The sequence below is a fragment of the Adiantum capillus-veneris genome, chromosome 5 (genome assembly GCF_014529385.1).
Source record: "Adiantum capillus-veneris isolate H3 chromosome 5, ASM1452938v2, whole genome shotgun sequence".
Taxonomy (NCBI): domain Eukaryota; kingdom Viridiplantae; phylum Streptophyta; class Polypodiopsida; order Polypodiales; family Pteridaceae; genus Adiantum; species Adiantum capillus-veneris.
The window spans coordinates 76,317,816-76,389,904 of NC_140935.1; the positions used below are offsets into that span (position 1 = coordinate 76,317,816).

General features: G+C 40.7%; 2 protein-coding genes across 2 annotated transcripts in view; both read right to left on the minus strand.

Annotated features, from left to right (window-relative positions):
• Positions 1–35,852: 35,852 nt before the first annotated feature.
• On the minus strand, positions 35,853–43,162 carry LOC147457553 (paired amphipathic helix protein Sin3-like 5). Its single transcript, XM_086513336.1, has 10 exons — positions 43,053–43,162; positions 42,564–42,726; positions 42,369–42,461; positions 41,925–42,063; positions 41,376–41,515; positions 40,890–41,129; positions 40,659–40,762; positions 39,687–39,805; positions 39,087–39,291; positions 35,853–35,997 (listed from the first exon to the last, which is right to left on the minus strand). The coding sequence occupies exons 1-10, from the start codon at positions 43,160–43,162 to the stop codon at positions 35,853–35,855; spliced, it is 1,458 nt and encodes a 485-aa protein (XP_086369462.1).
• Positions 43,163–66,199: 23,037 nt separating this feature from the next.
• Positions 66,200–72,089, minus strand: part of LOC147457554 (paired amphipathic helix protein Sin3-like 6) — a 6,066-nt gene continuing 176 nt past the window's right edge. The window contains exons 2-9 of the mRNA XM_086513337.1: positions 69,706–69,868; positions 69,511–69,603; positions 69,095–69,205; positions 68,763–68,994; positions 68,515–68,657; positions 68,072–68,268; positions 66,825–66,943; positions 66,200–66,429 (exon numbers count right to left, since the gene is read on the minus strand). Of these exons, the coding sequence (XP_086369463.1) occupies positions 66,200–66,429; positions 66,825–66,943; positions 68,072–68,268; positions 68,515–68,657; positions 68,763–68,994; positions 69,095–69,205; positions 69,511–69,603; positions 69,706–69,868 (1,288 nt within the window). The remainder of the gene's footprint in view (positions 66,430–66,824; positions 66,944–68,071; positions 68,269–68,514; positions 68,658–68,762; positions 68,995–69,094; positions 69,206–69,510; positions 69,604–69,705; positions 69,869–72,089) is intronic.

Sequence of the window (72,089 nt, forward strand, 5' to 3'; positions counted from 1 at the left end):
TTCATGCACCCTATAAGTGAGAATCCCTGCCAATTGTGCACGCACACTATCTTCTACCTTGAAAGAGTATTGAAACTCTTGCAACTCCATAATCCACTTTGAGATCCTAGTACTAAGATTCATTTGAGATGACACCCAAGGGAACAAATTCTCTGCAGTGAGAATTACAAAAGGTTTTGGTAGCAGGTAGGATCTAAACTTTCTCACCGCAAACATGAGAGAAAGCATCATGAGTTCTGCTTCTGTGTAGTCTCTCTCCAAAGCATTCATGACCCTACTAGCAAAGTAGATGGGTCGCATCCTTGTACTGTGGGGATCTTGTTGTAGCAACACAGCACCAATTGTTTCCCTTCCAACACTAGAGCTAACAAAGAATGTGTACTCCCAACAAGGAGGCATGAGTGTTGGTAGCTCTGACAAAATGACTTTAATGTTACAAAAATACTCTTCAAGCTCATCAGACCATGCAAATTCTACTTGTTGTGTCAACTTTTGCAAAGGATGAAGCAACTCCGAGGCTAAGTGAATGAAGCGTGACATATACTTCACCTTCTGAATGAAGAGATGACCTCCTTAAGACTCTTGGGTGATGGTAGCTCAATAAGAGCCTTTGCCTTTGAAGGATCCACCTCAATGCCTTTATAGGAAACCTTGTGACCAAGCAAGATCACTTCATCCTCACCTATGTGGCACTTGTCGGGGTTGAGTTGACCTCCCATGTCATAGAGCTTCTTTAAACCTTCTTCTACCCTTTGTAGATGCAATGATTTTGAGCTATAAATGCAAAAATCATCAATAAAAACCCTAATGACTTTCCAAAGAATGCTTGAAACACCATGTTCATGAAACGTTGGAAAGTTGCAGGAGCATTTGTCAGGCCAAATGGCATGACTCTAAAAGCATAACAACCCCAAGGAGTGATAAAGGTTGTTTTCAATTGATCCTCCAATGCGATACCTATTTGAAAGTAACCCGAGTAGCCATCACACACAGTGTACTTCTCATGACCAGCTACTTCATTTAGTATCTCATCCTGAAATGGGAGGGGAAAGTGATCTCTTTTTGTTGCCTCATTGAGTGGACGGTAATCCACACACACCCTCCACTTGCCGTTTTTCTTAGGAGTGACAACAACGGGAGAGACCCACTCTGAATTCTCCACTGGATAAATGAAACCTGCTGCTAGAAGCTTTCTTACCTCCTTGAGTAGAGCCTGCTCCTTAATGACTCCTAGCCTTCGTAGCTTTTGAGCCTTAGGTGTGGCCTCTGGCTTCAACTCAATCTTGTGTTGAACAACATCTACTCCACGCACATCGGTGTAGTCTTTAGCAAAAAGCCTCGGAAATTTCCTTAGCACACATTTGAACTCCTCTCTTTCATCCTTTGTAAGTGTTGTAGATAGCATACCTTCTAACATTCCTTCATCTTCCACCTTTTGGTTCTCTTGGGAACCTACCTCCTCCAAACCTTGACAAGAGGTCTCTTGGTTGCTTGGCTTAAACCTTACCCCCATGACTTCGATGGAAGACTCCTCTTCAGTAATGCTGCCGCTACTTTCTTCTTCTGAAGTGCTATCGGTCCAACCTTCTTCCGTCTCACTTTGAGATGATTCTTCATGGAGCTCCTCTTGGCGTTGCTCCTTCATGTCAAAGACAACCTTCTTGTGATTGTCATTCCTGCAAATTAGCTTTCCACTCTCCCAATCCTGCAAAGCTCGCATTTTCATTAGCCATGGTCTTCCTAGGATAAATGGATAACCACTTCCCTTGGTCGACATAACATAAAAATCCACTGCCTTCTTAATGCCAAAGGCCTCCACAAAAACATTTTTACAAATGCCTACGCACCTAGCCTTGCTATTGTTTGCCATTTTCACTTTGATTTCAGGTGTCTCATGGATGTGCATGCCTAGTCTTTGCATGAGCCCTTCTGTCATGATGCAAATTTGTGCACCCCCATCCACTAGACCTTTCCTAACCAATCTCCCTTTGATGTAACAGTCTAGCACCGGTGTAATGTCCTCATTCATTTCAGCTTGTGCAATTTTTACAACAGGCACACTCTCTTTTACCTTTCTCCTAGTGCTAACTGCCCTTGTTAAATCCCTCCTAACTTGTGGACATAATGCAAGAAATTGAGGCCATGAAATATCAGGACCCTTACCTCTCATGTCTTCCAACAAGTTGTACGGAGCCATACCATGTCCAAGAGGGAAGTCTTGGAGATTGATACGACGTCGAGTCCTCTTAGCTTCCTTGGTCTCCTTTGCCTTCTTGCCTTGTCCATGGTCACTCTGTGATGGGACACCCTCTTTCTCTTTACCTTTTCCTCGGCCACGCTTAATGCCATTGGCTTCCATGTCAACCTCATTTGAATTTGTCACCTCTACCACATGCACATTTGGATCTGGCAAAGGTGGAACTCCTTCTACCCCTTGTGGAGGTGGTCTTGGTCCATTTGGCCTTTGTAGAAGCCTTGGTTGTTGACCACTCCTTCTCCTGCATTCATCACTGGGTAATTCAAGTTAGGTCTCCCTGGCTCTCCACGGGGCCAAGGACAATTATACATCCCATGTCCAGACTCTCCGCAATTCCAACATTGCAAGACTCTCCTAGTTCGTGGCTCTCTCTCTTCTGACTTCTTTGCTTGTCCCTTTGGACCTACAGCTTGTGCAAGGTGAATTGACAGGCTGCTTAAAGATTCATTTAACTTCTCAATCACTTCAGCCGTTACCTCAGGAAGCTCCCTAGATGTTGATGCTTGTGACTTACCTTTGGGTCTAAGACCTTCTATTGGAACCTCTCCCCTTAAGCACTTGAGTTTCCTATACTTCTCAGCAGCCCTAGTTTCAGCTGCATCAAAAGTAGCAGGTGCACCCGCCTCAACTTTTACCTTAAGGTCAGGAAAGAGTCCGGCTATGAACCTCTCCTTCTTTAAAAATTCTGCACCATCACCAGGGTTAGCAACATTTCGTATCCATAGAGCCCAAAGACGTAGAAACTCTTGCTTGTACAAGTAGTAGTCATCTAAGTCTTTTTGCTTATGAGAAACAATGTCTTGCCATAGTTTTTGAGTGTTTTGGGGATCAAAGAAGTATCTCTTAAAACGATTCAAAACTTCTGTGTAATTCCCCTTAACTTCCTCAGGCAAAGAGTCAAACCAAGTACTAGCATCTTTCCTAAGGACCACCTCAAACATTTCTACACGTTCTTGATCGGTTACTATCCTCTTGATACGGCAAGACATCTTGAAATTTGCTAAAAATAATTCTGCATCCTCTCCAGGCTCTCCAAAGAAAAGAGGATATCCAGACATTTGGCGTTGGCTCTCCATTATTATGAAAGATTACAACACGAGTTACAATAAGGGATACAATAGAGATTTAGAACCACTCGCCTGCAAATGAAGAAGTAAGAAAATACCACTCTAGGTTTTCTTCTTCAGCTATCCAAGCTTCAATAAGGTCTCGATTTGTTTGATCAAAACAAAAAGGTAGACTATTGATGAGCTCTAAGAAGGGTTGAAATTCTTCAAAGCTAAGGCGATAAACAGAAATCTCTAGAACTTCATTTTCTGGATCCAAAAGAGCAACCACGTCCCAAGTGATAAATTGCACTTGCTCTACAATTCCCAACGCACAAGCGGTTTGTATAAAAACTAGATCTTCATGCTCGTCGAAGGCCGTGAGAAAGTAGCAATTGACTAGGAGCTCCTTTCCTTCGAGTTCCACACAGTCGGAGTGAGGCAACCTTCTCACAATTTCATAAAGAACATCCTCATCAAGTCCAATCAAGTTTGCAAGATTTAAAGACTCCACTTGTGCTACAAAATTCCTGGACAAAAACTCCTTAGGATTATGGTTAAATCATTCAAAAGCATAAAGAGATTTACAATGTCTCTATGAACAAAGTGTCATAGAAAGTAGAGAAGGATGAGAATTTATACAAATTTGCAATCTTCTCTATGCTCTCTTTATTAAGACAAGCTCTAAATAGCTCCCTATCTCCTTTGTTGAAAGCGAAAGGAAGACTATTAATAAGACGCAAATGAGGGAAAAATTCACCAAATGTGAGTCTATGAAGCATGAACTCTGGCCGCAAGTTTCCTGAAGAGTCTTCCTCAATGGTGAAATGCACTCGCCAAACGCCAAATTTCACTCTATTTACCAATCTTAGGGCACACACTAGTTGGATGAATGCGCGGTCTTCCTTAGTGCCCAACAACAAGAGGAAAATGGAATCCACGCGTAGGACCTTCCGTCTTAACTTCACCACCCTCTTGTTATGAGGGAGACGCCTTACTACTTGCTCCTGCAACTCAATTGGTAATAGAGCTAGATCTCTAAGGATTGAACTTTCACTGCACACACATTCCCAGTTAGAACAAATGATCGTTTTTTTGTTTCTTGTAACAACTTGGACAAAGAAAAAACAAACATACACACTATTTTGCCGGGCTGCACTTCATTTTAAAATAAAATGAACACATGTACATCAAAAGAAGTGTGGTAGTTGATGAGAGGTAGAATGATAGGGTTTGGTGATGCAAGAATTTCTCCTGCTCTTTGGGCACCAAACATGAACACCATTCGTTGTTGAAAATGGATCTTTCTACTAATTGCAACGTTTATTCTAATGTGTGGAGTAAAATGAAAGGGAAAAACCTCTATTCCTGGGCCATTATCCATGGCCTATGCATGTCCTAATGCTTAAAACAAAACAAAAATATAGACGTCCAAACTAAGGTCGTACCTAATGAGAGGCAAAATAAAAGGATTTACTAAAGCGTTTATCTCGGCCAACCTAAGAGGACCTAAAATTCTACGAATGACACGTTGAAATTGCAACTTAGTACTAACAATTATGTGTACCTTTTGCCTTGCAATGGGAATGAAGGGATCATACAAACTCTCGTGATTCATGCAAGCTACTTGATTATGCTAAAGGTTGAGCCTTCACAAAACATACACAAGCCTGTCCTCAGTGGGGGCACCAATTTGAGGCGGTCCGGGGCGGGCAACAAGAAGAGTGGCCTCTAGACACCCTTCAAGGTTCCCGTGCTGCTCAATGGGGCTGGGGCACAACACAACACAAACCAAAACAACAAACCCACAGCCAAATCCCAACTACACAAGGGGCACCACCTAGTTTAAGAGCGAACTAGGACGCAAAAGAGGAGAATCGTTAGAGCAACCCACAAACAAGCAAGGAATTTACACTAACCCTAACACCAATGGAATACTCTCACACCCTAAAACACGAGAGAGAGAGAGAGAGAGAGAGAGAGATAGTGCTCAGGCTGCTTTGAAACGTATCGGCAATGATCAAGCAAACACAACTATATATTTAAGAAAGAGAGAGAAAGGGGGAGGGGGTGCTTGTTGCATTAATACCTTCTTACAAATCTGTCATGACAAATCAAAGTGAAATTAGTATCTGTTCAACATAGCTTGCGTAAATTTCACCACAACACATCACAAGAAAAGCCACCCCAATCACTGTCTTAAAGCCAGGGGAGTCCTCTCCACCCTGTCGCCCTCTTACAGTATGTGGGATTTATGGCTAGTTGATGACAACACCAGAGAACAAGCTATCAAGAACTTAACAAAAAACACCAAGACACTTACGCATCATTGTTGTCCATTACTTCACGTTGGAAGGGAGACAAAGTATCCAAGCTTAGTCCAAATCCACCCTCCTTGATTCAGCAAATGTTGGGCTTACACTAGTAGGAGAAATGATAGATTTCCTACTCTCAATTGAATGATCACTCTCTCTCTTACAATGGCATAGAGTTCCCTTGCTAATCCCCTATTACAACACATGCACATGCATAAGACAATGAGCTTCCACTCAAGAGCTCCTTCTAGAGAGGTTGAGCTTGGCTTCTCAAGCTATAGCATAGTGCTCTTGCTTATGGCTCCCCCTTTGTGCTAGCTACACCCTCCTTTTATAGCAATTTTGAAGGCTAGGGTTACTCCTCTAACCATGGTTGGGTTAGATTTTCAGCAATTTATCTAATTTCTTTTGCTTGGAATTATCAAGAAGTTGGTGAGGAAAGAGAGAGGAGAGAAATGGAGGTGATAGGACTTTTCATAGTGGGTTAGTGTTAGTAGAGTTAGTATTAATTTACAAATGGAATTGGATATTTACAATGGGAGTATCCATGTAGGATACAAATAAGGAAGAAAAAAACTCTTAAGAGGTAAGAAAAGGTGGCTTTCTTACAAGGTTGATGCTCCAAGTGTCTTGAGTAGGGCCGATTTTGACGCTTGTTGACGGTCCACTAGCTTTGACGGTACATTTCTTCTCCACTCTTGACCTTCCTTGAGAGACAAGGTAATTGAAGCTGAGTAATCAACCACCATGATGCTGTCTTTTAAGAGAAGAGGATGAATTTTGTGGTTTTTTTATAGATATGGGTAAATTGGAGGAGGAAAAATGAGACTAGGTGGTCAATTTTTGAATGGAATTGTGTGTGGGAGGTATGAGTTCACCATGGTTTCTCTTATTCTTCAAGGTTGAGGAGAAGGTGAGTAGTGTGCAGAGAGGAGTGGTGAGAGAGATGGGGATGATGAGTGGAGAAGTGTGTGTGAAAGAGGAAAATGATAAAGTGGAAGAGAGAGTGTGGCTGCATAGCATGGGAAAACTGGGTCCACTAAAAAAATCATAGCTCACAGCTCGTAGCTCAAAAAAATATGAAAAAATTTGAGGCAAAAGTTCAGCCCACGAGCTACAACTTTTGTTTGTATCACCTTTTCAAATTCGGAGAGCAAGTGATCTTTAAAAATTCAGCAAAACCGTCCGTTTTTTTCCACTGCAAGGTCCTTGTGGGGTCCTTCTTTGGATGATTCTTTTGAATACCTCCAAGAGTGAGCCCTCCATAGTGCATGTATGCATGCCACCTACCCTTGACCTTATTTGGTAGGTCTATAATTGAAGATATTGTTGAGATTAGGATATAAGTGAATAGTACAACTAAGAAAATCAAATATTGAGGGGTCTAAAAAATATGTACATGTCAAATATAAATAATATAAGTGGAAAAAATATAAAGGGGTCAAAAGAAATCTCTCTCATTATGAGGCTACCATAAATATTTTTGGTGTTCTAATTTTTTAGAAAAAAACAAAATAGATGTAGGAAGGGAAAAATCAAAATAGTGAAAAAATATACACATAAATAAAACTAGTTTTTTTGGATTTTTGTTGGGGTGGAGTTACACCAAATATAAGAGAAGCTTACATGAAAATATTTCTATATGGAATAAAGAGTATGAAAAATGGTAAGAAAAAATTGTGGTAATGGTGAGGCAATGTACAGAGCATAAATAACACACACCTAGGTAGAAATATTTAAATAAATACCAAAATGATTATGAAAAAATCTTTTATTTAGGCCCTATATATAAAGAAATATTTACATACGCATGGGCCATAATATACTTATATTTTTTTTATTTTTTTTATTTTTTAATTTTTGGCTCAACTAGCCCAATGACTAGCTAATTGAGGGTTTTTGAAGAAGATATGGGAAAAGTCCCGTGACTCACGCACGCCTATGTACAGTGAAATGGAAGGGATAGCCACAGTGTTTGGGTGATTTTGGTAGGGTGAGGTAACTCATTGTGGCAATTACAAAGAGCCGAAAAACGGCTATCAGCAATTTATGTTGTAATGTACAGCAAATGCGTGCTCTAAGAGACATTGGAGCATGTATAAGTACGTTCATAGTACATTTCACAATAGATAATTAGCAAATAGAGCTAAAAAATTATATTACATGTTCTACAGTAAAAAGATATTGCATGAGATTGAAGTGTTGGTACTGACGAGGCACAAATATCTAATTGAGTGTACAATTGTCAAGCTGAAGATGAAGGTGAGTTCAACGTATTGATGATTATTTTGCATTAGTCTAGAATTAAGCAAATGAGATGGTAATAGTGACCATACGCCAATGTGTAGAAACCACTCTATCCATCAAAAAATTTGTAGCAAACTAGGCATTGAGAGGACAAAGTTGCATCTGAGTTTGATGCGAGGACTAACTTCGGATGGACAATCAAGTGACTTATGTGTGTTTCTTGGACAAGCGAGGGATTTACTCGTTGTGTTAAGTTCTAAATGTTTTGGCTAAGATGTTGGGAAGATGGGCGCATCTCCCTAGTTGACCACCTCATGAAGCCATAATTTTTTTATGTCTCATAATTATATTTTCAAAAAGCCTTGTAAATATGAGAGATTTCGATTTTTAGCCAAATGATCTCTGAACCAACCTGTGTAAAATTTAAGTTGTAAAGTTTGATTCTGAGTATGAGCCTTGTAAGCTGACCGCTAGCCGCTAGCTAAGAGAATCCCTAGCTATTAAACCCAATTTTATAAGTTTGAAAATTATAATCTTCATTATCAAAGTTTTTGGAGGTTGAAGCGTACGACTGAGAGCAGCTACTCTCTCACGCATTGTAGTCCATTTTTCTTGAGCTTTGGTAATCCAAATTTGTTTTCAATAATTGCATTGTGCTGCTACTACTCTTTAATTTAAGTGTGACCATTGTCAATTTTATTGTGGTTTGCGACGACCTATCTGTGAGCTAATTTGGTTGTTTTGAGTGCATTAATGGTTTTTTTTTAATGTTTTGACCATAGGAGAGTGTTACTAGACCATAGGGAGACCTTTCTAAATTGTTATGTTGTAGTTTTCAAGACCTTGATCATGATGGATCGTGATTTTGGTACCTTATCAGATTGCAACCAAACTTAGTAGGATAGTGCCCCTAGGTGTCTTGGACCTCTTCCCAAAGTTTCGTTGCATTTGGACTTCATTTGAGTGTCAAAATGGCATGATGACCGAGAGCGGTGAGAAAGGACATAGGCAAATTGTCGAAGTAGAGAGTGGTAGATTTGCTAGTGCTAGAGATGGCTTCATTCTGTAGGTTCACTTCTTGAGGTTGACACCCTCAAAGAGTCTCCATGCCTCATCCGAGTCGCTTTTTTGCGTATTGACATTATATTAGTGCCAGAGAGCTATGCTACAGACATCCGATCGTGGAGACCCCCCGCTAACATTGGTGTCATTTCCGAGAATAGTGATCCTTAGGTGGTGAGTGACCTAGTCATAGCTTTTATTTTTGAGACCTTCGATTTTGATTTTCATTCTGTCTACACCTTAGTAGTCAAGCAGCTCGACATGGGGTTTAGTGCTTGGTAGAGGCTAGAAGTTGGGAATGTGCTAGGTCTACTCTTGATAGGCATAGGGAGTTGTGAGTGAGATACTAAAATCATTTCATTCAGCATTTTTTCTTATGATTTGAAAGTATTGTTCCATAATCCATTTTACTTTCAGTTTTATATTGTTTGTTTTTTTTTTGTACCTAGGATTCATTTCAACACATAGAAGTAGGTTAGGTGACATCCAAAACCATCAAATTGGGCTGAGAAGTTCAAGGGAAAAAGATGCAAAAACCATATTTTGGCAAGTGAGACCATAAACTCTAAAAATTTGAAAATTTGATGCTCAGAACCCAAAAGCTGATCTATACCCAAAAATAAGTGCAAAAAAGAGATAACTAAACTACAGAGAATCGATCTAAAAATTTTCACTCAATTTGGTGCGGGGACATGGATCGCAATCCATGTCTCCCTGTGAGAGTTTGAGCAGAAAGTGGCACCACTTGCGTGCATATGCAATTAAAGACGTTTCATGAATTTTGAAGCCCTTACGGTTTGAAAAGATTAGAAGTACAAGGAGAAGCAAGGGTTTCTCAAGCCAGAATTTATGATAGTATAGCTCTCAAGGAGGGCAAACTTTGTATGTTTCTAGGAGGGCCAGAAAGTACGTTCAAATTATTACACTTTTGCATTTTAATAATATTAGGAGAACTATCCAAAGCTAAAGCATGCCAAGGCTATGATGATGAAAATCCAAGGCATGTTGCTAGGCTTGATGAGAGGTCCCAAATATTGGACATCGCAACTCTTTTTTGTTCAAGAAGTAAGCATAAATATTTCTCTGCCTACCTCAAAATTTGGGGTTTCCCTTTTTGCTAGGGCAAGGCTCCTTGGCAATTTTCTCCGGCTTTAATAATAAGTACTCATCAAAAGTAGGATTGAAGATGTAATTTTGTATGTGGAAGCAAGGCTTCTAATTATGAGATCCACCTTGCATGAGTGAAATCACACCAAGTGGTGCTACAACTTTTGATGCCAAGAGTGGAGATCCCAGAAAGTGAGTTTGGCAATTAAGATGAAATTTGATAGCTAAGATTCCTAACATATTTTATTCAATATTGGGCAATCTACAAATTCTCAAACTAAAAAGTACGCTTCGGGAAGACCGATTCTCTATGTAAACTCGACATGCCTCGCATAAACTAGGAAGATATTGTCTTAGAGCTGCATACCTACCATGGAACTGTCTTCTTCGACGATGAAGAAAGTCGTCCTTTTCAGCAATCCATGAATGTAAACAAAAGAAGTGTTTGTGTGTGTGTGTGTGTGTGTGTGTGTGTGTGTGTGTGTGTGTGTGTGTGTGTGTGTGTGTGAGAGAGAGAGAGAGAGAGAGAGAGAGAGAGAGAGAGAGAGAGAGAGAGAGAGAGAGAGAGAGATGGGGGGAGGGGCAGGATTTTATACCATGAAACTCTCATCTTGCAAAAAAAACTCATCCTACCATAGGTTGACTGATCCGGTTGACTCCTGCATTGGTCGCTTAAAGCAATCCTCCATGTCCTGTTTACTAGTTGATGGCTTAAGATTATTTCGAATAGTTTGAAATAGTTTACTAGTTGATGGCTTAAGATTATTTCGAATAGTTTGAAATGTGGCTTCATCAGGAAGGCTTTCTTTATACTTTTTTACCTTTTCAAAGCAGAGTTTAAGGCAGTCCAATGGTTTATTGGAGATCTCCATTGCCTCGTCATCACTATTGTCATCTAAAACAAATCCATTCCTCTCCTCCTGATACTTGGAGATAGTGGCCAGTGCAAAGTCCTCGCACAAACAAAAAATACTTTGTATATCATGAAGGAAAATGTATGACCTATCTCCAAATTTAAACTCTGGCACTCCTGGTAGCATTAAGGTGGCTTGCCGCTCATTGAAACATGACACATCTAGAGGTAGCTTGATATCTGAGGTTTTCACTGAGAGAAGATTGCTTCATTTCACCTCTTTTACTTCTTCTTCAAGATCAATGGACTCCTCTATCTCTGTCACTTTAATACATTACTCATTCTTTTCCTCTTTTTCATCTGCTGGTAAATCTTGTTCCTCCATGACCTCCTTAGGATCTTTCATAAGACTCGTAAATAATCCATTTAAAAATATTAGAAATCCAAAGGATTCTTGAATAAGCTTGCACTCCCGTTCACGTAAGCTGCACCAATGGGGCATGTACATAAGAGACAGTTGATTATACTTCTTGTAAGACTGTCTTTTAGGATCACAGTCTTTTAAATGGACTACTACCATTTCACCAACATTAACCCTGCCCTCTTGAGTGTGAAGCTCAAACTTCTCTCGTTCCAGCTTCAAGTGTTCACTCTGTTCAGCTATAAACACATCAAGATGAAATGGAGCATTAAAAATACAAGAGACCAAATAAAACTTATCACCAGTCCCAGACAAAACTACAAAATCTAAAAGCCTTTCATCAATCACTGTAGGGTCTTCATAAATAATTGTCTCTTTTTTCTTTTGGAGGTGCTGAAAAATCCACTTCTCTCTTAAGTGAGTTGGGTAAAGTAAATTTTGGAGTAGAAGGGGAATCCATTTCTATAGATGGGTTAGTATCAGGCTCCTCCAAACCTAGAGTAGGCCTCGAAATTAATGGGAGGCTCGGCAGCAGATATATCAATGGGTTCTGTAAAGTCTACATTCCTCTTCATTGATGTTTTTAACAGCTCCGACAGTCTTCTCGGAAAGTTTCCTTGGCCAACAATGCGCTCGGGATCTATTTTCTGCCTCTTCCTCCTATGTGATCTTAAACCTGCCATTTATTTCATACTCATAAATATAAGATTCATCAAACATATATAAAAAGGAGAGCACCAAATGATCATATAAGTTTTGAACAAACGATAGCTAGGTATCTCACAATTATTACCAACTAATCATATAGACTATAAAATAAGATGATTAGCATGGATAAAATGTAAAACTGGGTTATATTTGTGAAAAGTAAAAGCCATACAAGTGGATCATGGCACACAGAGTACATAAACAAAAATCCACATAGCTACATGCGCGTCGTGATCCACTTAATGGGCTTTCATAAAATAGAATAGCTGACGAAACATCAATGAAATTTTATTTTCAAAAAAAACGTTGGTACAATATCAAAAGAGGATCACGTCGCGTGGAGTATGTAAACTAACGTCAACAACTCTGTTGGCGTGTCGTGATCCACTTAACAGGCTTTCATGCATTGAAATACCTACAATATTATTCTACAAAAAAATCCTTTGTAAATATCAAAAGAGGATCACAGTGCGCAGAGTATGAAAACGAATCGCCATAATGTTACCGGCGCGCCGTGATCCAATGATGGTTTATGAATGGTGAAATGGTCTTTTACATTTTGAAGCACAATCCCTAACACAACTAAACTAAGCACATAATGAAACTGAATAGATTGACTTTACCTTTGCTAGGACTAAACATTGTTGTTGGAGTAGAGGTTTAGGACAGGAAATGTAGTTTTGGGTCTTCAAGATTCTGATTCCTGCACCTTGAAGAAGGAAGAGACCTTCTTAGGTGTCTCTTTCTCACTCCCTCACTCTCTCTCTCTCTCTCTCTCTCTCTCTCTCTCTCTCTCTCAAGCCTCTCTCTCTCTCTCTCTCTCTCTCTCTCTCTCTCTCTCGGTCTGTAATTAGCTTGACCACACGAGTTATTCTCTCTCTCTCTCTCTCTCTCTCTCTCTCTCTCTCTCTCTCTCTCTCTCTCTCTCTCACACACACACACACACACTCACTCTCTCTCTCCCTCTCTCTCTCTCGGTCTCTCTCTCGCCTCTCTCTCTCTCTCTCTCTCTCTCTCTCTCTCTCTCTCCCCCTTTTCATACAATAATAGATAGTACTGTTGGCATTTTTAACGAAGCGAGTCGCATATATTGAACACGTGTTACAAGGACATGCATTTAATGGGTGGTACGACCAAATAAGTAATTTTTAAGAACCCAAAAATACGTGTACATTTATAGTAACAAATGCACACTTGAATTCATGATAGAGAGAGAGAGAGAGAGAGAGAGAGAGAGAGAGAGAGAGAGAGAGAGAGAGAGAGAATGAAAGAGAGAGAGAGAGAGAGAGAGAGAGAGAGAGAGAGAGAGAGAGAGAGAGAGAGAGAGAGAGAGAGAAGGCGACATAGACGACCTCTGCAAGAAGAAGAGAGAGACAGCTAACAAAAAAGATGACCTCTGCAGAGAGAGAGAGAGAGAGAGAGAGAGAGAGAGAGAGAGAGAGAGAGACCTACACCCAAGGCATCCTCTACAACCAAGGCGCAAGGCTCCTACACGATTTTTCTTCCATTTGAATTCCACCAAGAGAGGTATTTCCATAGTGGTTTTTCAAGATGAAGAGAGAAAGAGAGAGAGAGAGAGAGAGAGAGAGAGAGAGAGAGAGAGAGAGAGAGAGGGAGGGAGAGAGAGAGAGAGCTAGAGTTTCTAATTGTCTGTTGTTTTTGAAAGAGAAAGACAGAGAGAGATCGAGAGAGAGAGAGAGAGAGTGAGAGATAGTGTTTTTGAAGCCTTGCTTGGTTTGAAAGAGGAAGATACATGGAGAGAGAGAGAGAGAGACAAAGAGAGAGAAAGAGAGTGTTGTCACAAAATGGATCACGACGAATGATGGACTGCTCTATATGCTTGTTTTTGTGCACCGTGATCCATACAAAGAGAGAGAGAGAGAGAGAGAGAGAGAGAGAGAGATAGAAAGTGTCCTACAAAATTGTTGAGGCTTGTTGCTTAAAAGGCATGAAATAGATTACAAAATTTTCTCCATCCTCTTGTGGACCACGACGTGCAATAAGCTACTAGGCTGGCTTAAAGATGAGCCCGTGCACCGTGATCCACAGAAAAAGGGGGGGGGGGAGAGAGAGAGAGAGAGAGAGAGAGATAGATAGTTCTATTATCGTCCTGGGAGGTCAAATATGACCTATCGGACCAAATGAACATGTCACGTGGTGTGAGTGGAGTTCATAAGTGAATCTCGATGCTCAAAAATGGCTGAAATGAGCGTCGCAAAAGAGAGTCCACATCGTGGTTGGGAGAGGAAGGTATGTAGGGAGAGATCATGGCTGAATATATGGGGAAAAGAGGACCTAATGTGGTCAAAAGCTGAGCACTCAAGTAGTGTGTGGTACTCACTCTCTCACACTTGACGAGGGCATAAGGTGCAAAGTCGATGACTCTCCTCGCTAGTGCCCCAAGGTCCTGTCTCGCAGCGTAGAGAATGGGAGCTAAGACGAATAGAGGCAATAATGCGGATCGCACTCAACGGGATGGGCTCAAGGATGTAGGAATGGGTTCGGTTACCTCGTTCCGAGAAGAAGAGAGATTTGTAGTTTGGGGCAACGTGTGTGGTGTAATGGCTGAAGCGAGAACCTTCGGATTTCTCCCAAGCCGTGATACATTGGCATTGTAAGAAGGCCTCATTAACTTGGGAGTCGATCGACGCATCCTTGACCAAGTGACATGCATCCCATCTTCCAAACCATTACTTGATATCAAGCATCCACCCCAAACTTAGTATTTTGCTCTTGCATGTCTTTTGAACCATTTGACTTGCTTCATATGCGATTCTAGGAAATCGATGCAAAGGGCTACGTTGTGTCTTACGCATGTGCTCCACAACCCTTTGCATGCCCAAGACCTCAATGGGAAGCAATCCGGACTCAAGAAGTAAGAGCATGTAGGGTGTTTGTGTCTTGACTTGGAGAAAGTTGGTGAGAAAACGCTTTTGGACATTCTCAAACTCTTTCCAAGTAGACTTCCCGATGCTTCCACCCCACACCTCCACTCCATAAAGAAGCACCGGTGTCACCAATGTGTCAAAGAGGTACTTTTTGAGAGCCCAACTTGATCTCTCCTGCATTTCACATGTTCTCAAATGCATAATAGGCACTCTTTCCGGCTTCCAAGCGACGCATTGCACAATCCTTCCATTTATGATTGGATGGAACCTCAAGGCCAAGGTACTTGAAGTGATCTACCACTTCAAGTTTCTCATTGTTATATACAATGCATGGATTTTCATCATTGAGGGTCTTTACAAGCATAACCTTGGTTTTGGATCTATTCACGATCAGCCCGCTATGTAGGCAGAAGCGTTCCAAGACACTCATAAGCTTTTGTGCAAGGGGTATCATTCGCATTGCAGTGTAGTTAAGTGAGACAAATAGAGCCAGTGGGCATGAGGTTTAACACTAGGTTGGTAACCTAACAGGACATAAAAGTGTCCTTTCAGGGTTTTGAAAAAAACCTCCAAAACCATAGTAGATCCACTCATTTTGTAAAATCCTTTCATGAGGTTATAGTTCAAGGCCTACTAAACATGAAAAAAATAATAAACTTGTAAAATTTCTCATCTTTTGGTCACACCAAGCCTCCAAAGTTGATGGACCAGTGAATTTTCATCCAAACAGTCATTTCTTACATTTTGTTGCATAAAAATAAGATTAGGGATTTTTGTAGGACTTGAGATAAATTCCCTAGTTAACTTCAATGGGTTGGTGATCAAAACATATGATTGCTTCTCACTCACTATTTTTTGTTTTGCCAAAATAAATAGGTACAAAAAAGTTGAATTTTTACCATTCTGCAAACCTATCATCAAAGTTTCTATAGCCATGCTCAATACAAATAATATATGCATGTTTTCTTAGTTCCCTATTGTCCTTTATGTTCATAAGGAGCCATGGAGCATGTCAAAAGAATAATACATCTCTTACCAAGGGGAATCTTGGGGACAAAGATGAAGTGTTAAATATAGCAAACATGGAAAAACTGGGCTCAACATTATGACTTGTAGAATCCCATAGAAACTATTCAATATCTAGCCAAATTTGATCCTTATGACTAGATATGGTTACTACCTACAAAATGCATGTACTTGTCACAAGAAACTACAATATTGAAAAAGCTATACTTGATATACTATAATGTTTCGTTTTCTTCTATAATTGAAAAAATCAACCATCGTTGTGTACTATGCAAAATAGGGTATTAGGTGCCCCAAAACTCAAGGAATGTTAGCTTTATGTTACAATATGCGACATAGAAAATCAAAAATGCATTTGGATATCATGAAATCCACCAAAAAATCATAAAAGAGCTAAAATTGGCTAAAAAACAGGATTTGACAATTTTTGTGATTTGGTCATAACTTACAACTTTAATATTTATGTCTCCCTAGAAGCATCAGGACATGTTGAGGACTACTAAAGATAGTTCCCTAGCATTATAGACCTCACAAACATGAATTCTAGAGTGGTATAGTTGCAAAAAGTTGAAAAAAGCCAAAAACAGGACCCGTTTTTTCACACATTTTAGGTTGTGAAATGTTGTGCAAGGACAATGTTAAAGATGGAATTGATTTTCCAAAAAAATGTCGAGTTTTTTTCAGCTCATGAAACAACTTTCTAGATAGATAGCACCTCAAAATCCATTTTGAAACTCTTGACATAATTCAAGGAAAATGGTCACTTAACAGGACATAAAAGTGTCCCATTACCAACCTAGTGTTAAGGTAATGAAAGCCACTACCTCAAAAAATCTCCTATGGGGTGGGTTCCCATGGGGTGTTTAGAAGGAGGAGGGTTACCCTCCAATTTTCCTCAAAAAAACCCACACCGACTAATTCCGTTTCCAAATTGAAAAAATATTTCCATAAGGAATGTGTGTATGAAAAAACTATATGTTTTTTTTGTTTCTATAATCAAACTACTATGTAGGTATACATGTGTGTGTGTGTGTGTGTGTGTGTGTGTGTGTTCCAATAACAATATAACATATACACCAAAGAATCCTTACAAATTACAAAAGACACCACAAACTATGTCAATGAAAACGTGGTATAATTCCCATTTCACAGTACAAAACAGTATTTATACACAAGTACAAGAGAATCACGAGCCTGAAGATATATAAGTCCGCCATCTTCAAGCCAAGGAACTTTGAAAACCATAGTTGAGAAGGTAACCCTCACTTGCACCCATGAAAACAACACAACATATAGTTAGCATTGGCACCGTATGCAGTTGATGCATGGGTATCCCACATGTCATAGATGTCACCCAAATAGATTTCTTTCAAAGACAAATAATAATAAAGGTAAAGCTAACCATAGCATATATAATATATTCAAAGATGGTTTCATTTACAAGGGGCTGCAGGGAAACCATGTGGAGCCCCTTGTGCTTTGCAAGCTCTCATGAGAGAAGGCCGGAGACGAGTTTTATGAGGCTTTTTAGGCCCAAAGTGGGCCACATATACCTGCTTCTTAACCTTATAGATTTTGGCATTAATTGCTGCTATTTTTTGGGTCAGTAATAGTGCTCATGCATGCAATCAATCTATACTTTAGAGCCGCCTGTAACACAAAGAGATGTTAGTAAGTATGTACTACACCTTCCTAGATGGAGTCAAAAAAACCACATGAAAGGTAGTAAGTATGAATGCTCAATTCCCCTTAATCATAAACACGTAGAGGTGGGATATTCCAAAATCCCCTAGTTGCTTCAAAGGCCAAGGGAGTGTGCTGCCAAGGCCCATAACATAAAATTTATGCCGTAAGAAACCATCTACAGCCACATGAGCAGCTATAAGGTAACCATTCACAACCATATTCGGCCATATTTCACAACCCTTCACAACCATGTTTGGCCTCACCCATTCTTAACCATAATCACAACCAACCACGTTCAGTCACATGAGCAATTTTGCCAAAGATTTGGTACACAACAATCAACAGGCATATACCGTATTTGAGCAAGAAAGGTAGGCTCAATAACAAACCCCAGAGACATCTCATCAAAAAAATAACCACATCAGCTGCCCCAGTAAAATAGACCAGGCCGCTAATCATATCTAGGGAGTGGCAACGAGCCACTCCTATATATCAGAAGGAGTTAAACTGTGTATAAACAACAACATGTGTGTGTGTGTGTGTGTGTGTGTGTAGTTGTTAAATCTTAGATAATAAGACATAATTGAATTTTTACATTCAAAAGACAACTGGCAATGGAACAAGGAATAGATAAGTACAAAAACAACTCAGTATTAGAATTATTGAAGTACAATGTTTGTAGGAAAGAGATCCCCTTTCAGTATGCAGAGAGTAAAGGAACTTCCCAAGTCATAAGTGAGTGTTCCATCCAGCAGAGTGAGATAGCTTGCCAAAGTCAAAAAAAACCCTCCAAGATAAGATAGAGTCCTTACCTGCATCCATCCAAACAAGACAACAATTCAGTTAGCCTTGGATGTGTTTTAGGTATTAATGGACAATACCAGTTGTTATCCATGTCCATTCTAAAATTAAAAATACCTTTTACAAGCTATGTCCAAAGTAAATCAATTATATATATTTTCACAGTGTTTTCTAGTCAAAGAGAACCTAAATCTCTTCTAATCCAAGTATTAGATCACCCTCTTTTTACACCACAAGTGGTATATCCCTTCAAGAAACAAAATACTTGAGTCATACTCTCTTGGAATAATGAGGTTTTACCAGCAACTAAGCCTAAATATTTTATAACGAGTAGGTTCTAAGATAAGAACTGATATTTTTTTTTTGTTTTTTAAAAGATGGAGTTCACTACTTCTCAAAAGCACCATCACAATTTCATACCTAGCGAAAAAGGTAGCGGCATAGCCCGTCTAAAATCAGTAACTAAAAAGTGAATGCCCATATCGTATTACCTTGTCTCAAAAAATACCAAAATAGTATAGATCAGGTCTTATGAATTCCACGGAACCAAATTCCTGACAAGGTTTAGAGAGAGTAACCAACTTACCTTGTTCAATGGTCAAAAAGAGTATATTGTTTCTTTTCCCCAAAAAAAATTCCATATGCCGCACTTACAGTGGGTTTAAATAGATTGCAAAAGGTACAACCAATAAAAAAACCCCGTCATACCAACTTTAGTACCATTTGTAGGATATAATACACATTCAAGTTGTATCCTTTTCAAGCCCAGATCAGATGTTCAAATGTGAAGCAAAAAGGCCGTATACTTACCTTCAATTAGTGCACCAGAGCAGTTGGGATTTTCCAATCACACGGCAATAGTAGTATATGATAAAAACCATAGTTTCGACTCAGATGCCCAGTATCCCATATTCTTCGATGCTTCTAGTGTCAAAACTGCCAAGATCACCCCCATTTTATCTCTTTTTTTTTAAAACCAGTAAGATGGTATTAACCGACACAGTCTGCAAACAAAAAGCCTTCAGAAGCTAAGAATTTCCAAAGTACCATAGTAACACCCAGACCACCTATCCATCATAGGAGTAGTATTAACACCTATTGTGCACAGTGTGACAACATGAACCAACATAGTCTGCAAACGAAAAAAGCCTGCAGAAAATCCAACGTACCATAGTAATACCACGACCACCTATCATTCATAAGAGTAATATAAACTCCTGTTGCGCATAGTGTGACAACCAAAATAGTTAACGACAGCCATAAACAAACCCATCCTACCACAATATGATCAAGAAATATACGCCTAAAGCCAGGCATTTTGAGCAGGGTATACACCGCCACCATGCTATTGTCCGACAAACATAAACCACTTACCTTACTGTGCCAACTAATAACAATTGAATGCTCACTGTAGAACAACAGCAAAAAATTCCAACACAATCAGTAGTGAGGCAAGCAAGGGTAGAAAAGAACCTGAGACACCTGAGTAGTGAGCTCCATAGCTCCCTTTGTAAAGCAAGCACTCAGTCTTCTCAGAAAAAACACGGCTGAACAATATTGTGTAAGTGAGGGGTAGAGATGCACCCTCACTTGTTTAAATAGTGGAAGGAGGAGGGACTGCCAGTCCTTTGAGCGGGAGCCATGAGTGATCCGGGTTGCCTTGTTGAAGAGTGTGGGTGTGTGTGGTACCACTAATTGGCACGCAGATACCCATGAGTGGGGAGATCCACGGCAAAATAGGAGAGGCCACCTTCACGACGTAATGAAGAAGGGGAACATAATCACGCTTAGCACGCCAGAGAGATATTTTCTTTAGATCATCAGTTAAATAATCAAGGGCTATGTCCCATAGTCTCTAAAAAGTAATGGCATTTCTGAAGTAGTAACCCGAAAGTGACCCAGTTGTTTCTGGGTTAGAACAAAGTGGTGGTGGGGGAGAGGGGGGGGGGGGGGGGGGGGGGGGGGGGTTTACAACAAGAATACCATAGTACCATGTGTGTGTGTGTGTGTGTGTGTGTGTGTGTGTGTGTGTGTGTGTGTGTGTGTGTGTGTGTGTGTGTGTGTGTGTGTACCACCCTAACCCAGGCGCCATACACAATGGGTTTGTAGTAGGCCCATTGTGTATGGGCCTACTACCTAATTAGAGAAATGAGATTCTCCAGTTTAAAGTGTAACCCAAGCCAACTATGTTGGGTGAGAGCTCGTGTAATAGTGTTACAGATCTGGTTTCTATTAAACCCTTAATGCAATATTTTTTTATTAGTGAAAAAACCTCCTTTCAGGCAAGAAAAGAGTTAGAGGAAGAATAGAAAATTAAGTGTAGTAGGCTAATACAAGAGCTAATAGCTGCCTTGTAAGGCCTATTGCTATTCTTTTTTATGAATTCTCTAAGTGGTAGTATCAAGAGATCCCTTTTCCACACAGACCTTAGGTCATATCCACCAACAGTTGGAATATGAAGGGAGATAGAGAGGTTAAAGAATTGAACAGATGTGAAGAAAGCCCCATTGGTTGTGATGATCTCATGGAGAGAGGTAGGTTCAATTTTAAGGCAGTGAGGGTAAATCAGACAAATTTCATTGGGTAAGTCTCTATTATTGACACTAAGTAGTTTCTGTAAGATTCCATGGTCTTGAGACACCACTTGTATTCAAAGAAAGCAAGGTAAATATTATATGCAAGTGGAGAGCATGAGAATCCCATGGGGATGCCTAAGCATTGGTTAAAGCAAAGAGCGCCTGAAACTATAGTGCAGTTACTCAGCAGCCAGGAGATGTAAGAGCAAAGCTTAGCTTCATTAAAGTGTAAGGAGTGTATAGAGTGAGATACGTTAATCCACTTGGGTTTTTTGGAAAGAGAGATGTAAAAAAGCTTCTTCTTTCTAGCATTGGAGAAAGCTAAATTAATCACCTTGGCAAGAATAGTCTAAAGGCCACGATCCCCTTCAAGGGGAATGTTTTCGTAACATTGTGTAATGTCATCAGCAAAAATGTGGAAGATATGCTGAGGAAGGTTAAGCGAGACCTCTGTACAATATTTTGTAAGCCAAAAAGGATTGTCTTGAATATGTAAGAAGTCCTGGCAGATTTTCTGTTTAGTGGCACAAATAAGCTCAAATTCATATAATATAAGGTCAAGGCAAAAAGTAATATTCTTGGTGATATCAATAAAGATACTATTGGAGGCATCAAATATCCACCTGAACTTATGCTTATGAATTTTATAAGTGGTAAATAACACAGGTAACTTAGTGTACCAAGAACACCTATCCATCATAGGAGTAGTATTAACACCTGCTGCGCATAGTGTGACAACATGAACTGACATAGTCTGCAAACGGAAAAAGCCTGCAGAAATTCCAAGGTACCACAGTAATACCAAGACCACCTGTCATTCATAAGAGTAATATAAACTCCTGATGCGCATAGTGTGACAACCAAAACAGTTAACAACAACCGTAAACAAACCCATCCTACCACAATATGATCAAGTAGGATACGCCTGAGGCAAGTAATTTTGAGCAGGGTATACACCGCCACCATGCTATTGTCAGACAAACATTAACCACTTACCTTACTATGCCAACTAATAACAATTGAATGCTCACTGTAGAACAATAGCGAAAAATTCCAACACAACCAGTAGAGAGGCAAGCAAGGGTAGAAAAGAACCTAGGACACATGAGTAGTGACCTCCATAGCTCACTTTGTGAAGCAAGCAGTCAGTCTTCTCAGAAAAAACACGACTAAACAATACTGGCTAAGTGAGGGGCAGAGATGCACCCTCATCTATTTAAATAGTGGAAGGAGGATGGAATACCAGTCCTCTGAGCGGGAGCCATGAGTGAGCCGAGCTGCTGATCCGAGCCTATCACAAATTTTTGTTTATCATATTTTGTTGGTTTTCCTTGCTTCTAGAGGTTTACAATAAAAGAAAGAGTGAGAACAACCTCTTGGAAAAATTTATTAAAAAAATGATTTGATAGGAATTTTTTCTTGACTAGTTCACCGGAGGTGAAAGGTAGAGGGAGAACCTAGTGGTAAAGGGAAGGGAAAATATGTAAATGTGAAAAGAAAAGATATGATGTGGTTGTGGATCCATGCACCCATGATTCAAGGGTCATGAGTGGCTCATATCATCATGGCTTTGGAGCCATATGATGATTCAAACAAATGGGACCCAAGTGGAAGACTTGGTAAAGGAAGGAACCAGACACATGATTTTGCTGAATTTTTAAAAATACTTCCACTCCGATCCAAGAAAATTTGTCTTCATCAAAGTTGTAGCTGATGAGCTGGAGATTCTGGCCATATTTTTTTAATAATTTTTGCATCTACGGTCTAGGAGATATGGCCAAAATGGAGGACGCCAGTTTTTTCAACTGTGATGGAGACCACCCCCTGTACCTTTACACACACACACCCTTCCTTTTCTACATTGAGACCTTCTCTAAAAATCAGCCATTAGTCTTCTCACCCTCCTCTCCTTCCTCCTCTCTCTCAAGCTCAAAAACCCATCAAAATTCCTCTTCTAATCACCTCTCAAGTCATGCTTAATCTTGTTGTAATTCATAAGTTCTCATTCAACCCCTTTTCTATTATTACTAGATATGTATTGATTTTATGTAGATTCTTTACATTTTAAAATAAGGAAGCTCTTGGACTCAAGCTATGGAGGAAGGAGTGAAGACAACACAAATGATGATGGAGCTATAATTGGTCAACAAATCACTTGGAAGGAGCTTCTTCATTGGTTGAATGTCCCTAATCAAGCTTCATTTGTACAAATTACACTTGGATCTTAACCTCACTCCTAATCACTCTCTTTCCTATATAAAGAGGCCTTCCCCTTTGTAATTTCAAGCCTCCCTCAGCCCCATTGAGTCTTTGTATCACTCACCATGAGCCCATAAGCTCATTCATTCACTCTATTCTTGCACATTCTAGAGTGCAAATTGTTTCATGCTAGTAACCTCTCCTCCTCTTACTTATGCTAATTAAGAGAAATCTTTTATATGTGTGTGAGAGTGCTTGATGTGATCTTGGCTAATCCTTGAGTGGTTGTTTGGTAATCTACATGACTATTTGTGTTGGGAGTGTTTGAAGTCATCCATTCCTTGTACACACACTAAGGTTAATGCTTCATTCATAGTGATCTCTCTCTCTCTCTCTCTCTCTCTCTCTCTCTCTCTTAGTGTAGCGGTCCTAGCCCACGCTTCCAAGACTAGGTGGTGCCCTTATCTCATTTCCCTTGTGGCGCAATGGAGTTTGTTTTGGTGTAGAGGCCGCCATTCCAAATTTCCTTCGTCATAAATTGGTGCCCCCACGGAGGATTTCTCAAGCAGTGCTCTGTCAATCCTATGAAGGAAGATCCATCAAATTCTCCGAGACTTCCACTATGGTCTCCCCAGGAAGCTCGAGAAAAGAAGCATCTTTATCGACAAACAGCACGTATGCGGGTAAAGAGAGTTAACTACACACACCCTTCTTTGCTTCAAAGAAAATCTTGTAGTCATCAAGTCCCTAGGTCAAAAAATTGTGTTGAGTGCTTTGTGGCTAGTGTGAAGACACTTCCTTTGAAGCCTCGACTTGAGGTGGTGAAAGCACTCTCAAACTCGGGAATTAACAAGTTTTTGGAGGGGGATCTACACATCAATGGGGTGCGGTATTGGCAAGAGGCTACATATGGTGATGCACTCCAACTACTACTAGCAAGAAGGCTCAAGGTGGTTGAGAGGGTAGCCATCGAACCCTATGAACTCTACAAAGATGAAGATGGTCACACCAAAGCTAGGCTAATCACTGGTGAGCAAATTCTTCGCATCTCAAATGGTGGGATCCAGAGAGCTCAACTTCAATGAAGTGCTTCATGGAAGTTTGTAATTTAATGCACAATGAATAATCCCATTTTCTACAACTTTCAATCAGTTCAGAATATTAGGGGTGAATGTCCGCATTGATAGAAAGATTTTTTTCCAACAAAGATTGGTCTTCTTTTGGAGCTGAGAGGTTGAGAGAGATATTGTTGTCCCCTGACCCTATAATATTTCCTATTTTGGAGTATAATGTATCTTTTGATGTTCACATCTTCATCTTGCTTTAAGCATACTCCATGAATCATAGGGATTTATTGGACCTTTCCAACCTTTGCTAGACAAACTGTGCATATAATAGCTAGCACAAAGCTTAGGTTCCAAAACATCATAAGGAACTTACTAGGCCCTCGTCGTCTAGCTGAGATTAATGCATCTATCAATCCATTTATTCTACCCTTAATAAGATATGATTTGGGCCTAGACGTTTTCATCTTTGTGCTGTATTGAGAGGAAGGCAACCCACTTTTATGATGGCTTTCCCAAATTTTTTTGGGCGTAGTGGGGAAAATGCTGGGAATTTTTTGGATAACTTGGAGATGGCTTTCCTTGTCTCTGGGAGGGATGATATAGCATTGAAATTGAGAGCTTTTCCTTTGGTGCTCAAAGAAGAAGCTAGGGTATGGTTCCAGGCTCTAGATCCAACCCAAAGAATTGATTGGTAGGGATTGAAGGCGGCTTTCCTACGAAGATTTCAACGAGCCAATTCGGCAGAAGAACTATGGCAACGGCTTCTGGCCCTTCATCAAGTTGACCCTCATGGTTATGCAACCTATGAGGAAGGTTTTCTGAAACTTTGGGGGCAATGGTCAGACTCACTAAACCCTGGTGAGGGAGCTCCCAATTGCCTCCAAAAGGATCGATTTATCTCAGGTTTGTACCCCTTGCTAAGGGAGAAGGTAAAGAGCAAATTTCCAAATGCTTTTGAAGATGCCTTAAGAATTGCTAGGGAAAAGAATAGAAAGATTCTCTATCAAGCCCAAGCTGGCCAGCTAGCTTTTGGAGGCAATATCACAACTATGGAAGCTTCTCACATACCTCCAAATGTGTCTAATGCACCAGACCTCAATAGAGGTCAACAAGAAGATATGCTCCAACAAATAAACAATCTCACAAACCAGCTAGAGGGGTTGAGAGTAAATCTTGTGCAGGGTGCAAGAAGGCCTATTGAGGGAAATGGTGGGAATCGGCCACCAATGTGACGTCAAGCAAGGGAAATGTTGTGTTACAATTGTGAAATGGCCACGGCATGTATAATTGCCCTCATCCAGAAGATATGACTACCCTGTCAGAGGTCCTCGACAACAAGTAAGTCCTCCCCGTGCTAGAGCTCAAGCACAAGAGCAACCGCAACCTCAAATTTTGCAGCCACCTCGTGCTCAAGCTCAAGCCCCTGCTACTCAACCAAATGTGAGCATCATAAGGATGGAGGAGGTCCTCAAGGCAGAAGCAACCAGGAAGAAATAGCTGAAGGGAAGATGAAGATAGATGAAGTGGCTAAAATGCCTATCAAACGTGCGCGTGTCAAGATGAAGTAGGTAAAGAAACAAGCAATATGCAAGCAATGAAGCAAGTACATCTCGGGCAACTAAAGATGAAGCCAAGAAGAGAAAGACCCGTACTAGGTCTCAAATTGACATCTCTGATTTCCCTATGGATCTCGGACACAACCTTATGACTTGACAGCTGATGTGAGTTCTCAAGGACCAAAGATTACTTGGCCACAACTACTTCATATCTCCCCAAAGCTTCGACGACAATGGTCAAAAATGGTGAGCACGAGGGCAAAGCGAAGTAAGCTAGTAAGTGTAATCAAAGCATATGGTCTCAAGGACATAGTGCCTTGGTGGAGGCTCAAATCAAGGGACAACGGATTCCAAAAACTTACATTGACAGTGGAGCAGAGGTTTGTGTCATGACAGAAAAGCTAATGCATCAATTGGGTTTAGAGGTAATGGAATCATCAAACTTTAGGGCAAAAATGGCCAATAATGTCTCTGTCACTTGTGTGGGTGTAGTGAAAGCTTTGAGAGTTTCTGTTTTTGGAATCACTACAGAGGTTGATGCTTATGTGATGCCAGTAAAGGGAGAAGGATACCCCATTATTTTAGGATGACCTTGGCTCATGGGTATAGGAGCTAGGCAAGATTGGGCAACAGGAGACTGGAGTTGAGGCCTCGCATGGGTGGCCATAGTCGGAAGGTGGTTTATAACCTAAAGAATGGGCGACAAGAGAACCTTGAACTAGAGACGTCAGCTGATGAGTGGAGCTCAAGTGGATGCTCCTCATCCATGGACGAGGAAGAGAGTTCAAGTGAAGAGAGTGATAGCACTCTCGAAGTCATGGGCGTCACCATAAAGGAAACTACCTCATCAGAAGACAACCCAAGGATCGATCCAAATGGAGAATGTGTGGGATGCCAGCCTAGAGGAGATGTTATCCAAGGATATAAAGGAAGAAGAAAGGGAGGGTTATGTAAATGTTCTCAAGAAGCATGCATCATTGTTTATTTCTGATTACACTCACATTACAGGTGTCACTGCAGTGAAGCATCATATCCATCTAAAAGAAGGGAGCAAGCCAGTAGTACAAAAACTAAGAAGATTAGGAGTTGTGCAACAAAATGCAATGTTGTCTGAGGTGAAGAGACTCTTAGAAGCAGGATTCATATACCCAGTAGAAGATTCAAAATGGGTCTCCCCAGTAGTGGTGAGGCCAAAGAAGAATGGTAAATGGCGAGTGTGCGTGGATTACAAGCCACTAAATGCTGCAACAAAGAGGGACCACTTCCCTCTCCCATTTCAAGATGAGATTCTAAATGAAGTAGCGGCCATGAGAGATACACAGTGTGTGATGGCTACTCTGGCTACTTTCAAATACGCATTGCAGAGGAGGACCAGAAAAAGACTACTTTCATCACACCATGGGGATGTTTTGCATTTCGAGTCATGCCTTTTGGTCTCACCAACTTTCCAACGATTCATGAACATGGTCTTACAACCTTACTTTGGTAAGTCCATAAGGGTTTTCATAGATGACTTTTGTATTTACAGCTCCAAAAGTATGCATCTCGGCAAGATTGATGAAGGATTTACTCGTTTAGCTAAGCTGGGTGGACAACTAAACAAGGACAAATGTCACATTGGGGAAAGCAAGGTTACACTATTAGGGCATGTAGTGTCCATTGATGGAATCGAGGTAGATCCTGAAAAGATAGAAACATTGCTAAATCTACCTTCCCCACTTCTATCAAACAATTCATCTCTTTCTTGCAAAAGCTAAGATATTTGAGTAGATTCATACACTTACTCTCCCAAGTGATATTTCCTCTACAACAGCTGACTCGTCAAGAGACGCTTGTTTGGAGTGAAGAAAGTGAAGGGCATTTTAGAGAGATTAAAAAAATGTTAGGGTCACTCCCTGTAATCCTCCAACCTTGTTGGGAAGAAAACATTCTTTGTAAACCCTAGTGTGGGAGAAGAGGCCATTGGTGCTGCCCTCCTACAAAAAGATCCAAAAACATCTTTATGAGGCCTGTGTATTTTGCTAGCCGCCTCATGGAAAACACAGAGAAGGCCTACACCCTGATGGAACAGCTAGTGTTAGCTCTCATGTTTGCGGTAACCAAATTTCGGCCATACTTGCTGCCGAAGAGGTTTGTAATTATCACTGTGAGGATATGTTTCCCTATGCACTACAACATATGGAAGTCTCTGACAAAATAGCAAAGTGGGTGGTGCGACTTCAAGAGTTTGATTATACAATACAGGTTGAAAGAACAACTCGAGCATGCTTAGCCGACATTTTAACAAACAAGTGCTATGAAAAAGTTTTCCATTTGAAGAGAAAGGAACTTCCACCACCTCCAGCTCCAGAGGCTTTGGTCAATGCTTATAGCCTCTACTTTGATGGAGCATACAAGAGAACCAAGGATAAGGCAACTGCAGGCATCGTGGTCTTATCTCCATTGGGAGAGAGGATCCATGGTGAAGGGATCACTCTAGAAGATGTCCACTCCAACAATGAAGCAGAATATCATGCTCTAATTCATGGCCTTTGTTGGTGCCTCGATAATTCAATTAAGAGATTAAACGCTTTTGGTGACTCCATGCTTTTGGTAAGGCAAATGCAAGGTACATGGGCTTGCAAAAAAGCCCATCTCTCTACTAAAATGAGAGAAGCCAAAGCTCTTATGAGAGATTTAGGGAGGCACAAGTACATCATGTGCCAAGAGACCAGAACAAGGATGCAGACCACCTAGCATGATCAAAGTTAATTGAGTCAATAGTGGAAGCAGTGGCCATCAAACTTCCACTTCAGCAAGGCAAGGAGGACTTGGAAGATATTATGCACATTCTGGAGCAAGGAGAGGCTCCTAAACACTTGAATGCAGGGGAAAGGCGATGGTTAGCTAGGAAGGCTACCAGGTATCCCATAGAATATGTAAGAAGTCCTGGCAGATTTTCTGTTTAGTGGCACAAATAAGCTCAAATTCATATAATATAAGGTCAAGGCAAAAAGTAATATTCTTGGTGATATCAATAAAGATACTATTGGAGGCATCAAATATCCACCTGAACTTATGCTTATGAATTTTATAAGTGGTAAATAACACAGGTAACTTAGTGTACCAAGAACACCTATCCATCATAGGAGTAGTATTAACACCTGCTTGCGCATAGTGTGACAACATGAACTGACATAGTCTGCAAACGGAAAAAGCCTGCAGAAATTCCAAGGTACCACAATAATACCAACACCACCTATCATTCATAAGAGTAATATAAACTCCTGATGCACATAGTGTGACAACCAAAACAGTTAACAACAGCCGTAAACAAACCCATCCTACCACAATATGATCAAGTAGATACGCCTGAGGCAAGGAATTTTGAGCAGGGTATACACCGCCACCATGCTATTGTCAGACAAACATTAACCACTTACCTTACTATGCCAACTAATAACAATTGAATGCTCACTGTAGAACAATAGCGAAAAATTCCAACACAACCAGTAGAGAGGCAAGCAAGGGTAGAAAAGAACCTAGGACACTTGAGTAGTGACTTCCATAGCTCACTTTGTGAAGCAAGCAGTCAGTCTTCTCAGAAAAAACACGACTAAACAATACTAGCTAAGTGCAGAGATGCGCCCTCATCTATTTAAATAGTGGAAGGAGGATGGACTACCAGTCCTCTGAGCGGGAGCCATGAGTGAGCCGAGCTGCTGATCCGAGCCTATCACAAATTTTTGTTTATCATATTTTGTTGGTTTTCCTTGCTTCTCTAGGTTTACAATAAAAGAAAGAGTGAGAACAACCTCTTGGAAAAATTTATTAAAAAAATGATTTGATAGGAATTTTTTCTTGACTAGTTCACCGGAGGTGAAAGGTAGAGGGAGAACCTAGTGGTAAAGGGAAGGGAAAATATGTAAATGTGAAAAGAAAAGATATGATGTGGTTGTGGAGCCATGCACCCATGATTCAAGGGTCATGAGTGGCTCATATCATCATGGCTTTGGAGCCATATGATGATTCAAACAAATGGGACCCAAGTGGAAGACTTGGTAAAGGAAGGAACCAGACACATGATTTTGCTGAATTTTTAAAAAATACTTCCACTCCGATCCAAGAAAATTTGTCTTCATCAAAGTTGTAGCTGATGAGCTGGAGATTCTGGCCATATTTTTTTAATAATTTTTGCATCTACGGTCTAGGAGATATGGCCAAAATGGAGGACGCCAGTTTTTTCAACTGTGATGGAGACCACCCCCTGTACCTTTACACACACACACCCTTCCTTTTCTACATTGAGACCTTCTCTAAAAATCAGCCATTAGTCTTCTCACCCTCCTCTCCGTCCTTCTCTCTCTCAAGCTCAAAAACCCATCAAAATTCCTCTTCTAATCACCTCTCAAGTCATGCTTAATCTTGTTGTAATTCATAAGTTCTCATTCAACCCCTTTTCTATTATTACTAGATATGTATTGATTTTATGTAGATTCTTTACATTTTAAAATAAGGAAGCTCTGGACTCAAGCTATGGAGGAAGGAGTGAAGACAACACAAATGATGATGGAGCTAATTGGTCAACAAATCACTTGGAAGGAGCTTCTTCATAGGTTGAATGTCCCTAATCAAGCTTCATTTGTACAAATTACACTTGGATCTTAACCTCACTCCTAATCACTCTCTTTCCTATATAAAGAGGCCTTCCCTTTGTAATTTCAAGCCTCCCTCATCCCCATTGAGTCTTTGTATCACTCACCATGAGCCCATAAGCTCATTCATTCACTCTATTCTTGCACATTCTAGAGTGCAAATTGTTTCATGCTAGTAACCTCTCCTCCTCTTACTTATGTTAATTAAGAGAAATCTTTTATATGTGTGTGAGTGCTTGATGTGATCTTGGCTATCCTTGAGTGGTTGTTTGGTAATCTACATGACTATTTGTGTTGGGAGTGTTTGAAGTCATCCATTCCTTGTACACACACTAAGGTTAATGCTTCATTCATAGTGATCTCTCTCTCTCTCTCTCTCTCTCTCTCTCTCTCTCTCTCTCTCTCTCTCTCTCCCTCTCTCTCTCTCTCTCTCTCTCTCTTGTGTAGCGGTCCTAGCCCACGCTTCCAAGACTAGGTGGTGCCCTTATCTCATTTCCCTTGTGGCGCAATGGAGTTTGTTTTGGTGTTGTAGAGGCCGCCATTCAAATTTCCTTCGTCACTTACCTTCCTGAAGAGTGTGTGGAATGTGTGTGGTAGACTAATCGGCACGCAGATACCCATGGTGGGGAGATCCACAGCAAAAATAGGAGAGGCCACCTTCACGGTGTAATGATGAAGGGGGAAGTAATCATGCTCGGCACGCCAGAGAGATATTTTTCTTTAGATCATTAGTTAAGTAATCAAGGGCTATGCCCCATGGTCTCTAAAAAGTAATGACATTTCTGAAGTAGTAACCCTAAAGTGACCCAATTGTTTTGGTGGGGGTTAGAACAAAGTGGTGGGGGGGGGGGGGCGGGGGGGGGGGGGGGGGGGGGGGGGGGGGGGGGGGGGGGGTGGGGGGGGGTTGGTTTACAACCAGAAATACCATAGTACCACAGTATCTGTGTGTGTGTGTGTGTGTGTGTGTGTGTGTGTGTGTGTGTGTGTATGTGTGTGTGTGTGTGTGTGTGTGTGTGTGTGAGAGAGGAGAGAGAGAGAGAGTGTTATCGTAGCTCACAAACAAAAAGCAGAGAGAAATAGAGAGGAAATTGCAGCATAATACATTGATTGCAAACCTCATTACAAACTTGCATGTACAATAGTCTATTCATGCCAACAACTGCTGAAGCATTTTAAGCTCTCTCTTGAGTCTCACTCACTCACACACACACACACACACACACACAACCGACTCTCACGATAGGGGCTAGAACATTAACCTTTCATCATATTCAAGATTTAATGTAGCCACAAGCACAAAAGAAGGCAAAGAATTCCATAAGCCTACAATTCAGACTTTGTCTATTGGGGATTATTCCGCCTGCCTTAAAACTTATCCTCTGCATCTTCTTCTTCTTCTTCTTCTTCTTCTTTCTCTCTCTCTCTCTCTCTCTCTCACACACACACACACACACACACAGCTTTGTCATTTACTTGACCATGCATAGTTGCTCAAAGCATATATGTGGGTTGGGGGGGGGTAGAGAGAGAGAGAGAGAGAGAGAGAGAGAGGAGAGAGGAGAGAGAGAGAGAGAGAGAGAGCACTAGTCGAGAAGAAGGGATTTCATAGATCAGTTGTGGTGGAAAGAGTTGGAAGCATAGGTTTGATGAGTAAGAGTTATCAAAAATTTGGGGCTAGTTTAAGTAACCTAGCCAACCCACAAGTCGCAGCTCCAAAGTCCAACATGAGGGGTGAGCCCACATATATCAGTTTGAGAATCCAAACCTTGGTGGTGTGTCTGATGCCTGATGCCTACAAATCAAGGTGTCTCAAGCAAGTGGCAATTGATTGCAAGGTGGGTTTGGAATCATTTTGGTTGAGTTGCAGGGCTGGGAGCTACACGCACAGTGGATGGCCGTCAATCTTAGTATCGTAAAAGGCAAAGAGAAATTCCAAAGTGACTAAATGCCACTAATGAAAACGGGAGAGAAGAGCATGAGGCTACATTTGCAACCTCATGTTTCCTGGATCCCTCTCTCCTTTATCGATAATATCTCTCACAGTGGATGAAACACTCGACTAAATGGAGGGACACCCACATCCCGTGAGCTTCCACATGAGGGAATTGTGCCCATGTCAAGGAGGTCCAACAAATGTGGAGTGTAGGATGAGGCAGGCGAGCTTGCAGATTGCTACATTAAGATTGTCGACGAAGTGTCCACATACAACTGTGGTGAGAGAAGAAGCCAAAGTGTACGAGTAAGAGGACATGTTGTCTGAAGGAACGATATCTTTTACCATGGAGATGTAGCTGTAATGGGAGGAGTTGGAGGATGGGAAGCTTCAAGGAGAAACACACTCAGGAAGCTTCGAGCAATTTTGCATGAGCGTAGTTCCACCCTCGCCCATGAACGTCAACAAACAAAGCTTACAATACCCAACTCTCTCGATTTCCGTAGAGTGAGAAAACCCTATCTTCTACCCCCGCCTCTTAGATCGCTAAATATTTCACATGTGTTGCTGATTCTAGCGAGTTAAATACAATGCATCAAAAGTACGGCTTAACGACTGGCTAAGGTTCTACCCGACGTGCCCTTGTCTAGAGGAAGGGGGGTGGAGAGGAGGCTTTTCGATAGCACTATTCATGCATGATGATGGAAGAGAAACCATAAGACGACAAAAATGTAATAATGGATGGCAACTAGGCTCTCAACGTAGTGGTGGCTATACACTGCAAACAATAATCTGACTCAAAATTTGGGCAACAAAGAGTGTCCCCCCCCCCCCCCCTTTCCTTTCTCCTTCTAATTTTGACGCACGGTATCTCTACCTGTGTCAATATCCCCACGCCGCCACTTCCGAGGTTGAGGTTACCGATTGGGGGCTGTTGTCATGGATTTCAAATAAGGGTGTTCTACAAATTAGGGCACATGCACTCGCAACTTAAAGGCTTGCGACAAATCAAAAAAAAAAAGCTCATGGGTACTTTGTTCTTTTGTGTGATTCGGAGTTAGGGTCCAAGGGTTGTTTCAACACTCTTTTAACAATTGAAAAGTGAGAATTTAGTCTCCAATCGCACAATTAGCCATGCTTGAAACTTGAAGGCATGTTGTATTATGCAAGATAGTGATATCATTGAGCATGTACACATTGTAATGTTGTTCATCACACATGAAGTCTTTGCAATGCTTTGGTAGAGATTTACATCAAATGGGGTGTTCTTTTGAAGAAAAAAAAAGTTTTATGATGAGCTATTTTTTGGTCTCTTCGAATGTATTGATTTCAAGACATGCTCAACATCTATAAAACAAGTCCAGGAACACTCGCCTACTTTTAGCGGATGCATAGTGAGAATTCCTCCCCAAATGTTGTCACCTTTGCTAGCACCCTGAAGGCATGTGGCATCACATAACATGTCTGAAGGCGGGTTGTGGTCTCTTGGGATGTATTGATTTCAGGTTATGGGCAAATGGACAAGGCTAGGGAGCACTTGACAACTTTCAACATGTATGACAAATGCGGTGTATATTTGAAGGCTCTTCAAAAGCTTAAGGTGAGAATTTTGTATATACTATGGGGTCTCTTGGGATGCAATGATACAACAATATACCCAATAGAGGCAAATCATGGAAGCATTGGACTATTTTTGTGTGACTGCAAAGTGAAATTTTGTGTGAAAGCCAAAATGTGGGGGATCAAATTGATGAGTACACAATGATGATGCTAAATGGGACTCAGTAGGGAGAAAAAAAGGTACAACCGGATAGTGTAAAGGATGGTGAGGATAAACATGTGAATGAGGAAAGTGGGGAGATTCTAATAGTGCATAAAGTTGATGAGCAACTAGGCAAAGTTAAGCTGGTGACCTGTAGGGAAACACATTCATTTGTATGTATTGACAGATGAATGAAACAAGAATGGAGCAAGCAATGCCTCAATAAGTGATGAAGGTCCGAACTAAACAGGTACATGTATGCAAGGAAGGTGATGTGAAGGTGGACAAATAGAAGAAATTAAGGAGAGGTGATAGCCACAACAAGCGTAGAGTGGCGGTTGTCCTTTGGCTATAGTGCAGTTATTATAGGGTATGGAAATAAACATGAGTAGGGAAAAGAGCCTCTCAAATATTTGCCAAGGATGTAATTAGTGAGAGTGATTGAGAGATGCTTTAAGGGGAACTTGAAGTTAATGTGGGATCTTTTTAGAGGAGGTGAAGGCAAAGATCTCTCTCCAAGTGCAATCCACATCTTATGGCATGTGGGATAGTTATCCTCTATTTAATATTATTTTTTTGTCCCCTTACCTCCACAAAACAGGACCATCTCTCTATTGGGTGGCTGCTCATCAAGTTGTTTTATGAGAGTTTCTAGTTGAAGAACTTATTAGAGCTTTTAGGGATGATCTACTCGCAATTAAAATAGCCAAGATATGATTGCCACTACCTTGTGAAGACATAGAGAATTTTTGCACATGTTTTCACCTTGGGGGGAAGAAGAGGGAGAATGGGTAACCGAATTTGGGCCTTGTTTCTTCTTGCCCATCGCAACGCATGGGTCACATACTAGTTATTTATAGAGAGGTATCATTGAAAGAACTTCAAATTTGTTTATTTTAGAGATTGAACAGGAGGAAAAGGGTGTCTTCAAAAATTCACTGATAAGGCATACCCTTGGAAAGCGTGTGTGAGTGTGTGTATGTGTGTGTGTGTGTGTGTGTGTGAGAGAGAGAGAGAGAGAGAGCAAGAAGAAACATTGATCCGATAGGGTTTGAACTCAAGAAGTACGCGCTCGTGCATGATTGAATTAATCAATCTTAGAACCCAATTGTCGAGTCATCTTATAGTTCTCGGCAAAACGTTCTTTCCAAATTCCTTTTATTTCCATCTTATATCGCCTACACTCAATTCGCTTCTTTTCAAGGCTCTTCAAAATAATAGGTGTTGCTTCCACTGCATTTTTCACCAACATTTCCTTCATTTGAGGACCAATTTCCTCCTCTCCATAAATACTCTCAATGAGCCTCAAGTGAATGGATGTGACCAAAAATTACAAACCTTAATTAAGAACAATTGGAAAAAGCAGAGACAAGTTCTAATTAATTAGATTGAGCTTCTTGCACATATATACAATAAGTTCTTGACAAATTCTCACAATAATTTCCACATTTTGACTTAATTACCTCAACATCATGAGCTTTTGTTTGAGAGGCACCGCATACCTAGCTAGGTACGATTGGGGGCAGGGGAGCGCCGGCCCCGGTGGCCTTGCCCCCAATCTTACCTAGCTAGGTATGCGCTGCCTCTCAAACAGAAGCTCATGATGTTATGCATTGTATGACATACACTGAAAAAGACTTTGTTTTTCTACATTAAAAATTTTCTAAATCTTCTTGTGTACATAATTAGAGTGGTCATATATCAACTGCTATTTAATTTCTATGTGATAGTTACCTGTGAGGTGATCTTCCACTACAATAACCTTGTCTCCTGCCTCTTCCAACAATTTCATTAATTTCTCCAAGGCTTCAATCGTGGAGTTGGTGCGCTCGGAAACCATGTCCACTTCATACCTGCATATCTTAATACATCCAAATGAATCAGAACTTGGAACCTCCAAGAATTGATCTTAACAGAAGTTTGTGAACAATATGGTTGAATTGAAAATTTGAACTCTTTTGTATCAGCTCTGTAACTACTAGGGAGAAGTGAGCCTCAGCTAATTACAGGTCCACCCATTAAAGAAACCAATATGGTTGATACGCACACAAAGGAAGTCCAATGAAGGTCAATCACAAGCTGCTATCTAGGTCAGGGTGTATAAATTGTCTCATTGAACAATGTACTGAGTATTAATGTCTTTTGCAACAAAGCTAAAGGTAGGAAAATGTGCCTCTCTTTCTCATTGTTTGCAACCATACTATATAACATCACGAGATTCCGCTCCCGGGGGCACCTCATACCTAGCTAGGTGCAACTCAGGGCACGGGACCAAGGGCCCGCCCAGTAGGCCGGCAATTGCATATATTGAAAATTAGCATCATCTTACATATACAACAATTACAAAGTGGATGAGGGTGCAATATCTTGAATACTCTTTTTAAGCCCTCTATAATGTGCGTTCAATGCCTAGTTATCTATAGATTTTTCATGAATATAACACATTCTTTATTCAATCTATGTACATCCCCTTTGAATTGGTACCCTTCTGTGTGTTCAAAATGTGTAAAAGATCAGGCTAAATAGCCTGTGGAAGCGAGGTACTGACCTTTTTCTTTTATAAGCTTGCAAGAGTAAGAGGAATTTCTGATAATGTCCTTGCAGAGAACTACCTTTGAAAGCTTGCTGAACGTCTCGCAAAAATAACAATAACACTAGTTACTCATACAAACTAATTCCACAAACACAAGGTAAACAATAACACCTTCAATCTATGTACATCCCCTTTGATGGGTACCTTTCTGTGTGTTCAAAATGTTTAAAAGATCAGTCTTAATAGCCCAGTGGAAGCGAGGTACTGACCTTTTTCTTTTATAAGCTTGCAAGAGTAAGAGGAATTTCTGATAATGTCCTTGCAGAGAACTACCTTCAAAAGCTTGCTGAACGTCTTGCAAAAATAACAATAACACTAGTTACTCATACAAACTAATTCCACAAACACAAGGTAAACTTTTCGGTCTCCTTCATGCAGAGGTGTGAACTCTCTCACACACTTTCCTTTCTTCCTGTAACCACATGTCTTCCTCTACCCAAGTTGCATTGCATGTCCTAAGAGCCTTTTCCCATGTCAAAACCTTCTATTCAAGCATGAAATCTCTACGCTTAGGTCTTCATAACCACATAAAACATGCACTTACTCAATCTTCTTGCTTGTAATGGGCCTTCGTATCTGCTTTATCACCCATGTGTGCACCTGTAAGCATACACATCACTGCATGTGCCCTCTTCTAGGGTCGACACACTTTGGTTGCACCATCGTTATAATTTAATGAATTTTATATATATGTCCTTCCAAGCTCCCTTGCCTCCTGAGCCATAGTGCGTGGGGTTTTGTCTGGTGCGAGCCTCGCGTTGTTGTCTGTATGATGAGCCCGTCAGCTTGATCACTCTTTTCTTGAAATGTCCACTCCCACTCTGCGTCTGCCATGTTGCCACCGCGATAGCTCCTTCCTGGATCTCCGACCTGGTTGGTTGCTGCACGTCGCACATTGGACTGCTTGTCTTTTAGAAACGTCTTTATGTAGCCCTCCAACCATTGTTGTGAAAAACGTTGATCGGGAGCATTTGCATCCTGAATGTACCGTGCATGATCGGGGAGTTGATCCCTAAACTTTAAAAAACAGCTCTTATACGTTGAATGTCTAAGAATTTGTAGATGGTATCAAAACTCTCTACCCTGTGATGTGCCAAAATCCATCTCTCCGCCATATTTAATCCGTAGTAGCGTCCATGCGTGTCAGTATCCTCGTCCTCTGTGTCAGGGACGGCACGCTTTGAAAGTGGGGACTCCGTTCTCCCGCCACTACCAAAACAGGTGAAAACACAAGATCCGTCGTCACTTCATCTCTCACGGCGCTCGCTGCCCTGAGACGAGCGTGAACGCGTGCTGCTAGAGGAAGTTCGTCAATAGTGTTCTAGCGAAGTAGGAGTGGAATGGAGTGGCGTAGGACCATGTAGGCTGTGATGCGATGGGAGTGGAACCCTGCGATGAAAGGAGAGTAGGACCGTGTGATGGAAGGGAAGTAGGATGATAAGAAGGGACTGTAGACTGAGGTGCCGTCAGTGTGAGGCTCTGTAGGTAATGAGTCCCTCCCTGACTCTCCCATGGTGTAGTCTGTGGAGAAATACCGTAGGTCACAAGCTACTGTAAAGTGTAGTGACCAAATAAATTCTTTGTCTCGCGGAGGTAGTGATCTCGTAAAGAGAGAGCCCGTTGTAGGTCTGGATCTACGACCGGTGGAGGAACCTGAAAAGGGTAGCTGTAGGATGGCCATGCCTGTAAATAACAAAAATAAACCTATGACACACATGGTTTAGGCTTAACATATTATTTAATATTATTTTTTTGGTCCCTTACCTCCACAGAACAGGATCGTCTCTCTATTGGGTGGCTGCTCATCAGGTTTTCTTATAAGAGTTTCTAGTTGAAGAACTTATTAGAGCTTTTAGGGATAATCTACTCGTCACAATTAAAATAGCGAAGATATGATTACCACTACCTTGTGAAGGTATAGAGAATTTTTGCACACGTTTTCACCTTGGGAGGGGAGAAGAGGGAGAATGGGTAACCAAATTTAGGCCTTGCAGTTTCTTCTTGGCCATCGCAACGCATGGGTCACATACTAGTTATTTATAGAGAGGTATCATTGAAAGAACTTGAAATTTGTTTATTTTAAAGAATTGAAAAGGAGGAAAAGGGTGTGTTCAAAAATTCACTGATAAGGCATTTTCAAAATAACCCTGGAAAGCATGTGTGTGTGTGTGTGTGTGTGTGTGTGTGTGAGAGAGAGAGAGAGAGAGAGAGAGAGAGAGAGAGAGAGAGAGAGATCGAGAGAGAGCAAGAAGAAATATTGATCCGACGGGGTTTGAACTCAAGAAGTACGCGCTCGCGCGTTGAATTGCACCAGCACGATTGAATTAATGAATCTTAGAACCCAATTACCGAGCCAACTTATAGTTCTCGGCAAAACGTTCTTTCCAAATTCCTTTCATTTCCATCTTATATCGCCTCCACTCAATTCGCTTCTTTTCAAGGCTCTTCAAAATGATAGGTGCTGCTTCCACTGCATTTGTCACCAACATTTCCTTCATTTGAGGACCAATTTCCTCCTCTCCATAAATACTCTCAATGAGCCTCAAGTGAATAGCTGTGACCACAAATTACAAACCTTAATTAAGAACAATTGGAAAAAGCAGAGACAAGTTCTAATTAATTAGTTTGAGCTTCTTGCACATATACAAAATAAGTTTTGGACAAATTCTCACAATAATTCCCACATTATGACTTACCTCAACATCATGAGCTTTTGGAGGGAGGTACCGCATACCTAGCTAGGTACGATTTGGGGCAGGGGACCGCCGGACTTGCTCCCAATCGTACCTAGGTGTGCGTTGCCTCTCGAACGGAAGCCCATGATGTTATGCATTGTACGAAATACACTGAAAAAGACTTTGTTTTCCTACATTAAAAATTTTCGTAATCTTCTTGTGTATATAATTAGAGTGGTCATCAAATGCTATTTAATATTTATGTGATAGTTACCTGTGAGGTGATCTTCCACTACAATAACCTTGTCTCCTGCCTCTTCCAACAATTTCATTAATTTCTCCAAGGCTTCGATCGTGGAGTTGGCGCGCTCGCAAACCATGTCCGCTTCATACCTGCATATCTTAATACATCCAAATGAATCAAACCTTGGAACCTCCAAGAATTGAGCTTAACAGAAGTTTGTGAACGATATGGTTGAATTGAAAATTTGAACTCTTTTGTATCAGCTGTGTAACTACTAGGGAGAATTAGTGAGCCTCAGCTAATTACAGGTCCACCCGTTAAAGAAACTAATATGGTTGATACGCACACACACACACACAGGAAGTCCAATGAAGGTCAATCACAAGCTGCTTTCTAGGCCAGGGTGTCTAAATTGTATCATTGAACAATGTACTGAGTATTAATGTCTTTTGCAACAAAGCTAAGTTAGGAAAATGGGCCGCTCTTTCTCATTGTTTGCAACCGTACTGTATAACATCACGAGACAGCTCCGCTCCCCGGGGCACCTCATACCTTGCTAGGTGCAACTCAGGGCACGGGTCGACCACGAGCCCGCGCCCACCAGGCCGGCAATCGCCTGTCCCCAACCGCACCTAGCTAGTTATGCGATGCCCCCCTCAGTGAAGCTCATGATGTGATGGTAAGTCACAATGTGAGAATTATTGTAGGAATTTGTCCAAAAGCTCTCATGCATGTGTGCATGGTGAGTCTATATAATTATTATTCACAATCATGGCACGTAAGCTCAATGGAAGGTACTATTTTGCCCTATTTTTCATACAACCTTAACATACAGAAGGGTACAAATCAGAGGAAACATACACAGATTGAACTAGAAAATGGTGTGTTATATTCATGAAAAATCTACAGACATGGGGTTTTTAAAATTAAGCTCAAGAGATGGAAGTATACATGTCATCCTCAATGATACTGAGTTTCTGCATATATGCTTTGTTCTTGAACCTGGGCGGCTTGTAGTCAGTATTGCCGCTAAAGTATTGCACCCATTCGTCATTCAGCACTTCCTTATCTTCAGGATTCCGTTTACCAACTGTCGGAAAAGGAAACTGCATGCAATCATCAAAATTTTGAGAGTTATCATTCAAAATGCATCTGATTATAGCTAAGGGCAAGAACATTTAAGTAAAATATATCTATGGCTCCATATTGAGCACAACTGATCAGGACATTTACATCATGTGGTAGTCGTCGATAGCTTCGAGTGCCCTGTTCATACTTTGACAAATCCATCTCTCTGATTGGCCTGCTAGCAAAGATTTTCTGTATCCCCATAACCTCTTCGAACGTGATCCCTCGTTTCTCCATCAGCCTCTTGCTCCTTTTCAGCCCCTCCCCAACTGTACTGGCAACATTGTTTGTTTTGACCTTGATGATTGTTGATTGGTCTACTTGATGGCCACCGCCAACTAGAGCCTGCATTTTGCAATCCTGGTTATAAGTATCCACAACCTGACATCTTAGGAAATGAGAATATTGTCTGGCTAGGAGAAACATTCTAAATTTTTGCATTGCTCATAACTCTCATAACTATGTCATATTGAAAAGCTAATAAAAGTGAACCTTGTGTTGCTATGCAAAAGCTAACCGCGTGCAGACTTAATTAGTCAAATTAATTATGCTAGATCAAGCATGAAGAGAACAATTAACTAGATGATTGACCTGATTATTTGAAGTCTGTAGAGAGCTGATAGCATTAGAATGTATCTGTATCAAGGTGTCCAAAAACTCTTCTAGTTTCACGGTCTCCTCTGACAAAATGCCATTTACAATACTTGAAAAGTCCAGGTTTTCCCTTAGAACTGCAAAGAGTGCATATAGTTCAGTCATGATACACCCATGTCAGCTGACATAAATGTAAGTCAGCAATAAATTAAAGGAAAAAACAGACATGGGCGGTCACATACGGCTGAGAATTGGCAAGGAAACCCTTTGGACTTGCTTGTTGCTTTGGAGATCCTCTTTTCCACAATCAGATGGATTAAGAATTCTTTTATTGGTGTGCATGTCCCCTTCCGCTATATACTCCGATCCCTTGATTGACTGCACTTGTACTTTTAGACGCTTCATAGTGTTTTCACAATCAATTTCTTCATGTTTCCTTTTGTTGTGCTTAATGGAATCATCCATCACATCTTCTTGTGTTAGCAAGGTTGTTTGTTTGCAGGTCAAGGTGGGGAGAACATGAAGAATAAGAGACAGTGGCTCAACTTTCAACTAGGTTTGTTGTGTATGTTTCCTCATTAGCGTCCGGTGGTGCCGGTAATCCCATATGGACTGAAAAGTTCATAAGTGCAACAGGATGCTTGGGAAGAAAGCAACAAAACTCTTCCACTAGGTCTGGGCAAGTCTGCCATAGATCAGCAACCTGGTTATGAGCTCAAAAAAAATTTCTTTAGTGCATTGATTGCCCAGGGCGGTCAGTACTTTCCATTTATATATGCAAATACACATATGTATACATTAGATTATCAATATAGAAGTCATAGAATGTATGAGGGACCGGTTTATCTTTAGAGTGTTCAGTGTTGAACACAAGTGATATGGTATATTCAAGAGTAGTGGCCGCCCAGAGAGCCATTGGCGTCATTGTGAAGGATACGAATCGCCCAATACCTGACATGATTCAGAATGAATGCACAACCAAGTATATACCTGGCTTTGAATGTCCCCAGAAGACCGATAAATCCCCTCTCGATAGTTGATCAAAACATTATGGAGTCCTCCGTACAAATTCTCATCTTGATCCTGTGAAAGTAGAGAAGCGTCCATTAATTGGAAATCAAGTATTGTACATATGTAACCATGATATTGCTGAATGTAAGCAAGCTCAAGGATTGATGGACATACTTTGAGTTTCTTGATGAATTCCAACGCTACACTGAATCCCAATGTACTTTCGAAGATTTTTTCAGGAGTCTTTAATGAAAGGAATGTGTTAAAGCCCGACATGAGGTCGGGATGACCTTCAAACAAGGCCTCAACTCTTGTCACTAAATCCGGCACATCGAGACTGTACAAACATCATCAATAACATGGATACCATCACTTAAGGTATGTACAGAAAGTGGATGACAGTGTGGGGCTGGTAGCATATATTGAAAATTAGCATCATCTTACATATACAGCAATTACAAAGTGGATGAGTGTGCAATATCTTGAATACTCTTTTTAAGCCCTCTATAATGTGCGTTTAATGCATAGTTATCTATAGATTTTTCATGAATATAACACATTCTTTATTCAATCTATGTACATCCCCTTTGATTGGTACCCTTCTGTGTGTTCAAAATGTGTAAAAGATCAGGCTAAATAGCCCGGTGGAAGCGAGGTACTGACCTTTTTCTTTTATAAGCTTGCAAGAGTAAGAGGAATTTCTGATAATGTCCTTGCAGAGAACTACCTTCGAAAGCTTTCTGAACATCTCGCAAAAATGCTTGGGGATCCATCTCTGGCACTCTATTGTGTGGGCAAATTATATCACATGCAAAACATAGTTGTGTTCATTTGAAGTCATAATATGGTGATCTGCTGTCGACCAGTACTGGCCATCGACCGATGATCAGCGGCCGACCATGAGTACCCATCGATCGGCCATAATTAGAGAGCCTTGAATGGAACTAGTAACATCAACAATATTGTGTATGATCAAGATCAACTTACTAGATTAACATATAAACATGTCCATATTAAACTTAAAAGCACTTACAATCAATAGTATATTCTGCATGTTTTTGTAGTACTCATCTTCAACTGGTAAAGAATCAGACTCAGCAGCTTGACCTTGCCACAGTTCTGTGCTCTGGTTCGATGTAACGAGTATCCGCCGAAGGTTCTAGCAAGTGAGAAGTATCGTCAGTACTACTTATACTGTCTTCACCTTCAACATGGACATCTCTCTCTCTCTCTCTCTCTCTCTCTCTCTCTCTCTCTCTCTCTCACACACACACACACAAAGAAAAAAACACACATTCCACGTCCACTCTTACATACACTCACACACGTCCACGTCCACGTCCACGCATAAACGCACACTCTTACACACACACTGCTTCGAGAAACTTACCGGGTTAACGTACTGATCGGATAAGAATGGGTGCAATAGATCGACGTAGCAGCTGCAGCCTGCAAGTAAATGGCAAAGCTTTGGAGGTCTAATGTAGACGAGCTGGCAGCTTTCGTTTGACGCTGCACAAAAAAATGGTAAAAAGAAATAGCCGAAATATAGCTGGTAGAAGAGGGCAGACGCAGCCCTATAAGTCAAGAAGTATAGTCGGGTTGAGTACGGATTGCCCTACTTAGCAATTAGATTGCGCAATATAGTCGGGTTGACGGATTGCACTGCAATGCGAGGACTGGGAGCGCACTAAATTTCATAAAATTGGACGATTTTCTCATAATTTCTTTTTATGATTCTTCAAAGTGGAAATTTGAGGTTTATACTCACACTAGTTTAACCTCTCTCTCTCTCTCTCTCTCTCTCTCTCTCTCTCTCTCTATATCCCCGGCTAGATTGGTTATGCCATTTCCCTCTTGAATAACAGGTCTTGAGTTCAACTTAGATAACAGGTCTCTTGGGATAGTTTCCTACGAGTTAAAATCCTCTTCTCCTTCTTCTTCTTCTTCTTCTTCTTCTCTCTCTCTATCACCCAAGTATGGTAGATTGGTTATGCCATTTCCCTCTTGAATAACAGGTCGTGAGTTCAACTCTCGTCGGATAGATCTTTGAAGTCTCGTGGGATAGCTTCCTACGACGTTAAAATTCTCTTCTTCTTCTTCTCGGCTGTGTCGCCGGGTTGCAAGCTACACTTGTCAGAGCAAGCAAATGTTTCCACGTGGTCATGGTCAGAATTCCTCCCGCTTTATTGATTTACTCACATTTTGACACTTCATCTCTAAAATTTTAGAATTTGCCTCTTGCTTCTAACCGCCTATTTTGGATTTTCATGTGTTCTGAGTGTAAGCCTAAACACACCTTTCCATATGGCACTCTCTGCAATCCACCACTAATAGCAAAACAAGCCATCCTAATTATCTTCAAGCAAGTAGGTGGTCACGATGACTCATTAAAGCAAACCTAAGGAGATTCGCCTGCCAAAACTTTCTACTCTCTTTCTCTTTTGGCTTGACGCCTCTCTCGGGAAACTCGTTTTTTAAGTCCGCTAGGTTTTTGCATCCCAAAAACACTACAAACTTTGGAAATGGCTTGTCCCCAAATAGCTTGCATGTAACTTGTTAGGTTTAGGTATGTAAGTCGTGTGTGAGCTCACATGCTCAAATGATTCACGGGGAAGCTACTTCTGAAGTCCGCTACATTTTTATGTCTTCAAAAACGTCTTGCCCGCGAGCCACTTCTGCATGTGAGCTTGCATGTAGCTTCCATGGGTTTAGTTATGTAGTCGTTTGCAAGCTCACATGCGCAAACAACTCACAAAAACGTTGTTTCTGAAGTCGACCGATGTATTTCGCATCCCAGGGATCGAGCATGGTTGGAGAATCTGAAGTAGTTTACACTAGGGTAGGGTTTTCCCCACTACATACATTGTATATTGGGAACCTGCACAATCGGTATGGATGACGCTATAGGCGTCTATATAGGGGTCACTATATAATGACGCTTATAGCGACGCCCATAGGGACGATCTTAGTGTGACTCTCATAGCGACGGCCTTAGTGACATCAGGGATAAAAATATCCCCTTGTATTTTCGTCGTTAAGGCCATCACGAACCTTAATTAACACTAGTTTGGTACGAAATAGGACACTTTAGTGTCCTTTTTTCATGAATTTAAATAAAATGGTACATAAAATCTTGAACACATCTCAAGAAATGCTTCTGCAAAACTTAGAAAATGATATTCAAAGTACTCATAGAAATTATAATCCCTCACTTTTGATCATAACCTCAATAATAACTACACTCATGAAAAGAACCTACGCAAAACAGCATTCAATGTTTCATTAAAACTCGTACTCTAACCTAAGAAAAAAATGAGCAGGGTGCATGCAATAATCCGTGGTAGCTATTTATATGTGTTTGATATTTTTGCAATTAATTGTCATGTGAGAAAAAACTTCTTTGTGACTAGAATTAAATATAGAAAGTCTCGTGGGTCAAATATCCAACATTCACAAATTCAATTAACAGTTACAAAAAACAATTAGTTCATCTAAATTTACAATTTCTTATGATGCATATATACTAGATCTATGACTCGATTACATAAGATGATAATTTTTAATTGTTATGCAAGCCCTATTTGGTGATTTATGGCATATCCAAAAAAGTGCGCATGTTGTGATTATGATTTTTTATTTATCAAAGATAAGCCTTAAAATAAAGTCCACTTTTGGATTTTTTCGTTCATCTCACTTACTTGTATACAAATACCTCATATGGACATAATTGGGAGATTCATATACACACTTCCATTAGTTTTTCATAGCAATATAATTTTTGCAAGAAATTACGCACTACAAATTTTTTTTATGAGCTTAAATTACAAGATGCCTATGAGTTTGCACCCTTGAAAAATGCTTAGTTGATGGTTATTGACCTATATATACATTATACACCTTAGGTTTTGTCCCATAACCTCATCATATTAATGAAAGAGGCCTTGAAAGACCAAAATTTTCCTCTTTATCAGCATTTTCAAGATTTTGGTCTTTTGATTATAAAAAAAAATTAGTCCCATAATTAGGTTATGAAGCTCAATTTCTTGCTAAAATAAGTTTTTTCCTATCCATACACCTTGAAATTATCTATGTAAAATCTTATTTTGATGAGAAGTTATATTCAATTTATAAATTTTTTGTTAAAACTGCACTAAATTTATATGATCTTTCATCTTAAAACTTATCATTATAATCCTAATTTGGTATTAATTTTGTCAAAAGTAAAATTTGGCAATGTTCTTCACCTCATAGCTGACCTAAGATATGAATGTGACCTATGAATTTTTTTTCTAGATTCACCAAATAATTATGACAAGTTGCTATAAAAACAGGACACTTTAGTGTCTCAGGACATTTGAGTGTCCGATTACGGAACTAGTGTTAAGCATGTCTTGTAGCTAGTGCCAGCCTTTAATTTCAATCAATGGAAGAGAATATTGGCACAAGTAAAACGCAGTCTAGAAAAAACAAATCCCTTGGAAAAGAGTGGGGTTTTATAAACAGCATATGCAATCAATATGTAAAGTAACAATGTAAACTATGCATGATCGCAAAATCAGATATGACTCTGCGTATCAGAGAGCCTTTGCATGAGTAGCCCAGAAAACGGTTGTCACGTATGCACACGTCCTTAAGCACTCGTAGCTCCAAAGCATTTCAGAGAAGAGTTTGAGATGGAGTTGAGAAGAAGGGTGGCAAGAGACACTAGATAGAGAGGTTTGTTATGAATGTGTATCAAGAGCAGAAAGAGGTCAATTCCAATCATGTGGTAACGCCAACGAGCACTACAGAACAACATGCTCAATCAGGCATAATGCCCAATAGTGTTTCTTCTTAGCATGACAACGAACAAATATGGCAAGACCTTTGTACCAAAGCTTTCAAACTCAGATGTTGAAAGAGGTTCAACTTGCACTTGTAAATGCACTTTTCACTAAACACCCCTTGATCGCAATTGGAAGAATAAATTGCAAGAACTTATGCCGTTCATGCGATTTCAGTCGTGACAGTTGATCGTCATGGGTGAATGTTGTCTTGAGACATCTCATGCATCCTGTTGGCTACCTGAACTCTGAAATCATCCTTTTGACTTGTCATTCCTTGCTTTTTAGCAATACCCATGGCGCTCTTGGAAGCTTTTTTTGGCCCACTGCATTGGTGAAAGGCCACAGCTCTGGCATCTTTCCAACTGGCTGCAAATCATCTCGTGAAGCTCGATTGTCTTTCATTCCCATGATTGTCTTCCAGAGGAGCTCTCCCACATTCTTGAATATATGCATTGGATCTAGCAAATGGTTAATTAATATATCACCCCAGTACGGCAACGTATAGAGAATGGACAAACGTTTCATTCCTGGAACAGGTTGCCCCTCATGTTGCTCCCATCGGCGACGCCACTCTTGTACATGCATAGGACAACATTCGACATGACCAAGCTGACCTTCGCACAAGTGATGGCCATCTGGAAGATAAAGATGGTGGCCTTGATAAATTGTCTTTCGAAGCGAGGCAGAATAGCGCACATCCAAAGACGGCCCGCAAATTGGACATGCATTGTATCCCGAAGTTGTAAGCCCTGCATATATTAAAGCATGATTCAGTACTACACAAAGTGCTTGCGAATAGCGAGAATTGTGTAAATCATCCACCATTACCAGAAGCTTCACCGTATCCTGGCCAATCATGCATAGTCCACATAAGAAGTCCATGGATCCTTGCATGTTGTTGTCCTGCTGGTTCAACCGCATCTGCTATGTCTATCCCATGCCATAACTCCTGGAGCTTGTCAACTAGTGGTGAAAGATAAACATCCATGTTTTTTGCCTTGAACTTACCAGGCACAATCAAGCCTAATATCAAATATATGACCCTTCTTGATGGCAAGCCACGACGGGAGGTTGTAATTGACAAGGCACACAGGCCAAGTGCTCCATGACGAGCTTCTCAAGCCAAGTAGATTGACTCCATCCATTGCCATGCCCAAACGCAAATTGCGTGGTTCACTCTTAAAATGTGGCCAGGTATCTTCAATGTGCCTCCAAGCCTTTGAATCAGCGGGCACCCTAAATGTTGCGTCAGTGGATCGATTCGTAGAATGCCACCGCATCAACTTTGCAATGGAACCACAACGAAACATGCTTTTTATCCTCAGAATAATAGGGAAATGCCGCAACACTTTAGCTTGCACTAAATCGCCAACCGCATCTTGTTTGTAGTGCATTGCTTCGGACTTAGGACACGACAAACAATCTGCGAATTCATTGAAAAAAAGAATGCAATCATTTGGACATGCATGAATCTTGTTGTAGTCCAAGCCAACTGAGGTCAATAGTTGCTTTGCGTCTGGCCTGGAGGGGGGCATTTCATTGCTAGCCACAAGTAGTTGCTCTCGCAACAACCTATTAAAGCCACACTAAATTAAAAGCTCCCCAAGCACGTCACCGTTGCAATCGGAAAATCTCTTTTGTAAGTTACGTACCTAAACAAAGCAGTGATGCTTGCATCTGACCACCCGTACACTGACTGGAGATTCAAAAACGATAGACAAGTACAAAGCACAGATATTTTGGCGCCTTCATAGATTGGTTGACGTGCCAACTTTCTCAACATATCTTCAGGAGATAGGCGCACGTCTTCTGGTGCTGCTTCGTTAGCATTCTCCTTGCTGGAAGAAGGCATCCAGCATCTCCTCCATGCCAGTGTCTTCTGTCTGTAAGCCCTCCTCTGCTTCCATCTTTGGCTCTAGATTGGTCGTACCTTCACGCATAATCCTTTTTCTCTCTCTCTCTCTCTCAAATGTAGGTGTTATGTCGCGAAAATCAATGCCCTTTCTGTAGGAGTCGTATCATAGATTCTGTACGGTTTCTCTAGCAAACTCTCCGTACTTGTGCACATGCTCATTACATATCCTACGCTTGAGCATGCAATCTTCACCTCCATGTTATTTGATGACGTTGCCATCTACAATGATTATGAATGTTGTTTCAATATATATACTCTCCACAATGTAAACTACCTCGCATTCTCTAGCCTTGCCCGATATCCGCACACCTCGGTCCAGAGGTGTACGGAGATCAGGACCACTGGGTCAAAATCTCGTCTTTATTGGTCAAATCCTATATGGGTAGACACATACGTGCTCTCCTAGGTGTACATGACAATGCATGTAGCGGGCAAAACCCCTTTGCCTCTTTTAGCTCCATAGTTTCTTCTAGAGGGAGAGGGAGAGAGAGAGATAGAGAGAGTTTCTGTCCTTTTCACACAATTGGTTAGCCAAGCTAACTCTTTCACCACTACTTTCTCTATCTACTACTATCTCTCTCTCTCTCTCTCTCTCTCTCTCTCTCTCTCTCTCTCTCTCTATATATATATATATATATATATATATATATATATTCATCTCCGTAGCTATCTCTAGTTAATTCTCTCTATTTCTCACTCTCTCTCTCTCTCTCTCTCTCTCTCTCTCTCTCTGTTTTTAATTTCTTACACACACACACACATTTCTCTCTCTCTTTCTCTCTTTAATTTCCTACACACTCACACACATTCCTCTCTCTCTCTCTCTCTCTCTCTCTCTCTCTCTCTCTCTCTCTCTCTCTCTCTCTCTCTCTCGCTCTCTCTCTCTCTCTCTCTCTCTCTCTCTCTCTTTCCTACACACGCAATGTAGCTTGAGAGAGAGAGGGGGGGGGGGGGGGGGGAGAACAATACTTGCGCTGCAGGTTTCCAAAGGCTAGATCTGTGTGCACGCTCTTAGGCGAAAATGACCGCCTGCGTGCACATTTGCTTTTTTTTCCCAAATTTTTTATGTCGATATACACGTGGAAAGACACGTAGAAATACGCGCCTTTTGATAGGCATTGCCAGGTGTATTACCACGTCTATATCGACACGTATATCGATGAGGGGTATGCCCGTCGAAATGCACGTGGAAAGGTACGGTGCGTCGAGATATGGTGCGTCGAAAAACGCGTAACATGTTGTAGTGTTTCTTCATTGGAAGTGCATTAGTTACGGTTGAGAGCAATCATGAAAATATGCATGGAAGAAAATTGGTGAGTACAGTCCAAGATTTCTAGCCCCTTCATAGCACATGATAAGGAATGATCTCTTGGATAAATGTTGCATCGAAGTCAAAGAGCGTGTTTCCAAAATCATTCTTAGCAATATATCGCTCTCAGGATGCACAATTATTAGTGATGGTTGGTCTACTATTCAAAGAAGACCATTGATCAATGTATGTTGGTGTGTCCAAGAGTAGAGACACATTCATAAAAGCTATTCACACTTCTAGTGCTTATATTAAAAGTGGTTCTTATATATATTGCTAGTGTGGAGACTGTTGTAATTAAAGAAATAGGTGCTCAACATGTCATTCAAGTAGTCATGGACAGTGTAAAGAATTGTGAATGATGGTAATATGATTAAAAGATGCTTTCTCCACATTTCTGCCAATGGTTGCAATACTCACAGTTTAAACTTGGTGCTAAAAGATTGGTACACCACTGAAAGCATCACATGGTTTGCAAAAATAATCTGACACGTTTGGTTGTACATCATTTGACGAATGACAGCTTGAATAGTCTAAACAAATGAAAGAGAAGGTTAGGAATTTGCGAGGATCCCTAAACAGACCTAATTGGTGGAGTATAATGTCCATGCATATCATGTAATGATGTCTGTTATGTTTGCGATTCACAACCTTAATCAAAAAGCACCAAACCTAGGGAAAGTATGGATGACTTAGTGGACTGTCCAACAAAGTTCAAAAAAACATGAGAAGTTAAAAGATTCTATAGTGACTGTACTAGACAATAACTTGCAATGCAATTTATGTTGCAATGTACAGCAAATGCGTGCTCCAAGAGACATTGGAGCATGTATAAGTACGTTCATAGTACATTTCACAATAGATTATTAGCAAATAGAGCTAAAAAATTATATTACATGTTCTACAGTAAAAAGATATTGCATGAGATTGAAGTGTTGGTACTGACGAGGCACAAATATCTAATTGAGTGTACAATTGTCAAGCTGAAGATGAAGGTGAGTTCAACGTATTGACTATTATTTTGCATTAGTCTAGAATTAAGCAAATGAGATGGTAATAGTGACCACACGCCAATGTGTAGAAACCACTCTATCCATCAAAAAATTTGTAGCAAACTAGGCATTGAGAGGACAAACTTGCATATGAGTTTGATGCGAGGACTAACTTCGGATGGACAGTCAGGTGACTTATGTGTGTTTCTTGGACAAGCGAGGGATTTACTCGTTGTGTTAAGTTCTAAATGTTTTGGCTAAGATGTTGGGAAGATGGGCGCATCTCCCTAGTTGACCACCTCATGAAGCCATAATTTTTTTATGTCTCATAATTATATTTTCAAAAAGCCTTGTAAATATGAGAGATTTCGATTTTTAGCCAAATGATCTTTGAACCAACCTGTGTAAAATTTAAGTTGTAAAGTTTGATTCTGAGTATGAGCCTTGTAAGCCGACCGCTAGCCGCTAGCTAAGAGAATCCCTAGCTATTAAACCCAATTTTATAAGTTTGAAAATTATAATCTTCATTATCAAAGTTTTTGGAGTTTGAAGCATACGACTGAGAGCAGCTACTCTCTCACGCATTGTAATCCATTTTTCTTGAGCTTTGGTAATCCAAATCTGTTTTCCATAATTGCATTGTGTTGCTACTACTCTTTAATTTAAGTGTGACCATTGTCAATTTTATTGTGGTTTGTGACGACCTATCTGTGAGCTAATTTGGTTGTTTTGAGTGCATTAATGGTTGTTTTTTTATGTTTTGACCATAGGAGAGTGTTACTAGACCAAGGGGAGACCTTTTTAAATTGTTATGTTGTAGTTTTCAAGACCTTGATCATGATGGATCATGATTTTGGTACCTTCTCAGATTGCAACCAAACTTAGTAGGATAGTGCCCCTAGGTGTTTTGGACCTCTTCCCAAAGTTTCGTTGCATTTGGACTTCATTTGAGTTTCAAAATGGCATGATGACCGAGAGCGGCGAGAAAGGACATAGGCAAATTGTCGAAGTAGAGAGTGGTAGATTTGCTAGTTCTAGAGATGGCTTCATTCTGTAGGTTCACTTCTTGAGGTTGACACCCTCAAAGAGTCTCCATGCCTCATCCGAGTCGCTTTCTTGCGTATTGACATTATATTAGTGCCAGAGAGCTATGCTACAGACATCCGATCGTGGAGACCCCTCGCTAACATTGGTGTCATTTCCGAGAATAGTGATCCTTAGGTGGTGAGTGACCTAGTCATAGCTTTTATTTTTGAGACCTTCGATTTTGATTTTCATTCTGTCTACACCTTAGTAGTCAAGCAGCTCGACGTGGGGTTTAGTGCTTGGTAGAGGCTAGAAGTTGGGAATGTGCTAGGTCTACTCTTGATAGGCATAGGGAGTTGTGAGTGAGATACTAAAATCATTTCATTCAGCATTTTTTCTTATGATTTGAAAGTATTGTTCCATAATCCATTTTACTTTCAGTTTTATATTGTTTGTTTTTTTTTTGTACCTAGGATTCATTTCAACACATAGAAGTAGGTTAGGTGACATCCAAAACCATCAAATTGGGCTGAGAAGTTCAAGGGGAAAAGATGCAAAAACCATATTTTGGCAAGTGAGACCATAAACTCTAAAAATTTGAAAATTTGATGGTCAGAACCCAAAAGCTGATCTATACCCAAAAATAAGTGCAAAAAAGAGATAACTAAACTACAGAGAATCGATCTAAAAATTTTCACTCAATTTGGTGCGGGGACATGGATCGCAATCCATGTCTCCCTGTGAGAGTTTGAGCAGAAAGTGGCACCACTTGCGTGCATATGCAATTAAAGACGTTTCATGAGTTTTGAAGCCCTTACGGTTTGAAAAGATTAGAAGTACATGGAGAAGCAAGGGTTTCTCAAGCCAGAATTTATGTCAGTATAGCTCTCAAGGAGGGCAAACTTTGTATGTTTCTAGGAGGGCCAGAAAGTACGTTCAAATTATTACACTTTTGCATTTTAATAATATTAGGAGAACTATCCAAAGCTAAAGCATGACAAGGCTATGATGATGAAAAGCCAAGGCATGTTTCTAGGCTTGATGAGAGATCCCAAATATTGGACATCGCAACTCTTTTTTGTTCAAGAAGTAAGCATAAATATTTCTCTGCCTACCTCCAAATTTGGGGTTTCCCTTTTTGCTAGGGCAAGGCTCCTTGGCAAGTTTCTCCGGCTTTAATAATAAGTACTCATCAAAAGTAGGATTGAAGATGTAATTTTGTATGTGGAAGCAAGGCTTCTAATTATGAGATCCACCTTGCATGAGTGAAATCACACCAAGTGGTGCTACAAATTAAGATGAAATTTGATAGCTAAGATTCCTAACATATTTTATTCAATATTGGGCAATCTACAAATTCTCAAACTAAAAAGTACGCTTCGTGAAGACCGATTCTCTATGTAAACTCGACATGCCTCTCATAAACTAGGAAGATATTGTCTTAGAGCTGCATACCTACCATGGAACTGTCTTCTTCGACGACGAAGAAAGTCGTCCTTTTCAGCAATCCATGACTGTAAACAAAAGAAGTGTTTGTGTGTGTGTGTGTGTGTGTGTGTGTGTGTGTGTGTGTGTGTGTGAGAGAGAGAGAGAGAGAGAGAGAGAGAGAGAGAGAGAGAGAGAGAGAGAGAGAGAGAGATTTTATACCATGAAACTCTCATCTTGCAAAAAAACCTCATCCTACCATAGGTTGACTGATCCGGTTGACTCCTGCATTGGTCGCTTAAAGCAATCCTCCATGTCTTGTTTACTAGTTGATGGCTTAAGATTATTTCGAATAGTTTGAAATGTGGCTTCATCAGGAAGGCTTTCTTTATACTTTTTTGCCTTTTCAAAGCAGAGTTTAAGGCATTCCAGTGGTTTATTGGAGATCTCCATTGCCTCGTCATCACTATTGTCATCTAAAACAAATCCATTCCTCTCCTCCTGATACTTGGAGATAGTGGCCAGTGCTAAGTCCTCGCACAAACAAAAAATACTTTGTATATCATGAAGGAAAATGTATGACCTATCTCCAAATTTAAACTCTGGCACTCCTGGTAGCATTAAGGTGGCTTGCCGCTCATTAAAACCTGACACATCTAGAGGTAGCTTGATATCTGAGGTTTTCACTGAGAGAAGATTGCTTCATTTCACCTCTTTTACTTCTTCTTCAAGATCAATGGACTCCTCTATCTCTGTCACTTTAATATATTACTCATTCTTTTCCTCTTTTTCATCTGCTGGTAAATCTTGTTCCTCCATGACCTCCTTAGGATCTTTCATAAGACTCGTAAATAATCCATTTAAAAATATTAGAAATCCAAAGGATTCTTGAATTAGCTTGCACTCCCGTTCACGTAAGCTGCACCAATGGGGCATGTACATAAGAGACAGTTGATTATACTTCTTGTAAGACTATCTTTTAGGATCACAGTCTTTTAAATGGACTACCACCATTTCACCAACATTAACCCTGCCCCCTTGAGTGTGAAGCTCAAACTTCTCTCGTTCCAGCTTCAAGTGTTCACTCTGTTCAGCTATAAACACATCAAGATGAAATGGAGCATTAGAAATACAGGAGACCAAATAAAACTTATCACCAGTCCCAGACAAAACTACAAAATCTAAAAGACTTTCATCAGTCACTGTAGGGTCTTCATAAATAATTGTCTCTTTTTTCTTTTGGAGGTGCTGAAAAATCCACTTCTCTCTTAAGTGAGTTGGGTAAAGTAAATTTTGGAGTAGAAGGGGAATCCATTTCTATAGATGGGTTAGTATCAGGCTCCTCCAAACCTAGAGTAGGCCTCCAAACTAATGGCAGGCTCTGCAGCAGATATATCAATGGGTTCTGTAAAGTCTACATTCCTCTTCATTGATGTTTTTAACAGCTCCGGCAGTCTTCTCGGAAGGTTTTCTTGGCCAACAATGCGCTCGGGATCTATTTTCTGCCTCTTCCTCCTATGTGATCTTAAACCTGCCATTTATTTCATACTCATAAATATCAGATTCATCAAACATATATAAAAAGGAGAGCACCAAATGATCATATAAGTTTTGAACAAACGATAGCTAGGTATCTCACAATTATTACCAACTAATCATATAGACTATAAAATAAGATGATTAGTATGGATAAAATGTAAAACTGGGTAGAGGTAGCTTGATATCTGAGGTTTTCACTGAGAGAAGATTGCTTCATTTCACCTCTTTTACTTCTTCTTCAAGATCAATGGACTCCTCTATCTCTGTCACTTTAATATATTACTCATTCTTTTCCTCTTTTTCATCTGCTGGTAAATCTTGTTCCTCCATGACCTCCTTAGGATCTTTCATAAGACTCGTAAATAATCCATTTAGAAATATTAGAAATCCAAAGGATTCTTGAATTAGCTTGCACTCCCGTTCACGTAAGCTCCACCAATGCGGCATGTACATAAGAGACAATTGATTATACTTCTTGTAAGACTGTCTTTTAGGATCACAGTCTTTTAAATGGACTACCACCATTTCACCAACATTAACCCTGCCCTCTTGAGTGTGAAGCTCAAACTTCTCTCGTTCCAGCTTCAAGTGTTCACTCTGTTCAGCTATAAACACATCAAGATGAAATGGAGCATTAAAAATACAGGAGACCAAATAAAACTTATCACCAGTCCCAGACAAAACTACAAAATTTAAAAGCCTTTCATCAATCACTGTAGGGTCTTCATAAATAATTGTCTCTTTTTTCTTTTGGAGGTGCTGAAAAATCCACTTCTCTCTTAAGTGAGTTGGGTAAAGTAAATTTTGGAGTAGAAGAGGAATCCATTTCTATAGATGGGTTAGTATCAGGCTCCTCCAAACCTAGAGCAGGCCTTCAAACTAATGGCAGGCTCTACAGCAGATATATCAATGGGTTCTGTAAAGTCTACATTCCTCTTCATTGATGTTTTTAACAGCTCCGGCAGTCTTCTCGGAAGGTTTTCTTGGCCAACAATGCGCTCGGGATCTATTTTCTGCCTCTTCCTCCTATGTGATCTTAAACCTGCCATTTATTTCATACTCATAAATATCAGATTCATCAAACATATATAAAAAGGAGAGCACCAAATGATCATATAAGTTTTGAACAAACGATAGCTAGGTATCTCACAATTATTACCAACTAATCATATAGACTATAAAATAAGATGATTAGTATGGATAAAATGTAAAACTGGGTTATATTTGTGAAAAGTAAAAGCCATACAAGTGGATCATGGCACACAGAGTACATAAACAAAAATCCACACAGCTACATGAGCGTCGTGATCCACTTAATGGGCTTTCATAAAATAGAATAGCTGACAAAACATCAATGAAATTTTATTTTCAAAAAAAACGTTGGTACAATATCAAAAGAGGATCACGTCGCGTGGAGTATGTAAACTAACGTCAACAACTCTGTTGGCGTGTCGTGATCCACTTAACAGGCTTTCATGCATTGAAATACCTACAATATTATTCTACAAAAAAATCCTTTGTAAATATCAAAAGAGGATCACGGTGCGCGGAGTATGAAAACGAATCGCCATAATGTTACCGGCGCGCCGTGATCCAATGATGGTTTATGAATTGTGAAATGGTCTTTTACATTTTGAAGCACAATCCCTAACACAACTAAACTAAGGACATAATGAAACTGAATAGATTGACTTTACCTTTGCTAGGACTAAACATTGTTGTTGGAGTAGAGGTTTAGGACAGGAAATGTAGTTTTGGGTCTTCAAGCTTCTGATTCCTGCACCTTGAAGGAGGCAGAGACCTTCTTAGGTGTCTCTTTCTCACTCCCTCACTCTCTCTCTCTCTCTCTCTCTCTCTCTCTCTCTCTCTCTCTCAAGCCTCTATCTCTCTCTCTCGAGGTCTGTAATGAGCTTGACCACACGAGTTATTCTCTCTCTCTCTCTCTCTCTCTCTCTCTCTCTCTCTCTCTCTCTCTCTCACACACACACACACACACACACACACACACACACACACACACACACACACACACACACACACTCACTCTCTCTCTCCCTCTCTCTCTCGGTCTCTCTCTAGCCTCTCTCTCTCTCTCTCTCTCTCTCTCTCTCTCTCTCTCTCTCTCTCTCTCTCTCTCTCTCTCTCTCTCTCCCCCTTTTCATGCAATAATAGATAGTACTGTTGGCATTTTTAACGAAGCGAGTCGCATATATTGAACACGTGTTACAAGGACATGCATTTAATGGGTGGTACGACCAAATAAGTAATTTTTAAGAACCCAAAAATACGTGTACATTTATAGTAACAAATGCACACTTGAATTCATGATAAGAGAGAGAGAGAGAGAGAGAGAGAGAGAGAGAGAGAGAGAGAGAGGCTAGAGAGAGAAAAGGCGACATAGACGACCTCTGCAAGAAGAAGAGAGAGACAGCTAACAAAAAAGACGACCTCTGCAAGAGATAGAGAGAGAGAGAGACCTACAGCCAAGGCATCCTCTGCAACCAACGCGCAAGGCTCCTACACGAGTTTTCTTCCATTTGAATTCCACCAAGAGAGGTATTTCCATAGTGGTTTTTAAAGATGAAGAGAGAAAGAGAGAGAGAGAGAGAGAGAGAGAGAGAGAGAGAGAGAGAGAGAGAGAGAGAGAGAGAGAGAGAGAGAGAGAGAGAGGGAGAGAGAGAGAGAGCTAGAGTTTCTAATTGTCTGTTGTGTTTGAAAGAGAAAGACAGAGAGAGATCGAGAGAGAGAGAGAGAGAGTGAGAGATAGTGTTTTTGAAGCCTTGCTTGGTTTGAAAGAGGAAGATACATAGAGAGAGAGAGAGAGAGACAAAGAGAGAGAAAGAGAGTGTTGTCACAAAATGGATCACGACGAATGATGGACTGCTCTATTTGCTTGTTTTTGTGCACCGTGATCCATACAAAGAGAGAGAGAGAGAGAGAGAGAGAGAGAGAGAGAGAGAGAGAGAGAGATAGATAGTTCTATTATCGTCCTGGGAGGTCAAATATGACCTATGGGACCAAATGAACATGTCACGTGGTGTGAGTGGAGTTCATAAGTGACTCTCGATGCTCAAAAATGGCTGAAATGAGCGTCGCAATAGAGAGTCCACATCGTGGTTGGGAGAGGAAGGTATGTAGGGAGAGCTCATGGCTGAATATATGGGGAAAAGAGGACCTAATGTGGTCAAAAGCTGAGCACTCAAGTAGTGTGTGGTACTCACTCTCTCGCACTTGACGAAGGCATAAGGTGCAAAGTCGATGACACTCCTCGCCAGTGCCCCAACGTCCTGTCTCGCAGCGTAGAGAATGGGAGCTAAGACGAATGGAGGCAATGGTGCGGATCGCACTCAACGGGATGGGCTCAAGGATGTAGGAATGGGTTCGGTTACCTCGTTCCAAGAAGAAGAGAGAGAGAGAGAGAGAGAGAAAGTGTCCTACAAAATTGTTGAGGCTTGTTGCTTAAAAGGCATGAAATAGATTAAAAAAATTTCTCCATCCTCCTGTGGATCACGACGTGCAATAAGCTACTAGGCTGGCTTAAAGATGAGCCCGTGCACCGTGATCCACAGAAAAAGGGGGGGAGAGAGAGAGAGAGAGAGAGAGAGAGAGAGAGAGAGAGAGAGAGAGAGAGAGAGAGAGAGAGAGAGAGAGAGAGAGATAGATAGTTCTATTATCGTCCTGGGAGGTCAAAGATGACCTATGGGACCAAATGAACATGTCACGTGGTGTGAGTGGAGTTCATAAGTGAATCTCGATGCTCAAAAATAGCTGAAATGAGCGTCGCAATAGAGAGTCCACATCGTGGTTGGGAGAGGAAGGTATGTAGGGAGAGATCATGGCTGAATATATGGGGAAAAGAGGACCTAATGTGGTCAAGAGCTGAGCACTCAAGTAGTGTGTGGTACTCACTCTCTCACACTTGACGAGGGCATAAGGTGCAAAGTCGATGACACTCCTCGCTAGTGCCCCAACGTCCTATCTCGCAGCGTAGAGAATGGGAGCTAAGACGAATAGAGGCAATAATGCGGATCGCACTCAACGGGATGGGCTCAAGGATGTAGGAATGGGTTCGGTTACCTCATTCCGAGAAGAAGAGAGATTTGTGCACAATGTGACAACATGAACCAACATAGTCTGCAAACGGAAAAAGCCTGCAGAAAATCCAAGGTACCATAGTAATACCACGACCACCTATCATTCATAAGAGTAATATAAACTCCTGTTGCGCATAGTGTGACAACAAAAATAGTTAACGACAGCCATAAACAAACCCATCCTACCACAATATGATCAAGTAATATACGCCTAAAGCAAGGCATTTTGAGTAGGGTATACACCGCCACCATGCTATTGTCCGACAAACATTAACTACTTACCTTACTGTGCCAACTAATAACAATTGAATGCTCACTGTAGAACAACAGCAAAAAAATCCAACACAATCAGTAGTGAGGCAAGCAAGGGTAGAAAAGAACCTGAGACACCTGAGTAGTGAGCTCCATAGCTCCCTTTGTAAAGCAAGCACTCAGTCTTCTCAGAAAAAACACGGCTGAACAATACTGTGTAAGTGAGGGGTAGAGATGCACCCTCACCGAGGGGTAAGAGAGAGAGAGAGAGCAAGAAGAAACATTGATCCGATAGGGTTTGAACTCAAGAAGTACGCGCTCGTGCATGATTGAATTAATCAATCTTAGAACCCAATTGTCAAGTCATCTTATAGTTCTCGGCAAAACGTTCTTTCCAAATTCCTTTTATTTCCATCTTATATCGCCTCAACTCAATTCGCTTCTTTTCAAGGCTCTTCAAAATAATAGGTGTTGCTTCCACTGCATTTGTCACCAACATTTCCTTCATTTGAGGACCAATTTCCTCCTCTCCATAAATACTCTCAATGAGCCTCAAGTGAATGGATGTGACCAAAAATTACAAACCTTAATTAAGAACAATTGGAAAAAGCAGAGACAAGTTCTAATTAATTAGATTGAGCTTCTTGCACATATATACAATAAGTTCTTGACAAATTCTCACAATAATTTCCACATTTTGACTTAATTACCTCAACATCATGAGCTTTTGTTTGAGAGGCACCGCATACCTAGCTAGGTACGATTGGGGGCAGGGGAGCGCCGGCCCCGGTGGCCTTGCCCCCAATCTTACCTAGCTAGGTATGCGCTGCCTCTCAAACAGAAGCTCATGATGTTATGCATTGTATGAAATACACTGAAAAAGACTTTGTTTTTCTACATTAAAAATTTTCTAAATCTTCTTGTGTACATAATTAGAGTGGTCATATATCAACTGCTATTTAATTTCTATGTGATAGTTACCTGTGAGGTGATCTTCCACTACAATAACCTTGTCTCCTGCCTCTTCCAACAATTTCATTAATTTCTCCAAGGCTTCAATCGTGGAGTTGGTGTGCTCGGAAACCATGTCCACTTCATACCTGCATATCTTAATACATCCAAATGAATCAGAACTTGGAACCTCCAAGAATTGAGCTTAACAGAAGTTTGTGAACAATATGGTTGAATTGAAAATTTGAACTCTTTTGTATCAGCTGTGTAACTACTAGGGAGAAGTGAGCCTCAGCTAATTACAGGTCCACCCATTAAAGAAACCAATATGGTTGATACGCACACAAAGGAAGTCCAATGAAGGTCAATCACAAGCTGCTATCTAGGTCAGGGTGTATAAATTGTCTCATTGAACAATGTACTGAGTATTAATGTCTTTTGCAACAAAGCTAAAGGTAGGAAAATGTACCTCTCTTTCTCATTGTTTGCAACCATACTATATAACATCACGAGACTCCGCTCCCGGGGGCACCTCATACCTAGCTAGGTGCAACTCAGGGCACGGGACCAAGGGCCCGCCCAGTAGGCCGGCAATTGCATATATTGAAAATTAGCATCATCTTACATATACAACAATTACAAAGTGGATGAGGGTGCAATATCTTGAATACTCTTTTTAAGCCCTCTATAATGTGCGTTCAATGCCTAGTTATCTGTAGAATTTTCATTAATATAACACATTCTTTATTCAATCTATGTACATCCCCTTTGAATTGGTACCCTTCTGTGTGTTCAAAATGTGTAAAAGATCAGGCTAAATAGCCTGTGGAAGCGAGGTACTGACCTTTTTATTTTATAAGCTTGCAAGAGTAAGAGGAATTTCTGATAATGTCCTTGCAGAGAACTACCTTTGAAAGCTTGTTGAACGTCTCGCAAAAATAACAATAACACTAGTTACTCATACAAACTAATTCCACAAACACAAGGTAAACAATAACACCTTCAATCTATGTACATCCCCTTTGATTGGTACCCTTCTGTGTGTTCAAAATGTTTAAAAGATTAGTCTTAATAGCCCAGTGGAAGCGAGGTACTGACCTTTTTCTTTTATAAGCTTGCAAGAGTAAGAGGAATTTCTGATAATGTCCTTGCAGAGAACTACCTTCAAAAGCTTGCTAAACGTCTTGCAAAAATAACAATAACACTAGTTACTCATACAAACTAATTCCACAAACACAAGGTAAACTTTTCGGTCTCCTTCATGTAGAGGTGTGAAGTCTCTCACACACTTTCCTTTCTTCCTCTAACCACATGTCTTCCTCTACCCAAGTTGCATTGCATGTCCTAAGAGCCTTTTCCCATGTCAAAACCTTCTATTCAAGCATGAAATCTCTACGCTTAGGTCTTCATAACCACATAAAACATGCACTTACTCAATATCCTTGCTTGTAATGGGCCTTCGTATCTGCTTTATCACCCATGTGTGCACCTGTAAGCATACACATCACTGCATGTGCCCTCTTCTAGGGTCGACACACTTTGGTTGCACCATCGTTATAATTTAATGAATTATATATATATGTCCTTCCAAGCTCCCTTGCCTCCTAAGCCATAGTGCGTGGGAGTTTGTCTGGTGCGAGCCTCGCGTTGTTGTCTGTATGATGAGCCCGTTAGCTTGATCACTCTTTTCTTGAAATGTCCACTCCCACTCCGCCTCTGCCATGTTGCCACCGCGATAGCTCCTACTTGGATCTCCGACCTGGTTGGTTGCTGCACGTCGCACATTGGATTGCTTGTTTTTTAGAAACGTCTTTATGTAGCCCTCCAACCATTGTTGTGAAAAACGTTGATCGGGAGCATTTGCATCCTGAATGTACCATGCGTGATCGGGGAGTTGATCCCTAAACTTTAAAAAATAGTTTTTATACGTTGAATGTCTAAGAATTTGTAGATGGCATCAAAATTCTCTGCCCTGTGCTATGCCAAAGTCCATCTCTCTGCCATATTTAATCCGTAGTAGCGTCCATGCCTGTCTAGTACATGTGCGTTAGTATCTTCGTCCTCTGTGTCAGGGATGGCACGCTTTGAAAGTGGGGACTCCGTTCTCCCACCACTACCAAAACAGGTGAAACCACAAGATCCGTCGTCACTTCGTCTCTCACGGCGCTCGCTGCCCTGAGACGAGCGTCAACGCGTGCTGCTAGAGGAAGTTCGTCAATAGTGTTCTAGCGAAGTAGGAGTGGAATGGAGTGGCGTAGGACCATGTAGGCTGTGATGCGATGGGAGTGGAACCCTGCGATGAAAGGAGAGTAGGACCGTGCGATGGAAGGGAAGTAGGATGATAAGAAGGGACTGTAGACTGAGGTGCCGTCAGTCTGAGGCTCCGTAGGTAATGAGTCCCTCCCTGACTCTCCCATGGTGTAGTCTGTGGAGAAATTAAATACCATAGGTCACAAGCTACTGTAAAGTGTAGTGACCAAATAAATTCTTTGTCTCGCTCGCGGAGGTACTGATCTCGTAAAGAGAGAGCCCGTTGTAGGTCTGGATCTACGACCGGTGGAGGAGCCTGAAAAGGGTAGTTGTAGGATGGCCATGCCTGTAAATAAAAAAAATAAACCTATGACACACATGGTTTAGGCTTAACTAGCCAGAAACATTCTTTATTTCTTTGCTTGTTCTCACCGACTTAAGACTCGAGTCCAATGGAGGCAATGGCCACCACGGGTGGGAGCCCACCTGAATGTGAACCAACCAAAAGAAGAGCCAGTTGGCTACTCCACACCATTTGGTTTCTCGTCTGAAATCTACATTACAAAGATCAATATAAGATTAAGCTTTCTCCCCTACTCCCTCATCTATAAATACGTACACAAGTATATTAGCACACAAACATATAGATACATATACATACTAGTAGACCTATTTAGATATCATCACAGTCTCAACCGTGGTAAAATCAAAGGTACATTGCGGTAATCCATGCATGAATGGATCAATGACTACAATGCCACGTTAAAAAAAGGACTATACCCAAGAGGAAGAGTATAACCTTCGGGTGCTATTCTCTCGTACTTAGTGCCTACATACATGCATAAACAAATAATATGTACACACAAATATATATACATATACGTAATGTAGCCATCGTTTTGAGTAGAGATAAAGAGTTATGATTGTAAATGTAGCCATCTTTTTGTGTTGTACGCAGTGCGAGAGTGCTCTTGCTTCTGTAGAGTGCTATAAAGAAGAGCTTCTTTATTGTGCTTCTTGCGCAGCATCTCTTCAAAACAGCTCCTTGTTCGAGGGATTACTTTGCCTCCATTATTCTCAGGTACGATATTGTTAAAAGCTGTCCAACCTAATGCATATTCGGGCAAACAATAATCGGACTCAAGATTTGGGCAACAAAGAGTGTCCCCCCCCCCCCCACCCCACGCCCCTGTTCCCCTTTCCTCTCTCTTTCTAATTCTCACGCACGGTATCTCTACTTGTCTCAATATCCCCACGCCGCCACTTTCGAGGTTGAGGCTACCAATTGGGGGTTGTTGTCATGGATTTCAAATAAGGGTGTTCTGCAAATTAGGGCACCTACACTTGCAACATGAAGGCTAGCGACAAATGATCAATCAAAAATTAAAGATCATGGGTACTTTGTTTTTTTGTGTAATTCAGAGTTAGGGTCCTAGGGTTGTTTCAACACTCTTTTAACAATTGAAAAGTGAGAATTTAGTCTCCAATCGCACAATTAGCCATGCTTGAAACCTGAAGGCATGTTGTATTATGCAACATAGTGATATCGTTGAGCATGTACACATTGTAATGTTGTTCATCATGCATGATGAACACTTTGCAATGCTTTGGTAGAGATTTACATCAAATGGGGTGTTCTTTTGAAGAAAAAAAAAAGGTTTATGATGATCTATTTTTTGGTCTCTTCAAATGTATTGATTGCAAGACATACTCAACATCTATAAAACAAGTCCAGCTAGGAACACTTGCCTACTTTTAGCGAAAGCATAGTGAGAATTCCTCCCCAAATGTTGTCACCTTTGCTAGCACCCTGAAGGCATGTGTGGGTTGTGGTCTCTTGGAATGTATTGATTTTAGGTTATGGGAAAATGGACAAGGCTAGGGACACTTGACAACTTTCAACATGTATGACAAATGCGGTGTATGTTTGAAGGCTCTTCAAAAGCTTAAGGTGAGAATTTTGTCCATACTATGGGGTCTCTAGGGATGCATTGATACAACAATATACCCAATAGAGGCAAATCATGGAAGCATTGATACAATGATATACCCAATAGAGGCAAATCATGGAAGCATTGGACTATTTTGTGTGAAAGACGAAATGTGGGGGATCAAATTGATGAGTACACAATGATGATGCCAAATGGGACTAGTAGGGAGAAAATAAGGTACAGGATAGTGTAAAGGATGCTGAGGATAAACATGTGAATGAGGAATGTGGGGAGATTCAAATAGTGCATAAAATTGATGAGCAATTGGGCAGAGTTAAGTTGGTGAGTTGTAGGGCAACACATTCATTTGTATGTATTGACAGATGCATGAAACAAGAATGGAGCAAGCAGTGCCGCAATAAGTGATGAAGGTCTGAACTAAATTTGCAGGTACATGTATGCAAGGAAGGTGACGTGAAGGTGGACAAATAGAAGAAATTAAGGAGAGGTGATAGCTACAACAAGCGTAGAGTGGTGGTTGTCCTTTGGCTATAATGCAGTTATTATAGGGTATGGAAATAAACATGAGTAGGGAAAAGAGCCTCTCAAATATTTTCCAAGGATGTAATTAGTGAGAGTGATTGAGAGATGCTTTAAGGGGAACTCGAAGTTTTGGGCTCTTTTTAGAAGAGGTGAAGGTAAAGATCTCTCTCCAACTGCAATCCACATCTTAAGGCATGTGGGATCGTTATCCTCTATTTAATATTATTTTTTTGGTCCCTTACCTCCACAGAACAGGATCATCTCTCTATTGGGTGGCTGCTCATCAGGTTTTGTTATAAGAGTTTCTAGTTGAAGAACTTATTAGAGCTTTTAGGGATAATCTACTCGTCACAATTAAAATAGCCAAGATATGATTACCACTACCTTGTGAAGGTATAGAGAATTTTTGCACACGTTTTCACCTTGGGAGGGGAGAAGAGGGAGAATGGGTAACCAAATTTAGGCCTTGCAGTTTCTTCTTGGCCATCGCAACGCATGGGTCACATACTAGTTATTTATAGAGAGGTATCATTGAAAGAACTTGAAATTTGTTTATTTTAAAGAATTAAACAGGAGGAAAAGGGTGTGTTCAAAAATTCACTGATAAGGCATTTTCAAAATAACCCTGGAAAGCATGTGTGTGTGTGTGTGTGTGTGAGAGAGAGAGAGAGAGAGCAAGAAGAAACATTGATTCGACGGGGTTTGAACTCAAGAAGTACACGCTCGCGCGTTGAATTGCACCAGCACGATTGAATTAATGAATCTTAGAACCCAATTTCCGAGCGATCTTATAGTTCTCGGCAAAACGTTCTTTCCAAATTCCTTTCATTTCCATCTTATATCGCCTCCACTCAATTCGCTTCTTTTCAAGGCTCTTCAAAATGATAGGTGCTGCTTCCACTGCATTTGTCACCAACATTTCCTTCATTTGAGGACCAATTTCCTCCTCTCCATAAATACTCTCAATGAGCCTCAAGTGAATAGCTGTGACCACAAATTACAAACCTTAATTAAGAACAATTGGAAAAAGCAGAGACAAGTTCTAATTAATTAGTTTGAGCTTCTTGCACATATACAAAATAAGTTTTGGACAAATTCTCACAATAATTCCCACATTATGACTTACCTCAACATCATGAGCTTTTGGAGGGAGGTACCGCATACCTAGCTAGGTACGATTGGGGGCAGGGGACCACCGGCCTTGCTCCCAATTGTACCTAGGTGTGCGTTGCCTCTCGAACGGAAGCTCATGATGTTATGCATTGTATGAAATACACTGAAAAAGACTTTGTTTTCCTACATTAAATATTTTCGTAATCTTCTTGTGTATATAATTAGAGTGGTCATCAACTGCTATTTAATATTTATGTGATAGTTACCTGTGAGGTGATCTTCCACTACAATAACCTTGTCTCCTGCCTCTTCCAACAATTTCATTAATTTCTCCAAGGCTTCGATCGTGGAGTTGGCGCGCTCGCAAACCATGTCCGCTTCATACCTGCATATCTTAATACATCCAAATGAATCAAACCATGGAACCTCCAAGAATTGAGCTTAACAGAAGTTTGTGAACGATATGGTTGAATTGAAAATTTGAACTCTTTTGTATCAGCTGTGTAACTACTAGGGAGAATTAGTGAGCCTCAGCTAATTACAGGTCCACCCGTTAAAGAAACTAATATGGTTGATACGCACACACACACACACACACAGGAAGTCCAATGAAGGTCAATCACAAGCTGCTTTCTAGGCCAGGGTGTCTAAATTGTCTCATTGAACAATGTACTGAGTATTAATGTCTTTTGCAACAAAGCTAAAGTTAGGAAAATGGGCCGCTCTTTCTCATTGTTTGCAACCGTATTGTATAACATCACGAGACTCCGCTCCCCGGGGCACCTCATACCTTGCTAGGTGCAACTCAGGGCACGGGTCGACCACGAGCCCGCGCCCACCAGACCGGCAATTGCCTGTCCCCAACCGCACCTAGCTAGTTATGCAATGCCCCCCTCACTGAAGCTCATGATGTGGTGGTAAGTCACAATGTGAGAATTATTGTAGGAATTTGTCCAAAAGCTCTCATGCATGTGTGCATGGTGAGTCTATATAATTATTATTCACAATCATGGCACGTAAGCTCAATGGAAGGTATTATTTTTCCCTATTTTGCATACAACCTTAACATATAGAAGGGTACAAATCAAAGGAAACATACACAGATTGAACTAGAAAATGGTGTGTTATATTCATGAAAAATCTACAGACATGGGGTTTTTAAAATTAAGCTCAAGAGATGGAAGTATACATGTCATCCTCAATGATACAGAGTTTCTGCATATATGCTTTGTTCTTGAACCTGGGCGGCTTGTAGTCAGTATTGCCGCTAAAGTATTGCACCCATTCGTCATTCAGCACTTCCTTATCTCCAGGATTCCGTTACCAACTGTCGGAAAAGGAAACTGCATGCAATCATCAAAATTTTGAGAGTTATCATTCAAAATGCATCTGATTATAGCTAAGGGCAAGAACATTTAAGTAAAATATATCTATGGCTCCATATTGAGCACAACTGATCAGGACATTTACATAATGTGGTAGTCGTCGATAGCTCCGAGTGCCCTGTTCATACTTTGACAAATCCATCTCTCTGATTGGCCTGCTAGCAAAGATTTTCTGTATCCCCATAACCTCTTCGAACGTGATCCCTCGTTTCTCCATCAGCCTCTTGCTCCTTTTCAGCCCCTCCCCAACTGTACTGGCAACATTGTTTGTTTTGACCTTGATGATTGTTGATTGGTTTGCTTGCTGGCAACCGCCAACTAGAGCCTGCATTTTGCAATCCTGGTTATAAGTATCCACAACCTGACATCTTAGGAAATGAGAATATTGTCTGGCTAGGAGAAACATTCTAAATTTTTGCATTGCTCATAACTCTCATAACTATGTCATATTGAAAACCTAATAAAAGTGAACCTTGTGTTGCTATGCAAAAGCTAACCGCGTGCAGACTTAATTAGTCAAATTAATTATGCTAGATCAAGCATAAAGAGAACAATTAACTAGATGATTGACCTGATTATTTGAAGTCTGTAGAGAGCTGATAGCATTAGAATGTATCTGTATCAAGATGTCCAAAAACTCTTCTAGTTTCACGGTCTCCTCTGACAAAATGCCATTTACAATACTTGAATTAACGTCCAGGTTTTCCCTTAGAACTGCAAAGAGTGCATATAGTTCAGTCATGATACACCCATGTCAGCTGACATAAATGTAAGTCAGCAATAAATTAAAGGAAAAAATAGACATGGGCGGTCACATACGGCTGAGAATTGGCAAGGAAACCCTTTGGACTTGCTTGTTGCTTTGCAGATCCTCTTTTTCACAATCAGATGGATTAAGAATTCTTTTATTGGTGTGCATGTCCCCTTCCGCTATATACTCCGATCCCTTGATTGACTGCACTTGTACTTTTAGACGCTTAATAGTGTTTTCACAATCAATTTCTTCTTGTTTCCTTTTGTTGTGCTTAATGGAATCATCCATCACATCTTCCTGTGTTAGCAAGGTTGTTTGTTTGCAGGTCAAGGTGGGGAGAACATGAAGAATAAGAGACAGTGGCTCAACTTTCAACTAGGTTTGTTGTGTAGGTTACCTCATTAGCGTCCGATGGTGCCGGTAATCCCATATGGACTGAAAAGTTCATAAGTGCAACAGGATGCTTGGGAAGAAAGCAACAAAACTCTTCCACTAGGTCTGGGCAAGTCTGCCATAGATCAGCAACCTGGTTATGAGCTCAAAAAAAATTTCTTTAGTGCATTGATTTCCCAGGGCGGTCAGTACTTTCCATTTATATATGCAAATACACATATGTATACATTAGATTATCAATATAGAAGTCATAGAATGTATGAGGGACCGGTTTATCTTTAGAGTGTTCAGTGTTGAACACAAGTGATATGGTATATTCAAGAGTAGTGGCCGCCCCGAGAGCCATTGGCATCATTGTGAAGGATACGAATCGCCCAATACCTGACATGATTCAGAATGAATGCACAACCAAATATATACCTGGCTTTGAATGTCCCCAGAAGACCGATAAATCCCCGCTCGATAGTTGATCAAAACATTACGGAGTCCTCCGTACAAATTCTCATCTTGATCCTGTGAAAGTAGAGAAGTGTCCATTAATTGGAAATCAAGTACTGTACATATGTAACCATGATATTGTTGAATGTAAGCAAGCTCAAGGATTGATGGACATACTTTGAGTTTCTTGATGAATTCCAACGCTACACTGAATCCCAATGTACTTTCGAAGATTTTTTCAGGAGTCTTTAATGAAAGGAATGTGTTAAAGCCCGACATGAGGTCGGGATGACCTTCAAACAAGGCCTCAACTCTTGTCACTAAATCCGGCACATCGAGACTGTACAAACATCATCAATAACATGGATACCATCACTTAAGGTATGTACAGAAAGTGGATGACAGTGTGGGGCTGGTAGCATATATTGAAAATTAGCATCATCTTACATATACAACAATTACAAAGTGGATGAGCGTGCAATATCTTGAATACTCTTTTTAAGCCCTCTATAATGTGCCTTCAATGCATAGTTATCTGTAGATTTTTCATGAATGTAACACATTCTTTATTCAATCTATGTACATCCCCTTTGATTGGTACCTTTTCTGTGTGTTCAAAAAGTGTAAAAGATCAGGCTAAATAGCCCGGTGGAAGCGAGGTACTGACCTTTTTCTTTTATAAGCTTGCAAGAGTAAGAGGAATTTCTGATAATGTCCTTGCAGAGAACTACCTTCGAAAGCTTTCTGTACATCTCGCAAAAATGCTTGGGGATCCATCTTTGGCACTACTTAGCAATTAGATTGCGCAATATAGTCGGGTTGACGGATTGCACTGCAATGCGAGGACTGGGAGCGCACTAAATTTCATAAAATTGGACGATTTTCTCATAATTTCTTTTTATGATTCTTCAAAGTGGAAATTTGAGGTTTTTACTCACACTAGTTTAACCTCTCTCTCTCTCTCTCTCTCTCTCTCTCTCTCTCTCTCTCTCTCTCTCTCTCTCCTATATCCCAGGCTAGATTGGTTATGCCATTTCCCTCTTGAATAACAGGTCTTGAGTTCAACTTAGATAACAGGTCTCTTGAGATAGTTTCCTACGAGTTAAAATCCTCTTCTTCTTTTTCTCCTTCTTCTTCTTCTTCTTCTCTCTCTCTATCATCCAAGTATGGTAGATTGGTTATGCCATTTCCCTCTTGAATAACAGGTCGTGAGTTCAACTCTCATCGGATAGATCTTTGAAGTTTCGTGGGATAGCTTCCTACGACGTTAAAATTCTCTTCTTCTTCTTCTTCTTCTTCTTCTTCTTCTTCTCGGCTGTGTCGCCGGGTTGCAAGCTACACTTGTCAGAGCAAGCAAATGTTTCCACGTGGTCATGGTCAGAATTCCTCCCGCTTTATTGATTTACTCACGTTTTGACACTTCATCTCTAAAATTTTAGAATTTGCCTCTTGCTTCTAACCACCTATTTTGGATTTTCATGTGTTCTGATTGTAAGCCTAAACACACCTTTCCATATGGCACTCTCTCCAATCCACCACTAATACCAAACAAGCCATCCTAATTATCTTCAAGCAAGTAGGTGGTCACGATGACTCATTAAAGCAAACCTAAGGAGATTCGCCTGTCAGAACTTTCTACTCTCTTTCTCTTTTGGCTTGACGCCTCTCTCGGGAAACTCGTTTTTTAGGTCCGCTAGGTTTTTGCATCCCAAAAACACTACAAACTTTGGAAATGGCTTGTCCCCAAATAGCTTGCATGTAACTTGTTAGGTTTAGGTATGTAAGTCGTGTGTGAGCTCACATGCGCAAATGATTCACAGGGAAGCTACTTCTGAAGTCCGCTACATTTTTATGTCTTCAAAAACGTCTTGCCCGCAAGCCATTTCTGCATGTGAGCTTCCATGGATTTAGTTATGTAGTCGTTTGCAAGCTCACATGCGCAAACAACTCACAAAAACGTTGTTTCTGAAGTCCGATGTATTTCGCATCCCATGGATCGAGCATGGTTGGAGAATCTAAAGTAGTTTACACTAGGGTAGGGTTTTCCCCAGTACATGCATTGTATATTGGGAACCTGCACAATCGGTATGGATGACGCTATAGCCGTCTATATAGGGGTCACTATATAATGACTCTTATAGAGACGCCCATAGTGACGATCTTGTTGGGACTCTCATAGCGACGGCCTTAGTGACATCAGGGATAAAAATATCCCCTTGTATTTGTTGAACCGGAGGGAGAGAGCACATGTAGACGAGAGGAGAGAGAGATGACACCAGCATGTACAAGCCCCAAAGTGTGTAGAATACTCACACAGATGATGTATATATAGAGGGGACCCAATTGCTATATATGGAGCTCGTGCTATATATAGAGCTCAACATGTTGATCTCTATATATAGCACGAGCTCCATATATAGCAATTGGGTCCCCTCTATATATACATCATCTGTGTGAGTATTCTACACACTTTGGGGCTTGTACATGCTGGTGTCATCTCTCTCTCCTCTCGTCTACATGTGCTCTCTCCCTCCGGTTCAACATGGTATCAGAGAAAATAG

Bases quoted from the DNA above. Each gene is read 5' to 3' on its own strand.
- LOC147457553 (XM_086513336.1), bottom strand. From the start codon at position 43,162: ATGGATCCCCAAGCATTTTTGCGAGATGTTCAGAAAGCTTTCGAAGGT. The intron at 41,516-41,924 runs GTTGAGCCACTG...CACTCTTTGCAG, and splicing joins CACAACAAACCTAGTTGAAA to TTCTAAGGGAAAACCTGGAC. The intron at 41,130-41,375 runs GTCAATCATCTA...TGCAAAATGCAG, and splicing joins TACAGACTTCAAATAATCAG to GCTCTAGTTGGCGGTGGCCA.